This window comes from Arvicola amphibius, chromosome 12, assembly GCF_903992535.2.
Source record: "Arvicola amphibius chromosome 12, mArvAmp1.2, whole genome shotgun sequence".
NCBI lineage: Eukaryota > Metazoa > Chordata > Mammalia > Rodentia > Cricetidae > Arvicola > Arvicola amphibius.
The window spans coordinates 24,203,881-24,275,969 of NC_052058.2; the positions used below are offsets into that span (position 1 = coordinate 24,203,881).

General features: G+C 42.7%; 1 protein-coding gene across 1 annotated transcript; it reads right to left on the reverse strand.

Annotated features, from left to right (window-relative positions):
* Window positions 1–21,406: 21,406 nt before the first annotated feature.
* On the reverse strand, window positions 21,407–58,396 carry Rgs5 (regulator of G protein signaling 5). Its single transcript, XM_038349129.1, has 5 exons — window positions 58,276–58,396; window positions 35,138–35,248; window positions 29,861–29,922; window positions 24,319–24,485; window positions 21,407–22,614 (listed from the first exon to the last, which is right to left on the reverse strand). The coding sequence occupies exons 1-5, from the start codon at window positions 58,317–58,319 to the stop codon at window positions 22,453–22,455; spliced, it is 546 nt and encodes a 181-aa protein (XP_038205057.1). The 5' UTR covers window positions 58,320–58,396; the 3' UTR covers window positions 21,407–22,452.
* Window positions 58,397–72,089: the final 13,693 nt, after the last annotated feature.

The following is a 72,089-nucleotide window of genomic DNA, read 5'->3' on the forward strand; positions in this document are numbered from 1 at the left end:
TGACCTCCCTAAGCTGGAAAGGAAAAAGCAGGTCTGTGCATTTCTGTCTCATGGGGGGGAATTTTTCTTCTTATCGTTATTCAGATAAAGCATTGATTTGAAGGTTTGATTTGCTTAATGAGTAAATGAGCCCTGGTTTATTCCATCACGTGACATCTGACAAATACAATAGTGACCCATTTCCTGCTGATTCACGGTTTCTTTTCCAAGTTATGTTGTCTTTTCAGAGCCTTTTTCCATAATGCTAAATCAAGGATATGAAAAGAGCCAAGACAGTACTAATAAAAAACACAATTCATGTTCACATAGGTTTTTTTCCTCAAGGTTAGTAAATCAGACGGCATTCTTTTATATCTTTTGTGTGTGCGTGATTTTCAAGATAGGGTTCTTTTGTGTAGCTTTTGTGCCTGTCCTGGAACTAGCTCTTGTAGACCAGGGCTGGCCTCGAACTCACAGAGATTTGCCTGTCTCAGTCTCCTGAGTGCTGGGATTAAAGGCATGTACCACACCACCTGACTATTTTATCATTTCTAAGATTGCATTTATTTACTTGAGGGGATGGGTAACTTTAGGTGTTGGTGAAGCCATTAATGTATATTTAAGATTTCCATTGACTTTGAACTATTTTTTGTTCATTCTTTAATGTGTGTGTATGTGTGTGTGTGTGTGTGTGTGTGTGTGTGTGTATTACCAATTTCTAGATAAAAAGGGGTAAAGCCAACAAGAAGGAAACTGCAGTCATGATTGTATTTGCCATCTATATTTAAGAAAAAGATTGTATAAGAGTCAGAGAAACATGGTCAAAGACAAGTATTTTTATAAATGGGAATGAGTCAAAAATTAATGTCAAAATGATGAAAGTATTCATATAGAGCAGGAAATGATGTGTTACAGAGCGTTTCATATGATGGGCATTGATCCTGGTGAAGTCAACAGGACCCATGCAGCTTGAACCTCAGCCAAACCCAGAAATCAATACCAATGTCGCTACAAAACTAATAGACTTGCTTCCCTTCTCCCTCAGGCTTGCTGCCACTCCTAGCCCAGCATGTGCCTTTGCCACACATCTCCATAGCCTGAAGCCCTACGGCTAGAGAGGACACCCCCCTCCCGGATACTCAGGTTTTCTACTGATATAATTAATAAGCAAAGAGATGGTTTTGCAGAATGGCTCTGGTATTTGAGCCATGAGCTAAGAAGGCTGCTGAGAAATCAGCAGAGAAATGCTGTCCAGCCAGGGGCAATGGAGATCATCATTTTTCTTTTTCCTTTGACAGTGATTCCACTATGGAGGAAAATACTACCTTGAAGTTAAGAAGAATGTGTTGGGACTGACGTCATCGCCTCTCTAATAAGAGGAGCTGGGGTTTCCTCCAAACTTTGCCATGTTCTTGGGAAAGTGTTAAATGCTTTGAAAAATGGGATCTTCGCCAATTATTGCCACCTTGACGCTATTGTTATTATCTCAATTTATAGAAGTTAAAATTGAGGCCCAGAAAGACTAAAGGGCAGCCCTGAACAGAACTAGATGGTGCTCTATTCTGGAAAAAAGAAGAGTGCATATCTCAAAGAAACTTTAGTGGGTTGCAATGATGCTGAAAGCTCTAAACAGGAAATGACTCAAAAGAAAGAGTAAACAAAAGGACACTAACCACACAGAAGCAAAACAATGTAAAGAAGAGATCCAGTTCTCAGGGGAAGAATGACTGAGGTAAAAGGGATCCATTAGTGGGCATTTGGAGAGCAGCCTCAGCTTTGTAAGTTCAAAGAAGACTTGGCCAATGACCTGAGTCAATTCCACTCAGAAAACTGACTCATATTGATAGAATTCACCTGAGTCTTGTGTTGATAAATGAAATGGCAGTGGGCATCTGCGTGGTACTGATTAAAGCACTCTTCTCCTGCAGACAAAAATAAATAAAGACCCTGAAGGCCAGAGAGCAATTTGAATCTATTACCCTATTACTCCACACAGTTCTTTGTTTCCACTCATGGTTCTGTCTGCTGCTTTGTAGTCCTGGACAGCAAACCAGCCAGAACAGAATCTATCACTCATTCTAAAATAACACACACACACAGACACACACACACACACACACACACGGGGGAAGGGAGAGGAAAGAGAAGAAGAGTGAGGAGGGGGAGAGAGAGAGAGAGAGAGAGAGAGAGAGAGAGAGAGAGAGAACATGCAAAAACAATGTACACAAGATTTACCTGAAGTTGTTGGGATGCAATTGGACTTGTCAATTTAAGAGTAGATAAAACTTAGTCACACAATTAAATGTCCCCATTCTTAAACTACTATAGTCCCTCTGCCAGACTACCCAATAACATCTTCTTCTCATCTATTTTCCTTTCTCCCATGTGTCTCTGGCATCCAGATTTTACTTCCCTTTGTGTTTTCCTTAATGCTGATTTTTAAATTATATATGAGACCCACGATTACACTGAAAACAGTAACAATATAGGACATGGGCAATAAAGGCCACTCTCAAACAAAAATATTTTGCTCTGTATTTTTCTTGAGTATAAAATTTACACCGTTTTCCTTGCTTGTGTTGGCTCCTACTTGGAGAGTTCCACCTCTAAACTAAACCTTGTCAAGGTATTTTCCTTACAATCACAGTTCCTTCCCAAAGAGTGTTCTCAGGCCAGGGCTTAGGAGCAATTTTAAACCACGTGATGAGGTTTGGTGGTGAGCACAGAGCCAGAACACAAGGACATGCTTGATATTCTTAAGAGTGTGTTGGACTTTGTGCTCGAGGCCCCTACATGGCTCATGGGCTGTTGCTTTTGAATGCTCTCTGCATCCATCTCGAGCACTGCAACTCCATCTAGACTTCGCTGAGCTGATGTTATTATCCCAAACGAGTTTAAGTTTCCATAGTCAAGAAAATTATATTTCAGAGTTCTGATAATAATAATAAGTCTAAATCATGGTCAATGATAACAAAACTTCAAATCAAATGATTGTTCTCTAATCTTTACATTATTGAAATGAGGAGGAAATCCATGCAAGGGTCTTATGAGTTCAGGAAAATTAAAGATGTTCAGGAAAGAGATTGTTTAGAAGGCCATGCAGCTAAGGAGCTCTCACCATTACCAGAAGAAAGCAATGTTTTATCATGAGCATGTCAAGCAATGGATCTTATGCTTTATTAGATAGGTTTCCCGGAAAAAGCAACAGGGAACGTCAAAGATATTATATTTATATTTAAGCAGAATGGCCAATATCATACTTTAAAATGTTTTTGGTTGTCAGATGCAAAAATGTGAGATGAGCAAAAGCTCTGAATGCATATATGTTATTAATATCAGCATCTGCAAAGGGAATAGCAGCATCTGGACAGGGAATAGTTGAACAAAAACAGACCCAAAGATGGGAGCCATGTGAACATCTGGCAGGAAAACAATAGTAAATGAAAGAATAGCAGGTACAGAAGCTTAGAGCATGTGTGGAACTTGTGGGATATTTACCAGAGACACAGCATGGAAGGAATGAAAGTGTGGAGCTGAACTTTCGTCATCATGAGGTCATGGTAGATGCTCTGGATTTAATTCTAAGTGTGGTGAGAAGGCATTGGAGGCTCTTGGCTAATTTATGTCCTAAGTTTATAACTAAAGTTTTAAACTAAAAATTTAATTTGGAGAGAGAGTTCGTGTATATGGGGTGTGTGTATATATGTATATTGTATATGGTGAAATGTGTATATATATATGTATGTAGGGTGTGTATGTGTGAGTATGTATGTGGCGTGTGGCATGAGCTTGTATATGATATGTGTATGCTGTGAATATGCTTTATTATCATTGATTAATAAAGAAGTTACTTTGACCTATGGCAGGCCAGAATAGAGCTAGGTGGGAAAACTAAACTGAATATAGAAAGAAAGAAAGCAGAGTCAGGGAGACGCCATGTAGCTGCCAAAGGAGAAAGATGCCAGAACCTTACCCACTAAGCCACAGCCTCATGAAGATACACTGATTAATAGAAATGGGTTAATTTGAGGTATAAGAGCTGGGTAGGAATACACCTAAGCTGTTGGCCAAGCAGTGTTGTAATTAATATAGTTTCTGTGTAATTATTCAGGCCTGGGCAGCCAGGAAACCAATGTGCAGTCTCTGTTTGCATGTGTATGTACAAATGTGATTTGTATATGTATGTATATGTGGAGGGAAGTGTGTGTGTGTGTGTGTGTGTGTGTGTGTGATTTAGGTTACTCAGGCTTCTCTGTGAAGGCTGCATGAGAGGAAATAGAGTATAGATATTGGAGAAGGAGTAATTTCAGGAGCTTAGAGGAACAGTAAAAGAAACATAATTTTAATGTTTTCGGATGAAAATAAAGTTTTTTCATACAATATATTCTGATTTCTCCTGCCCAAACACCCATTCTCCCCACCTCTTCACCCACCACCCAAATTTACACCCTTTCTTTCTCTCCAAGGAACACTTGGATGGACTGGACAAAGGTCCAGTGGCAAGGTTAAAAAACAGACACATACTATTAGTGAAGAGAAGGAGTACAGTGTGCAGACAAAGAAGGAGTAAGGATGACTGTCTACTATGGTCAAGTTAATTTCAGGGCAGACAGCACAATGGGAAACACTAGAGAAGGGCCCGACAGGCGTTGAGTTTGAGAACACAATGTCTAACTGATTTGAGTTATATTTTTTAAGACACCAATTTTGCTTCTAGCAAAAGGCAGCATCTCAAATCAGTAAGAAAAAAGGTGATTATTAAGTAAATAGTTTGGAGAGAAATAGAGAGCCATATGGTAAAAATAAAGTCTAGCATGGACCTTATGTGAAGGCACATACCAAGTGAGTCAGTTTTAATAGCAGAGGAAGCCATAAAAATATGTGAAAATCATTGGAAAATTGTATCATTGTCTTAATTTAGAAGGCAGTTTAATCATGACATATTTTTAAATAAGCTCTCCAACCTTGTCAGATTCAAGGTAAATTGTTCTAGAGTTCTTAGCTCCCATTCCAAGAATGTATCAACAATGTCCGGGAAATTATATTCAGAATTTGGGTTGATTTCTCTGCAGTTTCCTTCCCTTTCAGTGCTACTGGCTTATCAAATTCTGACTGTCTCTGATCTTTTTCAGTCTAGTGACTGGACTATGAAACTCTGGGCTATGTCACCGCCTTTTTTAGAATGTATACTGTATCAGGAATCCACACATTCTCTGAGGGGAAAGCATAATAGAGGAATGTGAGGATCTACATTCCCTCCATGCTAGTGTCTTCTTTCCCATCCTGACTCTGTGATGTTGCTTGACTATTTCATGCACTATTTTTCATTTTGCCCACATTATGTAGTTGTTCTTTATGAGTGATTTATATAAGTTCCTCTGTGGGTGACTGTCTTTTCTCTTGGTAATGAGTTGATCACACAATGATCTGAGGAAGATTTATATGATTTAGGAGCACAGTGCCTACACTATACATCTATATGTATATCTATAACATCAAAACTAAAGCCAAACTGGAGAATAACCTTTCTTTACAAGCTATCTTATAAAATCTACAAGAATTATCATATCTAGAACAGTGGTTTTTAATATATGGGTTGGAACCCATTTGGGGGTTGAACAACCCTTTCACAGAGGCCAAGTATCCTGCATGACAGATATTTACATTACAATTTATAATACCAAAATCACAGCTATGAAGTAGTAACGAAAATAATTTTGGGGTTATGGGGTTACCACAACATGGGGAATTGTATTAAAGGACTGCAGCATTAGGAAGGTTGAGAACCACTGTACTAGTGTAGTATGAAGGCCACTTGTTGGTTCCCATCTGCTTAGCCCGGAAATAATCACACAGAAACTGTATTAATTAAAACACTGCTTGGCCCATTAGCTCTAGCTTCTTATTGGCTCTTACATATTAATTTAACCCACTCTATTAATCTGTGTATTGCCACATGGCAGTGGCTTATTGGGTAAAATTCCATCTGGCTCCCGTGGGGCTACATGGCTTCTCCCTGACTCTACCTCCTTTCTCCCAGCATTCCATTTAGTTTTCCCCTGCCTAGCTCTGTTCTCCTATAGCTCTGCTATAGGCCTAAAGCAGTTTCTTTATTAACCAATGGTAATCACAGCACAGAGAGGGAAATCCTACATCACCTCCCCTTTTCTGTTTAAATGAAAAGGAAGACTTTATCTTTAACACAGTAAAATTACATATAACAAGACAGGTATCAAGCAAGAATTATAGTTACAATATTTATATCTACTTTATCTTTTATCATAACTAAGGTAAACTATATTACTATTATCTATTCTTTAACTCCATAAAAGACTCCAGAAGGATATAATATTACCTAAGTAAACAGAAAGTGCATTGTAAACAACTTCCAAATCTCTAAAATTTATAGAAACATCTCACTGCCTGGACAGTCACCCAAAGTTCTTCTGTACCATTGGGGCAACCATATTTAGTCTACAGGCCCATAGTATCCAGCATACTTTTCCATGAAGCAGGAAATTTCAAAGACAGTTCCACTTATATTGGCAGTTTGTCAGCCACTTTCTTCTGTGTCCTGCAGAATGTCTAGCAGACTCTTCATGAAGTAGGAATGCCAAAGGATGGTCTCACCTTTAGGCAAATTCAGCAGTCATTTTGCTGCAGGTCCTGCATGTCTAGTTCATCAAGCAGTACAGGCAAGAGCAGTTTCTTACCCAAATAGCTAACAACTCCATAAGGAGCCTCTTTGATGCCCATCTTCCTCTTGAAGTAGACGGGTGCTTCCAGGAGCAGATGTGTCTTATTGTCATGAAAAGTCCTAAATTCCTAAACATTTTAAATGCCATATTCTGTAGCCTTTGAAAGGTTTGAAGAATGCCTACCCACCTGAAATAAATCTCTGTACGTCTAGAAAATCTAACTAACATGACTATAAGCTTGACTATTATAGATGATTATCTATTAACTTTTATTTCTTAATTATACATTACATTTTTAAATGAACTGCACAAACACAATACCTTAATCAAGAGCAGAAATATACATATAACAAGATTGACCTTAAATTTGTATCAATGAACCAAGATCCATACCAATGCAAATCTATAAAAATGAACCTCAACAAATTTCCATGATTAATTTATGTAAAGTTGACACATAATTAAACAATATAGATAAAATAAGAGTGGACAGAAATAAAGAACAATACTGAAGAGAGAAAATATATGTGGAAATTGGGACAGGCATTGCCAAACAACAGCAAAGAAAAACTGTAATGGAAAATAAAATCTACTTAGAATTAATTAGCAATATAATCATTATTACCAAAATTTGCATAAAGACTTAAAGCAGTACTTTGCAGATGTATCATTTAAAAAGCTACAGTAAAAATTTTAGGAAAGCTAAAAATAGTGAGATGAACATCCAACTTCAGATGTTACAAAACAGAACCAGATAGACCATAATAAGAATGTAGTCATTAAGCTGTAGCAGAAACAATGGAAGAGAATAATTAAGTCATAGAGATAATCAGTAAAGTCAATAAACTGATGTTTTTAAAAGCTGATAAAAAGAAATACAATTCATGGATGACTGGTGACCAGAAGAGATCACAACCCAGTGATTTTAGAAAAAAAAAGTGTGTGTGTGTGTGTGTGTGTGTGTGTGTGTGTTTATAACAACTACAATTACTTATTACTAAGATATGATGAGAGATATTTTGAGTCACCATGTAATGTTCTAGAACATATGTCATTTTAATATGAAACATGCCTCATGAGAAATTAAGATTCAGCAGATGATTTATTGGATGCATTTTTGCTTAATGGTATTTGAGATCTATGGTGAGTTTATTGTGGCATAGTCCTATCAGGACTTGATGAGTATCCATGCTGAAGGTCATATGACATCCAGGAAGACTGAAGCAAAACAATATAACAGTTACTCATCCACAAATTTGTCTATAAATTCAAAAACATCCTAACTTCTCAGAAATTTTAAGAACGAAGTTGATACAATGACTTAAAACTTTACATGAGTGTACAGAATCCGTATAATAACCAAAACAAACTTTAAAAGGATCAAGTTAGAGGATTTAGCTTTCCTCCTTTCATAATTATTCTTAAATTGTATTAAAAATGGAGACCAATACTTCTTCAAGACACTTATATGTACATCTGTAATAAACAACTTATACAAAGACTCTAAAGACATCTAACAAGGAAAGAAAAGCATCTTGAACAGATGTTGCTGGAGATGCTAAGTATGTATATGGGATAAAAATCCAGCTTGGTCTCTCCCTCAAGCCACTCAAGAATTAAAATTGAAACTAAGTTTTTAAGAGGATAATATAGGACAATATTCTCACGATCTTGTTTTATATCAAGATACTTTAAACACACCATAAACACACACACACACCATTAGCCATGAATGAAAATAATGGAAATGATTTTGTATAATGTAAAAATTCTTCTTAGTAGATGATGGTCATTCATGACACACAGAATAGAGAAAGAATTATTTTATTCTAATGATAAAAAGGCAAAACATTAAAAATTGTCTACAGTATGAACAAGCATGGAACCAAGGAAAATATACAAATAGCTAACAAGTCTATATTTTTGAAAGTGCTTATCTGGCTGGTGAGGTGACTCAGGGTTTAGGGGCAGTTCTGTTGAGCTGGACAACTTGAGCTCAGTCCCTGGAACCTACATGACAGAAGGAGAGAGCAGATTCCCAAAAGTTGCCATTGGATCAGTACTACACAGGGGCCATGGCACACCTGCATAAATGTGCACACACACACACACACACACACACACACACTGAGTTGTTCATCATAATTAGTAATCTGCTGAATCACAAATCAAAACCACAATACACGTATTCAAATGACTGAAATGTACAAGTCACAATGATCCTTGGTGAGAATTTGGGGCAATTTATTCTTACATATCCAACTGATGATATAATAGTAGAAGTAATTTTTGAAAGCCACTCAGAAGTCTCTTATCGGAGTGACTATATGCTAAAGTAACTTTGTAATGTGTCAGCCTGACCAAGGTGGGCTTCACTTCTCCAAATTCCTCCCCTGGTAGGTCACCAGTTAGAGCAGAACACAAGAAAGATACTTGTGAGAGATAAGAGTGGGAACATCAAGCACCCACCACTTCTTACAACCCACACATCTTTGTCTGCTGATTTCATTCCTATGGCTTGAGGTGATGTCTGGACCTGCAGTTCCTCCACCCTCCTCTCTCTCTCTCTCTCTCTCTCTCTCTCTCTCTCTCTCTCTCTCTCTCTCTCTCTCTCTCTCTCTGTGTGTGTGTGTCTTCCAACTTTCCCATCACAGAAAGAGACCATAAGAACCGACACCAGTCAGTCCTGCCCCCAGTATGGGTGGTAACTAGTTCTTTTTTTCTCTCTTATTTTACATCTGCCTTTCTTCCCCAAATGTCCTCTCTGTGGGTGTCAAGCTCCTGCATCAGACATGACTGTTGGAGGCATACAGAGACTGCAGGCAATTTCTATTGCATACTGTGCAATTCTTTTTTTCTTGTAATTGCTTCTAAAGTAATGTGAAGGCCCAAAAATGTGATCCTATTTCCACCTTATCTGAAGGTCACAGAGTTTTAGCTTGCTCAAAGTTTTTGCCTGAATTTCTCTTTCTACTCACTCTCCCTGCCTGCAAGTTCTGCCTATACCTCCTCCGTTGCTATTGGCTGTTCAGCATTTACTAGACTAATCAGGTGCATTAGGCAGGCAAGGTAAAACAGAACACATCTTTATACAGTTAAACAAATGGAGCACATCTTTACATAGTTAAACAAATACAACAAATTTGTACAAAGTTAAACAAATGCAACACAGCTTTGCATAGTTAAACAAAGATTCCACAATAGAAAAAAAATGCTGGTTGTCAAAGTATAAATTTGGCAATTATTTTTAAAAGACCAATAAGAGACTTCTGAGTGGCTTTCAGAAATACTCCTACTATTATGTCATTGCTCCTGCCCCCACATATCCTACCTGATTATAATTAGATATAACAGTTTAGCAGAATCAGGTAAATGATATGCTAATTTCTTTTCAAGGAAACCTAACTTGTCTTAGCAGTGACTTAAAGTCAGGAACTCAGAACAAGCCCAAAAGTGTTTTGGTCAGATGCCTGAACCAAAGAAATCCTTTGTGTTCATTCCTAGCTGTATTGAGAATGCCTGGCACTGAGAACAAGGTATAAAATATTAATGGCTGATGAATACAACAGTCAGTGCTCTGTGGGTAGGAGACTGCGGTAGTGCAGCCATGGATTTCGGTGTGACAGTTGGCACTAAGGACAAGGACCAACGCTGTGGTTCAGGTGATGTGAGAACTCCATGGAATGGCAGTAGAGATCTGCTGCTCTGCCAGGGTGGGGCCTGGCAGTAAATAAGCCGTAGACTAGGAATCATTCTTTCTTTCTGCTCCTTTCTGCTTATGGAATTTGCATAGAGAGGAGGTGTGGTCAGGCTCTCTCCAATATATAAGCGACCTGTGGCTGTGTCTTTCAAGAATGGGTGGGAAAGGAAAAGGAGAGATCCTGTACCCAGTGGGAAGGACTAACACTGGGAGTGAGGAGAGTGGGTGTAGTCGTCTGCACTCCAGTACCTGTCTAACTCCTGTAAGTGGGAAGTAAACAGTAGCGGCAGCGTGATGTTGGAAACACATTGAAATTCACTCACAGGGCTAACAGCACAAAGAGGTCACCTGGAGGCTCCCTTCTCTTGGATCCCCACCCTGTGACCTTCAGCATGTCATTCATCTCTTCAATTTGTCACTCCATTTGTACATGGATCTTCTCAACACTTCCAGTTCCTGAGGGAGCAGAGACTGAGATTTTTTTCATGGCTATATCCCTAGCTAGCATAGAGCCTAGCTGGTAACTGCAAATAGCTGAGTTTAGGGCAAAGGTTTAAAATGCAGAAAAGCCCTGGGATTTGATCCTCTAAGACTTAGAATCAAATTGGGACCATTGTGTTTATTTTTCTAAAATGCCATTCCCTACAAGTTTTTTTTTGTTTTTGTTTTTTGTTTTGTTTTTTGTTTGTTTGTTTGTTTGTTTTTTGGCTTAATGAAACTTGTTCCAGTGATCACTCGTGATCCAGAGAATTGAGCTGTTTTTCTTCCAGAGCTTAGGAATGTGTTTTCCTACAGCTGCTGATTGATTACCACTACTCCAGTAATACAAACATGGTGTCTGGGCAAAGTCAGGTTGTAGTTGGGAGAGACACGGCATCAGACCAGTGCACTTAGGAGGAGAACGAGAGCATATTTGACATGGCAGCTCTCATGGAAAATCTCTGTAACACCTTGGAGCTCTCAGCATGCCCTTGCCTCCTTATGTTCAGAGAATATGTGAGTTCCTAGGAGTCCCAGGAAATCTGTAAGGATGGGTGAGCATGGTCTTCTACAGAGGACTGGGGTACTAACCGAGAACAGTTGTTCTGGCGGGGGAAGCAGAAGAGGCACCCTGAACACAGAGCTCTATGCCACCGGATACCTAAGAAAACCTAAGCTTCCTTCATTGCAAAATGGCCTGTTTTGAAGTTTAAAGCGGGGAGAAAACAAAGTAAAAGAAAGAGAGAACACTCTGGATGTGTTGCTCTTCTCCAGCTGTGGGTCTGGGATCACTTCTGACTTTCCTTGAGTCTTAGTTCCTTGTGAGAAAAAATGAAGTAAAAATCCTTATACAGTTCACTTTGTGGGCTCTGGAGAAATGGCTGGAAGTTTGGAGAGATGGCTGACTACCCCAGCAAAGCATCTGAGTTCTATGCTCCAGCTTCAGGGCATCTGACACTCACTGAGTTATCTCCCCAGCTCCAGCAAGAAATGTTTTCATTATTTAAACATTTTAATTGCATTTATTTGATGGTGATGGATATGCCAAGCTACACCTGTGAAGGTCAGAGGATAATTTTCAGGAATTGGGCCTCTCTTTCCACCACATGGATTTCAAGGACAAGGCTCAGGTTGTCAGATTTACTATCAAATGCCTTTCTCCATGGAGCTTTCTTGGTGGTACCCTAAATGAGAAAGACATTTAGAGAAAAAAAGGTATGCCGACTATTGTATGCTTATACCCACGTCTACAATGGATCACCAATACATAGTTACCACTCAGACACCATTCAGGAGCTGCCAGTCTGTATAACCAGGCCAATACTGTAAATATTGAATTTATTGACAGCAATACCTAGACTCTGACATAAGAAAATGAGCTTTGAAGCTGGGAAAGAGGCATGCAATCCCAGCACTGATGAAGTAGTATCAGGGCACTGCCAGTTTGAGAACAGCTTGAGCTATAGAGCAAGAATCTGCCTCACGAAGAGAAACAAAAGAGAAGCAGGGAAGAAAAGAGAAAGAGACTGAGACAGAAGTAGAAAGAGCACTCTGGCCACAGAGCGCAGCCCCATTTCCCTTGTGCCATCCATGTTAATTCTGCCGGTATTACCAATGTGACTTTGCACAATCTTTAAATTTCTAAGCTTCAGACTATCGTATATATAAAGTAAGCATTTTGAATACTATCCACTCACTTCATCAAGTTATAGTGGTGACCAAGTGAAAGAAAGTCAGGGAAAACTGCATGGGCAGTAGTTATGATGAAGTCATAGGATAGTTACAGCTAAAGAGTTGAGGCATCTCCAGCAGACATCTGGTAGACCAGGTAACTGCTTGCAGCTCTGTGTAACTAACAAAACACAGCTTCAGGCTTCTTGTAGCTTGCCGTTGGGAACCAGTAGTAAGACAGAAATGACGACCTGTTGTATTTGCTCTTTCTCCTGCTAATATCTAACGAAGTACCTCTTTCTCTGACTGGGCCTTAATGATTCATGCCAGAAAGACGGTGCCTTAGTTAGCTTTAACTGTTAACTTGACACAACCTGAGAAGGTAGTCTAAATTGAGAAACTATCCAGATCAGACTAGCTCACAGACATGTCTGTGGGCAGTTGTCTTGATTGTTAAATGACATAGGAGGGCCCAGCACACTGTAGACAGCACCATTTCCTGTGTATGTGGTCCTTGGCTATAGAAGGAACCTAGCTATGTTTGAGTCTGTGGGTGAGCTGATGAGCAATGGTGCTCTGTGGTTTCTGCTTCAAGAACTGCTTGAGCGCCTGCCCTGATTTCCCTCAAAACTGGACCATGGCCCAGAAGTATAAGCCAGACAAACCTGTTCCTCCCCTTGGTTGCTTTTGGTTACCATATTTATCACAGTAAATGAAAGAAGACGAGAATAGAAAGCGAGAGAAACAAACGGGCCCAATTAGGGAGCTCAGAGGCAGTTTTGTCTCAAATGTCTTGTATAGCTAACTAACGTCATTTACTTCGGATCACTTTTCTGTGCTACAGAACACAGAAGGGTAAAATGATTCAGCTCAGGAATTATTTGTGCTGTCTCGGGTCCTGGAGAGGAAGAATGCAGCCTCCAGCTCAAATCATGTGAGTTCAAGCGACAGGAGACTGAGTCAACCAGACGGAGATGATAGTATGACTAGAAAGCCACTCTCCCAGCCTTAAGGTGGCCTTCTGATGCCTGCACTTACAGTTCAAAGAGACACGGTTTGGGTTTTTTGTTTTGTTTTTTATCAGTCCCTGCCTTCTGGACCTTTGAGGTCTCCTTTCACTCTGTAGCATAGTTTGAGTGGTTAGGATCTAAATAAATGGTTTCATTTGGGTTTCAACTACCTTGATCCTCATATGCCAGCTTTATTGGATGTTGATTAATAAAATAAAAGACCCCTTCAAACAAGCTAAAAATATAGGCTGTTTTCTTCCTTTACTTACAGCAAGTCATTCTAGGAGAGTACACTGGGAAGAAACAAATCCCAAACACCATTAAGCCTTTTTGGAGGAAGCAAGCAGGGCTTCAGATGAGTGAGATTGGTCTGCCCTCCACGTTTACCCCCGACTGCGAGGCAGAACTGGTGTCTGAATGAAAAGTCACGCAGTAGTTACCTGCCAGAGAAAAGCATCTGGACAATTCATTAACTTTTCTGGTTTTCCAGTTCCTGCTTAGAAAATTGGCTGGGGATGCATGGAAACAAAGAACGTGATGGATGCCTGACCTACTTATTTAGAAAAGTGTCAGAGCCCAGGGAGTGCAATGCAGACATCTTGAAGGAAACAGAGTGTGGACTGGCCCCAGAGGAATCTATGGTTACTGATGATCCAGCAGTCTCCCTTCTTCTTTGGCTCCAGCATTTGCTGCTCCTCTCTGAGTCAGTATTTCTCACCTTGGACGTCTGTGCATGAGGACCATTGTTTCCTGAGGGTAGAAGCCATACTAATTCTAATATCCTTTATTCATCTCTCTTCCTAGGAATTCAGGAGGAGATGTATATGAATATTTTTCTGCATCCCTTTTTCATAAATTAAAACCTTCATTTTGCTAACATTCCTCCAAGAGGATTTCCTGACTATTCTAGAAGAATGTCATCCTTGGTGCTTAGCTATGGTCTGGATGGAATTAAGACAGTGTCTCTGGAGAAGGTGACACTTATTTGATAAATTCTCCAGAAACATCTCTGTGTGAATTGGGTGAAGTCAGTGGAACATGACGAAAGACCTTGACTAGGAGAGAGACTGGCATGGCGGGAGCTTTAAGAGCTTTAGGTAGCAGGTTGACTTGCCAGCTTGGATAACCATGTGTGACAGCTGAAGACTAAGGATGATGGTCACTGAAGTGATAACAGTCAAATTTTTAGTTGGAATAACCTGTTCAGTGTACAAGTGATCTCTGAGGGAATGCATGTGAAACTATCTGTAATGCCACTGTAATTAAATTATCTAAAATGGCAGGCAGTCAATACTTAGGGATTTTTGAAGTGAGTTTGTACTTTGCTTTTAACAACAATGTGATGTGGGAGGGTCTTCTGTTTTAATAAAGAAACTGCTTTGGCCAGCCCTTAGGTGGGTGGAGTAGACAGAACAGGAAAAAGGAAGTGAGGTAGATGGCTCAGACAATTGCCCTGCCTCTCCTTTCTGGGACAGATGCGATGAAGCCAGCCGCCAGATCAGACATGCTGAAACTTTCCTGGTAAGACACCACTCATGGTGTTATACAGATTATTCGATATGGGTTAGTCAAGAGTGAGTAAGAGGCTGAAATTAATGGGCCAAGCAGTGTTTAAATAAATACAGTTTGTGTGTTGTTATTTCGGGGCATAAGCTAGCCGGTGGCCGGGAGCCAGGTGGCCGGGATCCGGGCGGGATGAAAAGCAGGCCTGCCCACAGCTCATCACTACAACAATGCCTAGGTTTTCACTTTTCTCTTTTTGAGACAGGGTCTCATATAGGGCAGGTTGGACTTAGATTTGCTATTTATCTGAGGATGATTTTGAACTTCTAGTCCTCCTGACTCTACCCCTGGGTTCTGGGATTCCAGGCATGTACCACCAAGTCCAGTATATGTTGTTCTGGGGATTGAATCCAGAACTTCCCACTGAGCTATACCCGCAGCCCCTGAAAGAGTTTTAATGCATGGGTATGTGAGGTGTCATTCAGTTAATGAGCAGGGAAGCTGCCCAATGGGTCCGCATGCTCCACTCTGCCAGATCCTCTGTCTTGTGTGCCTGGTGTCTAAGGAAAGCTACAGAGCATGGGCAGCTATCCAAAGTTCAGAACAGTCTGATCCAATATTCTCGATTGTTTTCTCCTTGTCTCAGAAAGTGCTATTCTTCCTATGAGAATTTGTGCATAATGGAGAACTCTGAGTGATGGGCAGTGGGTTACAATGGCAGCTTGAGACATAGACGTGGGAAACAGCGTGAGAACGTATCCAATTCTTCATCTCCAGATAGCGCAGTAAAACACAGTGATTGCTAGAGGAGCAGTCTAAAAGAGCGCTCTCTGCCCTGGAATTTATATTTGTCACCTGGCACTGTCTAATAATGGTGCCATGTACAGAATGTATGGATTACCAACACTGGTCAGGACCTTTCATCCCTCAACCAAAGCAATCCTCCCATCAGAGTCCCCTAATCCTATGGCTGTCTTGAGGAAGACGTTTTAAAATATCTATTCATTAGTGTGTTGGGAGGCAGGGAGGTGCCTTTGCCATAGCATGTGTGTCAAGGTCAGAGGTCAATCTTTCAGGAGTTGGTTCTTTCCTTCCATCATGTTGAAGTACGGCATCTTTGGTTTGTGCTGTGTGTTAGCCTGCTGAGCCATCTCCGTGGAGTGGGAAAATTTTAAGAAATAAGTAATGTGCACAATCCAATTAGAGCAGCTTCCATGAAAGTACTATGGCTGACAACTTTGCAACGGGGTATTTTGTACTCAAAAGATTGGCTTGTTAGTGCTAGTGGCTGGAGAGCTGGGAAAATTGCCTTAGCAGCATTCTTCTGAACCAGATTTCTTTAGCATCTTGTTCTGTGAGATCAACTTTGAGAACATCTTTATTATGATATATATATAGTGTACTTATATAATATATTATATGTATTATATAGATATATATGTCATTATGGCATAATATAAATTTGCAATTGGATTATCTAGAGGAACACTGACTGATATTATCCATGATGTAACTGTAGACAACTCCCTAGACCCCAAGTTTCTCATCGATGACCTGGAGACAAAGCAGAAGCATCAGGAAGGTGGAGGTGTCTCCTTGTGTGTGACACTGAAGAGATTTGACTGCACAGGAGAGTCCATGCCAGACTCTAAGTCTTTATGCCCCCAGCTTCACGTCTCCCAGCTAAAGTGAACCTTTGGAGAGAGAGGAGAGGTGGCGCTCCATCCTGAAAGTGACAAGATTTCCTGAACCTGAATTTTTAAAAAGTCTTTATCACCTCTACCTACTCATTGTCAGTTAATTGATAGAGAAATCTTAGTAGGTTGGGATTTTGGTTACTAAATTAAGACATCCAAATAAATGTTCAGTGAAAGGAAATAAAGAGCATTAATCTCTATACACTCCAGTCATTTAAGCTTCTGTTGGTGCTCTAATACGCTTTTAAGTGTCTTTTATGTTTTCTGAGATTCTGCTTGGAACAAATAGGCTTTGGGCATCTAGCAGTATAATTTAAGAGAGATATCTCCGCCGGGCGGTGGAGCGCACGCCTTTTATCCCAGCACTCTGGAGGCAGAGGCAAACGGATCTCTGTGAGTTTGAGGCCAGCCAGGTCTACAAGAGCTAGTTCCAGGACAGGTTCCAAAGCCACAGAGAAACCCTGTCCCGAAAAAACAAAAAAAAAAAAAGAGAGAGAGAGATCTGCTCTCACACACCACAGTTCTTCCAGTTGCATGAGGCACTGTTTCTCTGAGCGTGGTTGTAGTCATTCCAGTCAGCTTAATACCCCATGGTGCAGACAACTTGGAAACGTGGTCTCAATGATAGAGATCTGGCTACCTGGCTAGGCAACCTGTCTGCCAAACATGGAGCAAGGACTCATAAGCTTGCCTTTTAATAAAATTATCATCCATGTCTTTTATTGATCTAACACATCAAACCATTAAGATGGTAGGGTTTGACCCAAAAAAATGTATTACTTAAAAAGACCAATAACTGGCCTGATGAGACTCATTCAAACACAAACTGCACCCAGAGGCCATGGCAGAAAGAAGCCATGGGGGAAACTGATGCATTCGGAAAATTGAAAGTTGTGGTGTTTTGAATGAGAAATGTGCCCCACAATCTCAGGCATTTGAACACTTGGTCCCCAGTTGGCAGTCCTGTGTGTGAAGTTTTAGGAGAACCTTTGATGGAGGAAGTGTGTCCCTGGGGTGGACCCTGGGAGGTTACAGCATTGGCCTGCTGTAGTTCGTTCTCTCTGCTTTGAGCTTGTGGTTCAGGATGTGAGCTCCCAGCTTCCTGTTGCCGCCACCATGCTTCTGGTTGGCCTTCAACGAACTCCCGTCTCTAAAACTATAAGCTAAAATAGACTCTTCCTTCCTGAAGTTGCTTCTACTCATGATGTTCTATCACACTAATACCAAAGTAACTGGTACACCAACAATTCAGAAAATGTAAATTAATTAAAAATAAATGCCTAGATTTTCTAGCTTGGAGAGCCTGTCTTACCTGAGTTGGTTTCCCTAACACACAATAGGATTGGGTTTCACTTGGACATTAGTTCATTTGGCCTGCTTTTCTCAAGTTAAAGCCTTGAATCCCAGGTTTCAAGAGACTCCATGTAGTTCCTCTGACCCTGGTGACCAGTCAGGAGTCTGAGAGCTGATCAGATCTCTAAACTGCTCTGTCATTGTCTCCACAGTGACACTGACAATGTCACCTGAAGTGTCTGTGGTCTTTACTAATAGTACTTCTTGTGGGAAACTCTCAGAACTCATCCAAGATAATAAAATCATAAAAAATTGATGGTATTGAAATGATTTGAAGGCATTATATCTACATTAAATATATGGGGACTAGAAACGAGAACTTGCTTCAACCGCTTTCTAGGTCTCTCTCCCTCTTTGTCTTTCCCACATTCTCATCTTTGCTTCTTCTTGGTAAATCTAGCTTTATTGATTTCCTCTCATTTCAGTTTCATTTTCTACATAAGCTCCGCCCTTCTATCCAGTCCCAGTTCCACTAGGTGTGACCTTAACACCTCGTCTAAACTATCTTAGTATCAAATTCAAAATCAAGGGATTTGAAGTTAGTGGCTCTGGGGTTTGTGGAAAGAAAAGGATTGCTATGTGCATTGACTATTACAGGGCCCAAACGATACTACACTCCCACATACTCAACCTGCTTCTAACAGGGACCACAGCTGGGGCAACCGGTGATTGCTACCCCTACCTAAGGAGAAGGGGTTACTAGAAGGTTTGACACTTGTATATTTAATTTTATTTTCTGAGTTTTGTTTAGCAGCCTCTTTTCGGATTGACTCTTGGTGAAGTCCCTTCCATGGATCAATGATTCACCTGTCATACGCAGTGTGAGGAAGAAATGATTCTTTCCTAGGAAAACATTACTTTTGAAAGATGCTCGGACACCAAGACAAATATGTGAGACCATTACATCGATATATATTTGATATACTATGTGATTTCTGTTACAGGTTAATATTTATTTTATTATCAGCAAGAGTGAGTTACATATTACTCAGAGTGTTGGATACAATAGTCAGAAAACAAACGTAATTGGTCCAGAATGTTTAAACTTCTGAGAAAAGTGCTGGCACAGGACTCGATAAACCTCTCATTTCTATTCCATTTTACCCTACAAAAGAAAAGACTTCCCATGTTGTAGAATTAAGAAACAAAACCAAACCACGTTTCCTTATATTCTGACGACTTCAGGACAGAACATTTGCCAAACATTATCCAGAACCTTTGCTCCTGTGGCTCAGCATTGTTCCTTCTTTTGTCAATGCTTTCACCTGTGCCTCTTCCTAGGTAGGAACTGAAGTGCCCTTAATGTGCTCATTATTACACAGTGAGACACAGCATTTCAGACAGGGAGGGGAGAAGGGGAAGTGAGCCAACAGCGAATGAATGGACATGTATGTCTGACAAGGGAACGGGTATGAAACATGTTAAACTGGATATGAGTCAGACAGCTACATAGCTCCTCTACTGGATGAGTATGATTATTATTAAGCAATTAAACGAGGTTAAAACTCCAAAGATTCTGAATGTGTGCTGTATTAATCATTCACTCCTATAAGCTTTCATTTAGTGTCCCGGATATCTCCCCAGTGGGGAAAGTCAACCTTTTCGGTTCCAAGATGGTTTCCTGGGGCAACAAAAAGCTCTTCTTTGGCTAGCAAGTCCTTTCTTTAGCCACTGGACTTACTTAGAAGAAGTGTCTTTAGCACCAGAAGTAGCTTTTAAACCGTTCACCATTGGGCTTTGTACTACGAGGACGTTGAATGGATGCTAGGATGAGGGTAGGATGGAGAGACTCGATGCCGGGGAGCCTATACACCAAGACTTTATCTCCCAAACCTGCCTAGAGTTCCCTAGCTCTGAGGCTTGGATGCTTGGATGCTCCAGACTGACCTCTCCACTCCCTGCCCTCTGGCACCCACAAGCTCCATGGAAAATGCGCCCTCCATAGCTGTTCTTTAATCAATTTCCTGTAGGATCTTAAGATGAACGCCCTTGTCCTGCCTCGTTGTGAGCCCCGAAAAACCTCTCTTCAAACCCACAGGAAGACAGCTAGATGCACTTTGGTCATCCTTCACACTGGGCTGTTCCTGTGTTTCCTAGTCAGTGGGCTGATTTTACAGGACCGACCGGTGCTTACTTCTTTGCTATTCCCTCGTTCTGCTTTATTCTCCTTCTCCATGTGTCCCTGTGTTCCAAATTCCCAGGAAGTGAAGGAAATGCCTGGTAGGGGACTCAGTTTCGGGAGTGAAAGTCACTCCTCCAAATGAACTAGCCACCTACATAATTCTTAAACCACCACTTGTATAATGGCATCGTTTGGCAAATCCCTAGAAATGAGTGCTTACTAGTTTATTAACTGATTTGCTAAGGGATATCTATGTCTCTTCAGGAAAAAGTCAAATTCTTCTTGTTGAAAAGGATTTTACACAGAGAACACAATCAGTCCAGTGAAGTCCATAAATGGGATAAAATAAAAACTTTTTTGATTAAGTTCACCTAATGCATTTGAAATGAAAACCTGCTTAAAGTTCATTTTACACAGTTAAGGGTGATGGTGCTTGGAGTATGAGAAAAGAGAAAAAGTATTTCCATACATTTGATTCTGCCTTTCAAAAGGTATCATCTATACAGGAGAAAGTGTGTGTGTGTGTGTGTGTGTGTGTGTGTGTGTGTGTGTCTGTTTACACAAACAGCCCTGTTCTAACAAACATAATTACTCTCGGAAGGAGGGTCTCTTTTTGCCGATTTGATTTAAATATCAATCTCAATCCAGAACAGTATCAAGCTCAGACAGAAGCCCAGATTATGGGTCATGTCTGAGGCTAATCCTAGGCTTCCTTCAAGAATGAGAAGCGAATCCTTCTGTGCACTGACCACAATTTAGTCCCAACACTTTCCTACATCCCAGACCCACTTTTGGCTGCGGCTGTTCTCCGAAGCATGAGACACAGGCACTCCGGGGCTCACACACTAAGTTTCCTACTTTCTCAGGCAATTTGCTCAAGGGAATGCTCAAGGAGGATGCAGGGGCTGGGGGGGGGGGGTGTTGCTAAATAAGTGTTATGCATTCTTTTCCTCCAGAGGTCATCCTACTTTTTCTAATTTCTCATATTTAAAAGAATGTATTTTCTTCTCGTTGCCATGGAAACTGCTGTTAACAGAGAGGGTTTTTTTTTTTTCCTCCAGAAAGTTTCTAGGCCAGTCTTAATACATTTGGCCTCTCCTTTGGAACCAGAATACTTACCGCCCATTTATTGCCTTACATGTTAGAAGAATATACATGTGTATATATATATATATATATATATATATATATATATATATATTGCTTTAAATTTGAAATTATATAGAGATACGGCAGATATATGGATATATGATGCTGCTGTTGACTGCAGAAGCATGCCTTCCTGCATTCTTCCGTAGCCCCAGGGCACCGCCCTTGAGGCGTCCCCCCACCACCACCACACCTCATCCTCCTTAGACAAGCATGGCCACTCACACAGCTTGTAAGAACAGTCAGTTGAGGTCTCCAAAACAGGAGCCACCTGGGTGAGTGTGAAACATTGAGTTAACTCTTTGGGCAGTTTTAGACATTTTGCTATTTCAATTAATATGAAGAAGATATTTAAAGTCAGAAAAGTTTTTTCCAAACAGCCCAGTCAGATTCTTGGGTACTAGCGTTTCTAACTGGAAGAGGCGAAGGCTGACTTTTTTCCTCGTGGTTTGGAGCTGTAAGGGCTGAACTGAAATGGATTGTGTTCAGACTGGCTTTGTAAAGCCTACTCTATGCGTCATAGCTCCTCTTTAGAATGTATAAAGGAACACGAGGAACGAGAGGCCAGTATGGGAAACAAGGTACTTGCTTAAAAATCGAATGATGGCTGCCTTTTAAACAGCTTCCTGCTTTTTACTAACTGAAGTCAGAAATCGTTAGAGGATGAGAATTAAAACAATAAACAAGACCAGTCAGATGCCCTTGAAAGGGGACCCTGGCATCTGTTTTTCTTTTTCAGCCTGGTTCAAAGAGCAATCTAACACCTATTTTTTTTTCACAGATGGCTTTATGAAAGCAGTATATTCTTCTGTGACTTGGGCTGACAGAAACTTGGTGAACAGACCTTCATTACAAAGCAGTCGGAAGGAAGAGACGGAAGCAAAGGCCCTTAGACCACAAATCCACATCCGAACCAACATGAGCAAAAGAATTAGCAACAGTCTAGGGGTTGCCTTTTTTGGGTATCTTGAAGCAAAGCTGCTATGGGAAAATGTGCAGGTGCTTGGGGAATGCTGTGTTACTACAGAGGATAGAAGTCAACTCACAGGGTGATTTTTGAAGCCTGATAATCTGACAATTGACCAGCTGACTACTTGATTAGCTCCTTATAGAACTTGGAGCGCACAAAGCGGGGCAGCGAATCCTTCTCCATCAGGGCGTAGATTCTTTTCTGGGCTAAGTCAAAACTGCTCGGGGAAGGTTCCACCAGGTTCTTCATGGTGATGTCTTTAGTGAAATGATCGATGTTCACCTGTGAACCAGGAAACAGGGCCACTGAGTCAGCGTAGGCTTCAGGATTGGATGAGGGAGCCAGAGCGGCAGAATTCTCACCAGCGAGACACAGGACAGAAGGGATGTATGCAAAGGAAGAAAGACCACTGCTGTTTCAGAAGCAATGGGGTGAGGAAGCTGATGCTGCAGCGAGCACGTGACTTGGATTCAGAGGCAACTGGCATTAGACACCTACCAGGTAGCCTCCACCTGTAGCCAATCTATGCATATGCTATTTCATCCTTCAATAACCTAAGAATATATCTACAAGTTAAGTGGCTCGAGATCATATCTCTGGCAAGAGGTTTTTTGGTCTTTTTTTGGTTTTTTTAAGACAGGGTTTCTCTCTGTATAATAGCCCTAGCTGTCCTATAACTCACTCCTGTAGACCAGGCAGGCCTTGAACTCACAGAGATCCACCTGCCTCTGCCTCCCTGGTGCTGGGATTAAAGGTGTGCGCCACTACCGCCTACTATTAAGTGCTTTTTATCAAACAGATTTGAATGCAAGTGAACTAATACTTGATTTCACAGACTTTCTACCCATTAGGTATCCTGCCTTCTGATGACAGTGAAGAACTGGTGACCAGGGAGCCTTGGCAATAGGTTTAGAACCAGTCTTCCCCCGAAATAAACCAGGAGGCAGCAGTTGTGATGAACCAGCGCATTATCTACAGAGTGGTTAGTTTGTCCTGGGGGATTGAATCCGGGACCTGCTGCACACACACTAACCGAGTGCTTTACCAACTAACATCTCCACATCTACATCCATCTCTTGAAAGGACCAACTAGGAATGCTACACAGCCAAAAGAATAAGTATTTCCTGTTGTCTCTATAAGATTTGTTACCTATGCATAGGAAAGAGATGACAGGAATCTTTCCCTTTACAAATCATCTATAATAGCTCACTCAGTCACCGATGTGCTGTGCTGGGCTTCAAACCTTGATGACAATTCAGTGTCCATATTGGATTCAAGAGAACAAAGGACTAAAACAGGACCTGACCAGATGGACAGGTCTGGCTGTGGCCATCTTGGATGTTTCAACAAGCTTTCTGGTTTGGTTTCATCAATAGCGAAGATAAGAATAGACAGACTCCCCCAAAGCTTTCTTGAAACCTGAGCGTATCTGGTCTTCATCAGTCAATTAGTGGTATATTGGCTTTAAATACCTTTTGCACTGTTACCTTGTTTTATTTTGGTCCCCATGAATAGTAGGTCCTGCTGCCTCAATAAAGGACGAATGTCAAAGGCTAGAAACAGGGGACTCACTGGCATCAATTAGTTGGAACATTCAAGAGCGTATTTTTCTGCGTCCATTGTTTGTTTAATTTAATTCGTATAACTTTACAAAACAGTTGTAGTCAGTCTTACATTCCAAATGGAAGAAAATAGACCCCACATTTTATCCCAAATCTTACACTGGGTTCCTTCATCCTCAAGGTTGGTTGTATGGTACTGAAGAGCCATTGCTGCACAGTGGTCTGTACAGCATTTAGGTGAGACCTACTTGATACTATCACACTGCCCTTGTATTCAGTAGCTACATACTGGGCACTCTCATCACAAGCACAGGTAGCCTTCAGCTCCCAAAGCTGTGCCAGCAGCTCATAAAGTTGTGCCTGGGAATGTGTTGATCTGGCTCTTAAATGGATTCACTCAGCCACCTACCCACCAGTACCAACCTCTTTAGGGGCCTCTGTCTGGATGAATTCTTCATAAATTTGCTTGGCCTTCTCCGCCATTTTGACTGGGGACTTTATCTTCTTGTAATCCTCACAGGCAACCCAGAACTCAAGGTTTTCCTCGCTGAACTCAGATCTCAGGAAACCTTTGAAGCTGGCAAGTCCATCTAGGAAGTGGAAAGTCAGCAGGGAGGTTTCATTCATTGATCTGGCAAACTATACCTAGCTAAAAACCCCGATTTTACTTCCAGTACATGCTGTCATTGATGTGAAGAAAAAAAAATCTTACAAATGGAAACTCATTTAATTTTTATTATACACACAAAGAGCAGGAGCTGTAAGTGTCCTGTTTTATGAATGAGGTCACAGAAGTCAAGCGACTGCTCCAGAATGTCCAGCAAGTATGAGCAGGGTTGGAACTTAAACCAGGTTCTGATTCTGTAGCCGCACATTTGCCTGTTATTCTAAACCACTTCTCAAAGATGTGTGATTCTGTTTCTTGGAACAGGAACCTTCCATTGAGAGTTTCCTATTCTCACCTGAACTTGAACTGAGAGACAAACATAAGGTGGAACGAAGATGCTAGAGATGACATGGAAAAGCTCCATCGTGCTGTCCCATGAGCTGACTTTTAGTTCATCTGCCTTTACCCCTTCATCCGCATGCAGGCAGGCTGGGGCAGAGAAGCAGAGGCCACGGAGAGGATCGCTGCTTGTCATCCACTCTGACACTGGACAGAGGCCTTTGCCTCGCTGTCTTTTACACAAGCGAATGCATTCAGGTGGCAAATGTCTATGACACTGAGGTTTTGCCATCAGTACTGATGACATTCGGGGCACACATCAATTCCGAAGAAAACCTTTATTGTTAGTAGTGGAAGCTGAATTAAGAGCCTCGTGCATACTACACAAGCACTCTACCACAAATCTATATTTCTAGCCCACCCCCCCCATATTTAAAACTTGGTTTGTCAAAATAAGTAATATTTATAATGAATGACTGCCAGAAACTATTATCTCATTTTCTCTTTTTGCAGGTGACTTTTGAGTGAGTGCAATACGTCACTCTGGTAAATGAAACAAGCTTGGGTCCCTAGAAGACTTTAGAGATTCCACGGAAAGAAGAAAGAAAAAACAATGAAGACTCGTTGATCATCTGTACAACAGAGGCCATTGGAGCATAGCAACAGAGTCCCAGAAGGAGCCTAAGTTCAGTTCAGACGGAAGGACGGTGAAATAGGAATGTACAGACTGACATCTGGATGACGGGCCAGGTGAAGCTGTCACATACAGGTCGCTCCTGTGTCCACCAGTTGGGTTTATGTCAGCATGTAGAAACTATGTAAGGGAGCGACTGTGAGTCTGTAAAGGGCTGTAGGTACATGTATCTGTGTCCATGTGATAATCATAGGCTCTCTGCTTTCCTGTTTCCTTCCCACCCTGCAGTACTAACCTCCCAAGTGGTAGATGCAGAGAGCTCATGAAGAGGACTTAAGGTATTGGAGATAAATAATAAAGAAAAATAAATCTAAACTTCTTTTTAGATTTAGGATGGGCATGTGTGCATGTGCACTTGCACATCATACATAAAACTATCTAAACCAAAACCTAACAGTGATCTTAGCATTTGGTTCACAGCAGGAAGTGAACTGGTGAACCAGCTTCCCATCACGGAGACCTGTGTCCTGAATACTGACTTCATCGCTCTGGTGAATTCCACAACACTATTGTAAGGCTTTTTGTCAATATGTGTGCTTTAAACCAAAGCACATAAAATAGCTTTATGCCCCATTGGGCTGGGGCCATTTAAAGCTACCCCTCCCCCCATCTAGCTTGTCAGTATCTAGGGATTCTCTTAGCAGACACTCCCCTGCAGTCACTCCTTGTCAGCTTTCTGCGCTCTGGTTTTCTGTTGGTCTTTCCTCAGAGGCTTTTTCTGTTGAATTCCTGTCACCCCTGGACATATCCTGTTTGAGTCAGATTTTTTTTCTGATTCCAGGCCAAATAGCTCTGTTTTACAAGGTACAGATTTCTCTCTTACCCCACTTCTTTTACCTGGGGGCTTCACAGCACAGAACTCTAGCACACAACCCCAAGACAGCACTACAGGGCCTGTATGAGCCAGCACAGAGCCTCAAATTACCTCTCAGCATGACTCTGATTAGTGGGATGCCTGGGTATCCACCTGATGATTGACCATAAGCATTCTGTGGGTATGGTACCCATATATCATATGGCACTGATACATTATAATTCAGAGCTGGCCCTAATGAGTGATAGCCATTTTTGACACTAGGGACATCAAAGAAACAGCCTTACATAAGAGAGGGAACCATCTGTAAAAACCCCTTTGAGGATAGTAGGAGCATTAAACAAATCCAAGACTCTAAATCAGATTGTTATAAAATATTAAAAATGAGATTAGTACAAATACTTCAACAGAGATGAATTAGGGGAAGACATTGAAATAGCATTGGTAATTTATAAAAACTATGGCATGACTCATCGGTTCAAAACTCCGACTTCAGACCCTAGATTGCTTAGTGGTGAATCTTGACACCTTTATTATGAAAGGACATTTAGCTTCATGGAGCCTCTGTTGCTTTGTATGTTAAATGCAAACAATAATTAAAGCTGTATGACAGGACTGTGGCCCAGGTCTGAATAACTCAAGCGTGGCTTTTATATGATGGCAAGCGTAATGTCATGAAGTTCAGCACACACTGGCTTTCTTCATCGTCATTTGCACCAAATTCAACACTACCACTTGTCACCACTACAAGCCCAACCCAAATGCTGCCTCATCCATGACATCACCTCCCCCCCCCCCGCTGTCACCTACTCACCCTTGAGGATTTTTATCAATGGAGGGGAGACATCGCTTTCTCCCCCGCCAACCTCCCCACCAATTGGAAATACCTGCTGTTCAGCCATCTTTTCCATGAGGCTGTTAATTATTTGAGTTCTTATCTTCACTTCCCATTTCCTACCTCTCTCCTCAAATATACGCACCTAATTCTTAATAGTGATCTCAGTGAATTATGAAATCAGCAGATCCCTCCAACCCACAGGACTAAAGGGCATGAACTTTAAAGAAAAACAAATATTCCAATTTTGTTACTGCTACAGTATTGAACATCAGAGGCAAGCTACCTACCTCTCGGAATAATGGATTTTTTTCTGAAAAAAAGAAATGGCTGTTGCACTTAAGTCTCAAGATGATTGCAATCACTAAATAGAACAATATATGCAAATTTCTTTGTGTATGTGTGTGTGTGTGAGAGAGAGAGAGAAATATAATGGAGAAGTGATTGAAGACAATAATAACTACACACATATGAACAAGGCATACATGATACATGAATTAAAAAAGTATCTTTCACCGGGCAGCGGTGGCACACGCCTTTAATCCCAGCACTCGGGAGGCAGAGGCAGGCGGATCTCTGTGAGTTCGAGGCCAGCCTGGTCTACAAGAACTAGTTCCAGGACAGGCTCTAGAAACTACAGGGAAACCCTATCTCAAAAAAACAAAAAAAACCTATCTTTCATACCACTTTCATTATTATCATTGTCACAAGTGGAAGTCATGGCTGTCCATCAGTGAGATGACAAGATGGTGGACCAGGAAAACTGGAGAGCAGAGAAGAGGAAGCCGAGGCAGGCTGTGAAGATGGAAACTGAAGGATGAGCCTGGGCCGGCTGCTTTGTGCCTTGAGGGACAGTCCAGCCCACAGGGGTGTCTGAGGAAATACTCTGACCTTTTACAACCCTTGGGAAAAGAGGACCCAAATAAAAACTGTGTTGCCACAGACTGACTTTATCCCTGTTTGCTCTTAAAAATGCTCATGTGGGAGAATCCGTATCCCCGACGGTGCTAGGGAGAGTTATATAAGCCCCCATGTGCAATCTATTTTTGTTTTCTTAAAGACCAACATGCTTGTTATGTGCCCTATAGACCTAAGAAATGGAAAGAGACGGCTTCTCTCTTAGAACTGAAGGCGAAACTTTAAGAATGTGGTGTATGTTAAGAAAAAAGTCAAAGACCCCAAATGATTAAAAATCATTTTTAAGGCCAGTGAGAAGGCTCAGCTGGTGAAAGCATGGGCTGGCAGACCTGATGAGCTAGTTCCGTTCCCGAACCCTCAGTGACAAGAGAGAGCGCCAACTCCTGGAAGCTGCCCTCTGGCCTCCCCCCCCCCAAAAATGCGTGTGCGCGCATTACTAATGCATAAAATAATTGAAAAAGAAATTTGAGTAAGTAGGTCCTTGCTAACAAGAAAAGATTGACTAGCAGCCTGCTTGAGTTTATTTCTACTACAGAAATTCTTGATTTAATGAAGGCTTGGGTAACTCTATCAACCCTGAGAGGCAATGGCCTATAGTAACACAAAAGTTTCCAAATGTTCCTTATGAATCAGCAAAAGTGTTACCCCTACCCCTTCAGTTTTAATGTGTGTATGTGGTGTGTGTTGTTGTTGTTGTTTAATGTCTTATTCTGTAGTCCAGATGGGTCCATGTGTCCCAAGCTAGCCTTAAATTCATAGCAATGCTCTTGTCTCAGACTCCCAAGTGCTTGAATTATAGATAATGAGCCACCATGCTCAACTTTAAATCATTTAAATTTCTCAAGTCAAGACTGCAGAAAGGGATCATTATGTTTCAAGTAGAACATTTTTTTTCAATGTATCTGCCTTTTTTACTTGTTTTTGCATCAGTCACAGTTAATATCATTATTTCTGATCTCCTCCAGTCCAGGCTGACCCTCAAATTCACTGTGTGTCTGAGGATGACCTTGGACTCCTCATCTTCCTCCCTCCAGCTCGAAAGCACTGGGATTGCTAATAGACGTCACCCTCCCTGCCTCTGTATGCTTCCTCATGTTCTTGTAAGACAGATAAACCTCTCTTGCCTTGCCTCATAGATTGAGAAGGGCTAGAGTTAATCTTTGAACAAGCCACGGACATCTTAGCTCAACCGCCTATCAACTGCTCTTGTGACCTAAAAGTGATTGGCCCTAGAATAACGGAAAAAAAAGACAAATACAAATATTTGTGTTCTACGTGGCTATTCTACATTCGTGGAATTTCTAGGTCCCAAGATGCAAGCTCAATTTTCTCATTCAAAACAATACTTACTGAATACCTTGTATGTTATCAGAACACAGTACCCTCTTTAACATAAGACAAAAAAAAAGCCTTCAAAAGAGAATCAGAAGTGAATGTGATTCAGATTTTTCAAGTTAGAGACCCTGTGTCTCTGCTCCAAAAATTAGAGGCTGCTGTGTTTATTGCTTGTAAGCCAAAGTTACTCCAACAGCAACAAACTCTGATCTTGCAGCATTTACCCCAGTATCTGACTCTGGGTTTTTATTAGTAAAACCCATTAGAATTCCCACAACACTTTCCCTACTGGCCAACGGGACAACTTCAGTCCCAGGATGCCCTTTCCATGTTCAGACCACAACCTGGAGAAGGACATGAGCAGAACGAAGGTTCTCTGTGTCTGTCCCCATTCTGACCCTCGTGAGAACCACGTGAACTTACAGTTGTTGTGGAGAAGCTTGTCCAGGGAATGGCGCCACTGCAGAGCCTCGTCCAGAGAGGGCCTAAATCAATAATAAGGACAGAGAAGGGTGACCGCGTAAGAAGGACGTTAACCACATGCATGACAACGACTCGATCCTGGTTTCTGAGATGGAATGACGCAACAGTCAGGATTGGGTAGAGGATTATTTTCTACCATTGGGTCTAATGAGCTGTTGGTTATCTGGTATCTACAGTGCATTTTTATTGCCTTTTGAACAATCTGACCAGACAGGTCTTTTTTTGGAGTCTATTTGTTCTGTGGCCATGTCTAACACTCTTATATATTGCATAAGAGTGAGTCCAAAGATGATCTTTACTTCAAATATGTGTTAATGAAATCCAACCATCCTGTCACAGAGGATAAACTAATCTTAAGTTTCACAATGCAACACATTAGCTACTGACTTAACAGACCTGGTATTTGATTCTACACCCCAATGCCAAAGTCATCTCACTAAGACTAATAGAAGACAGTCAGCTTGATTTTGTCCCATATTAGAAGTATGGTTGAAAAATAAAATCTATATTTATTTATTGTTCTCCTTCCAATTAACATAGAGAGATACATTTTGGAAGATTTTTTTTTTCTCCAAAAGAAAAGCATTAGTATCTCCTAAGTCAGAATGTCAAGCTTAAATGCTGGAGACACTGACTCAAAAGGTTTAGTTGCCAAGATATAACTTATGCCTTGACTGCTGTTACCTGAACATCTGCAATCACAGAAACTCCACAGCTGTACTTTGTTAAGTACATCATCATCAGAATGCACAAAGGTGAGCTGCCGTTGTCTGAAGGGAAATAGCTGACTTTATCTTCCTGTGTTCACCGAGTTTGAACCCTTGAATAACTACATTTGGTCTTTATCATCCAATTAAAGCAGACTGGCAAAACATTTATTATGTGACGAAGTTGAAGACATGTCTTTATCCCCCAAGGTCTTAGGTTATTTAGTAACTGAGACAATTCACACGTGTATGTGTATTGTGTATGTGTGTGTTTATACTTTGTTGTAACCTATATTATATATAGGAATTATATATATTATATATAGAAATAATATATATTATTTTGCATGTACATGTTTACAATATGTTTAGTACTTTACACATAGCAGACAACCATCAAGTCCAGATGTTCTCAGAATCAAGAGACTGTTATACAATGGGACAATAGGAACTAACTCAGAGCAAAGGGTAGGCCTGGGTCACTCCCTGAGCCTCCTGATTTTATAAACAGTCTCATAAAATGAAATAGCTCTTCCTGCCCTTGTTCTTTGGTTAGCATAAAGGCACACAGGAAGAAGCAATGCCACGAGCAGGTGCCCTGGACTTACACATGTTACCAGATGCAATTTGTCTCAAACTGTGTCATTATAAAGCCAAGTAATGGTCAATATCAGCAGCACATCACGACCAAGATTAAATTCCTGAAAGGGACATGTGCCGAGCCTGCTTGGGAGTGAAATTAGGCCAAATTGATTTAAGGACATAGTTGAGTAGGACAGATCCCCCCACGGCATGTAGCCCAGCGTTGATTACCAGTTGAGGAGGTAACAGGTTCATCCTGTCCTGATTCTCAGAATTTGCCAGCCCTCATTAAGTGTGACTTCTTTGGAAACAAGATAGATGCAGCTCTAAATGAGCATCCTGGTCGGCAAGGTCGTTGCTGACCACGGAGGGTGAGCCCAGAGCTCTCCCTGTGTGGGTGTGAGTGACGGGGAGGAAGCTAGCTCGGATGAAAAACAAGATAAACATTTATAGGAGTGATTGACTATGTGTTTTATAATGTCCAGTGCAGGTACCACCTGATTCAGGAAGTGACCACATCGGTTTGGAAACAACAGCTTTTTCCACTCCTAACTGCTTTCCACTTGCTAGATAGTTCATATGCTAATAGGACACACAACCCCTCCCAAGGTCGGGTATCATTCCTAGAGAACTTTCCCATTCTTTCTTATTCCTACAGCAGCAGTCTGAAGGAATAGGCAAGGTTGGCTACAAAGACGAAGAAAATATGTTCAATTTGGGGCCTGCATATGGACATCAAAACAAGGCAAGTAACTCACCTAGAGTTCCCATTTGTTGGCCATTGGATAGACTCAATCCATGTTTATAGACCTGATGGGTCATGAGCAAAATATACGGTGAAGGACTTCTTTCAATAAACAAGGGCCAGATTGATAGGTAACCGAAATCTGGCTCCGTTTACCCAGAGGCAGCTTTGTTGAAAACCACAGATGACTCACTATTTAGATTTGAAGGAACAGAGCCATTGCTACACCTGTTGGCAACACAGGTCAATACCAGCCTTGGGGGAAGAGTTTAACTTGGTAGCACCAATGGCTGGATTTTATAGTTTTAGCTTCCCTTTTGTTTTGGTTTAGTTGGTGATCTATACAGTGTCTGGTATATACTTGATTATGCTTGATCATGTTTTCCTGGGTTCTTGTTTTTGACAAAGAAAACAAACCTCGAGTTCACTGGTATCATTTGTGAGCGCCTGCTTTTTTCTTCCTTACTGTCCTAGAGAGCACAAGCAGGCTCAAGTCCATGCCCATTTCTTGTGTCCTTGCCCCCATGGCATTTTGGCACCATGAATATGTTACATACTTTTGAAATGCCTTTTCTTTGTATCCGTAAAGTTGCACATATTCCCTTTCAAGGCTCACTCTACAGTTAACCAGGTGCAGGAACACACAGGATACCATGCCGTGATTGCTCGTCACCAGCCAGGGTTTGGACTAGCTATTTGTGGAGGTCATTCTGGGGCTTTAAAGTGGTAAACACAATAATATCAATACTTTCAGTTAAAAATTGATAACAGATGTCAAAGAAGGACATTTAGAGTATGAAAGCCTGCTTGAAAGAGTGTAATTACCAAATTACATTTGGTAATTCAGCATATCACAAACCATAATGCTATTATAAACTCAATGTATGTAGCTTACAAATTTTGGTTATTATTCATTCTGAGGACCTGCAGCAGAGCCTTTGGAAAGGCAAAGAGTGGGCAAAGGAAGGAAGGGAGAAGGGGAAGACAAGAGCAGGAGTTAAGGAAGAGAGTTCTGATAAGGAGGGAGCTAAGGCAAAACAGGTCAAGTCTGTGTTGAGTCAGACACCCAGCCTTAGGAACAACACCTTCATCAAGGATGTAGGACTGACAGAGCAGACGAAAGTCTGCAAACATCATCCAATGAAAGCAAAGGAGAGAAAGGTGTAAGAGCCAAAAGGATGAGGGAGAGAATTTTTTCCAGCATGAAATAATACTTGTTTTCTCCTAATGGAAGACGACCCAGGTCCAGTTTTTGAATTCTGAAGTAATAATAGAAGCTGGGATTTGGCATAAGACTATGGACAGCTTATTTTCTGTTGTTTTCCAGGGTCTCATTTTTTTTCTAGTCAGATGAAAAGTTAAAATATATTACAAAATAGAAAGCACATCCTCAAAGTAATTGCCCAAAGAAGATGAGAGAAGCTAAAAATACATACATTCAATCAAGAGATTTATTTTTCTCCTTAGAAAATAAATTAGGTTTAAAAAAATACAGAGAAATGTGTAAGTGAAGATATGAGTTTGGCTGAGCTCATGAAGAGCAAGGCCATTCCCTGAAGGCTAAAAGCCCAGAAATCCGCCCGACATAAAGAGGCAGAGCAGAGCATGCGTGCCTGCAAGGGCACTTGTTCAGTTCACGGTGGAAGGCAGCAGTCACACACAGCAGCCCCTGGGCATGAGAGGGGTTGTTCTTTCTCTCAAAGACAAACAATATTTTTGGAAGAAGAGAGATGATAGAAGAAAAGAAGAGCAAATAATGAATTTCAGTTCTGGGTTTGTCCAACCATAGCTCTCTCGACTCCCTAAGAGCCGAGTGGTTCAGGTGTCTGTGTGGCGTTCTAGAGAACAGATCAAAGCAGGAAATAGAGAGCTACATTTGAAATGTTAATCCCAACAGATCAATAATTACCACATTGTTTGCCTCAAAATAGACTTTTTGACCCGCTGGCTATGCAGTGTGGTTCTTGCTGTCTACTAGTACAGGCAGCCTGCGGCTTCAGGCTTCACATTCAATTAGCTTCTCCTTTTTAAATGTAGAAAATCCAATTATGCCTCACTTCCGGTTTGGGAACACTTTGAAGTAATAAAAGGAGGAAAATGGAAATATCCACTTAGGATGATGGAAAATAACAGAATAACCCGGCTCTGCACCTTCCAGTCAGTCAACTATATTAAGTTGAAGGTCATTTGGACAAAGGATGGGTTGGCCAATTTCTACAGCTATTAAATTAAAAAAGAGAAATGGAAGTTAAAAAGAACTCCTGTACTTTCCTACGTCTGTGATCTTGAAGCTTTTAGGTGGCATAATGAAGGAGTTGGCATCCTTTTAGCTTTCTGGCTTGCCTTCTTCATTTCTATGGGTACCTCTGCTATAAAGGGAAGATGAGAGCATCTGTCTGAACAGTAAGGGTCTGGCGAGCTAATGGAAGATTGTGGAACATGTGATGGTGTGGATGGCGTTACTGAGTTAAAGTAGGTGGAGCCATGGGGGTAGAATCAAGCTTTCCTGCCATGTCTACACTGATGGCAAGGCGCGGGTGGGGAAGACATACACAGCTGAAGTTGAGACACAGGACTGTCAAATCCCTGTCGGGAGTATGTTTTTTATGAGTCAGGAGAACAACGCTCGGTGTGCAGTAAGTGGGAACAGCTAGGCAAATCTTCATCCTGCCCAGAAGCTGTGGTTCTTCTCTTCTGCTGGACCTGGAAGGGAACCTTGTATATTCAAGAAGAGACTGTTGAGTCCTAAATTGTCTGCCTTTTCGTTAGTGTGATCTTGCTCACATTTCCCTTCCAAGGAAAAGGCTTGGCTATTACTTTTTGGCGAATGTGCCGGACTCATAACTAATTGGATCAGGGTTACTTGACCCCAGCCAGTAAATTATCAGATGCTTTGCCCTTACAGTCAATAACTGAGGGGCTGGTGCCACTTTATAAAGTATAGTTCATCTTTTCAAAGATGAGGGCAAGGTTCTACTTCTTTTCATTCTGCAAATATTTACTGTTATGGTCTATACATGGAGGAGTCAAAAAATAAAATATTTATGAACTGACTCTCTGAGGACTCAAATGGTCTTCAGTGAGTAATCGGAAGGGTGGCGCTACAGATGAATGACGGTGCTTTACATGGAAAAACAGCCATCGTCTGGAGGAAAAGATGCGGAATCCATATTCATGACTCACTTGTGGGTCTTGGCTGGCTTCTCCGGCTTCTCATTATATGGAATGACAAGGTCAACAGCAGAGTCTGGCTTCTGGAGGAGAATTCCCAACTTGATCTTGATCTCCTTGGCCCTGAAAGGATAGAAGTCAGGGAACAAGAATGACAGATGAGCACACAAATATAAAACAGTGATTTCTTTCTGCACCAGAGGAAGAAAAATGGAAAGAACCTCATTTGCTTCTTTCACTCCTATTGCAACAAAAAGAACATCAGGGTAGAAAAATAGGACGCCCAAGTTCCGACAATAGTGTTTAGAAGACACCAACTAATTTGTATTATCCCATTTCAATCTAATGTTCTCTTCATATTTTCTAATTTCCATATGATTGGTAATCCAGTCTTATTCCCATTTCTCAGAGGAGAAAACTGAATGGCAAGAAGTTTAAATATCTCAATGCAACCTAGTCAGTAGGTGATGAAGCCTGATCAGTCTGTCTCCAGAATTCTCAAATATATAACTACTAACTGAACTGCCTAGCTTTGGCCATCAACTAGATGCATTACATTTGAACAATTTTGGTTTTATTTTTACTGACAGATCTCTGTTCCCTTTTTATGAAATGACAGAGCAATGCTAGATGTCTTTGTAAGCCATTTCCAATCCTAAAACTAAACTACTTTTGGCTGAATTGTTCTAAAAATCCTTGCCCACTGTCCCATTATAGCTGCTGTAGTATCCCCGCAGCAGCCTTCATAGAGGACAAGAATCTCTAGTAGATGGGCTACAGATTCAATATCCTTTAACTTCAGCATTTTAGTGAGCAGATATGGCCAGAATTCCAGATGGTCTTCCATGACAGGATGTGAAGATTTTCACCTAGTTTTAAAACCAATTTTTGAAGAAAATCACCTTCATTTTATACTTTAAACAGACCATGGAAATTGTGTGTACATCAATCAATCTATCTATCTATCTATCTATCTATCTATCTATCTATCTATCTATCTATCTATCATCTATTTATCTATCTATCATCTATTTATCTATCTATCATCTATCTATCTATCTATCTATCTACATACATGTACCTACAGTGTGTGTGTGTGTGTGTGTGTGTGTGTGTGTGTTTACATTTGCCAGGATACATTTGTGGAGTTCAGAGGACAACTTTTGGGAGTTAGTTCTCTCCTGCCACCTTGTTTAGGCAAAGTCTTCCATTTCTGCTCCTCTGAGTCCCCCAATCGATTCTCTGGGAGATTCAAGGTAACTCTCCTGTTTTCACCTCCCATCATTGTAGAAGTGCCAGGGTTGTAGGTGTGATCCACAACTTCAGGCTTGCTGTGGTTCATAGGGATGGAACTCTAGTTATCGGCCTGTCTTAAAAGCTTGTTTACCAGCCGAGACATCTTGCCAGCCCTAAAATCCTAATCTCAGATACGAGTTCCCAGGACACCCCAGACTGCCCTTCCTTTGTCACTGTGGCATCCCAAGTGCACCTTTAAGATAGGGTTTATTGGGTCATTGTACTGCATGATGGTTATTGATCCACGCCTGTTTTCCACGCTATATAGAAGAACCCTTTAAAGGTGGGAGTTGAGTCTTAAGTGCCTTTTAATCTTTGTGCCTGGTACTGTTGCTTGGCAACCTGGCAAATATTCAATAGTATTTGTCATGGTGAACTAAAATTATCCTGTATTTGTTTCTTACCAATCTGTTAACATTTGTCTCCAAGTCAGTGTCAAACATCAGCAAAGCCTTAAAGAGCTATGATGGGGGTCACACTGTAACCAGGCAGGATTTTGATGTGCAAACATACTTTCTTAATTTATGCACAGAGATGACAAAGAGATGAAACACATAGCCAAGATGAATAACTATGCATATATTAAAGCCAAAGTTTAAAAAGCACCGTCTTGTAACTTACAAACGCCGCAGATCTCCAATTACTACATTGAACTTCCTTTGAGATCAAAATACGATGCTGTAACTGACTTAGAAATAGTTAACTCTGTGGTATCTTTTCATTTATATCTCTCTTTGCTTCCATTCTTTCTCTAGAAGCTTCTCAGTGAGCAAAGCTAGCCCTAGCACTCCATAACATCAAGTAGAGCTCAGAGGAACAAAGCATTGTGGTCAAAAGTATTCTGATGCATGGGTCTTGTATAACACATTGAATAAGATACCTCTCCCTTGATTCCAGGCTCTACAAGTTACTTAAATTATCTGATGTTAAGCTTTTCTGGCTTGGAAATCGGTACTGATAGAATGGTAAGTTCTCGGACTTTTGCGATGATTAAATGGGCTAACATTGTGAGTCACCGGGCACATCATTTGGACACATTTCTGCTTCTGCAAAGTTAGCTTCAGCTGCATTATCGCTGTTTTCACAGGTTTAACCTGTGTCCTACCTAAAGCACCAAACAGAGGGATCGAAAAATTACATAGGCTATTTTTTAAATGACGAAAGCTTCCTCGAGTATTCTAACTCAGGAAGTAAGACTATCCATATTACATTAATTAGAATAAAAATATTATTGGGAGTTGTTTGGGAAATGTAGGCAGCCCTTGGAGCTGCCCTCTGCTGGTCAATATGTAGCATTACGGTCAGAGATATAAGGTTTATCTTCTCTCTACATTATCTGGTAAAGAGATCCCGCCTCTTGGCCTCCACATACCTCTTCCTTTGCACACGTAAGGAGAGCGATTACCAAATGCCGACCTCAACACATTACACCCACCAACACTTACATAAACACTAGTGATAAGCACTCATGTTTGGGGGCTTCCTGTTCCCCCCACACTTCTATGTCTTTGACCTTTTCTCTTTTGCTTTATCTGAGCCATTTTCTTTTGTAAGGTAGAAAGATACAGGTTTACAATCTCCTATGCACGAGTAATAGTCATGCGTTAGAGGGTAGTTAGAACAAAGCAGTTGGGCATTTTTAATATATGCATTCATTCATTCACTCACTCACTCATTCATTCATGCATACATGTCTTGCTAATTTACAAATTATGTTTGCTGTATTAGGTAGCACATAGTAAGCATACGAACACCCATAGGCCTTGTGGTCTTTGCTGTCCAGGTGCCTATAGCCTATTGAGATCTTTCAATATTGGGCTTTCCAGAAGAGACCAGGCCCTGCAGAGGAAGTCCCAGTCCCCATTAGGGAGAGGCTAGGGGACCTTCTCAGAGGAAGCAGAGGTAGAGTTGGACAATGGCCAGTCATCACCCAAACGAGCAAGACCTTTTGTGTTCCTCACAAACTGGCAGACATTCACCTGACTGGTCTTACAGGTCAGAGAGAAGGCGGTGAATGAACTGCTGGCTCATGAAATGTGATAGAGATCAGACTGCTGAATTAAATGAGGCAGGCTGTCATGTCTCCATCTTCCCAATGGAAGGGTGACAAGGGACACCATGCTGCACCTAGCCTGTGGCACATTTGGCATGAGTGTAAGAAAGAGTTAAAGGTAGAGAAAAAGCAATTCAAAGGCATCCCCAAAACCCCAGGAAGATTTTCTCTATATCATTTGTTCGATGGGTTTGGCTTCGTGTGTGTGTGTGTGGAGTGATCTAGAGAAGGACTGTTTATGTCAGCTATTTCTAAAAAAAAAAAAAAAATCACGTTTTGAGGCTGGGGATGAATCTCAGTTGGCTGGATGTTTACCTCCTGTGTGAGAAGCCCTGGGTTTGACCTGCAGAGCCACATAAACTGTGTGTGGTGGCAAAGGTCTATAACCTCACCACTTAGGAGGCAAAGGCAGGTAGATGAGAAGTTTAGGGTTGTCCTTCATAGCCACCCTGAGATGTACGATACTCACTATATACACACATGTTCATGTTCATGTGTGTTTTCCCTTCTCAGAGCTGGTAACTATACCGGAACACTAGGTACTCTTTTTTGTGAAACACTTCATTCCTGCCTTAGTATACAGGCTGAAGGAGAGGACATTGGGAAGTTAGCGGGAAGTCACCTGACCTAATTATTCATTTGCAGCCACACAGAAAAGCATGATTATTATTGCATTTATGCTCATCAAGCGGTAATTGTTTAAAGTTGACAAATGGTGGAGTCCTAGCCACTCTGAATACTGAGCATCTTGGAAAAACAAAACAAACAGAAAGAACACAGAGTTGCTACAGGCTTGAGAGTTCCTGGAAAACGGCTTCACCTCGACTGCCTTCCTTCCCGTCAGAGCCTCACACAAGTGTGGGAATAGCACAAATCCACAGGAAAACCAAATTAGCTCAACCTTGCCGAATTAGCTCCCCCTCCCCTTTAATGATAAACTTGAATGCATCTGACATTAATTTGGTTTCAGAAGCATCTCTATCTGGAGAGGAAAACTTTCTAATTTGTTTACCTCGCCAGCCACAATCTCTCGCTTTCTTTGACTGCACACTAGGCATTTTTCCCGGGTTAAATTACATTAATGCTGATTAACAAGGAATGATTTATATCTTCTCTCGTCTACCTCCCCCCTCCTCTTGTTATCCTTTTGTGTTACAAGTGGGAAAAACAAAAACAAAAACTTGTTCTGAAATAAAATCAATTGGAAACGCCTGGCTGAGAGTTTAATTGCAGGCTCGGGGAAGATAGTTCTAGAGATGAGTCACTCCAGCGACTTCAAGCTGCAAAGGTCTGAATTGTCGCAGCCTTGTGCAAGGCTCAGTCTGCTCCCGTGTGGGGACGCTGGCCAGGGGGTTAGAATTCCAAGTTCTAACCTTCAGAGGCATGTGTGTGCAAGGCTCAAACTGCTCCCATGTGGGGACGCTGGCCAGGGGGTTGGAATTCCAAGTTCTAACCTTCAGAGGCATGTGTGTGCAAGGCTCAAACTGCTCCCATGTGGGGACGCTGGCCAGGGGGTTGGAATTCCAAGTTCTAACCTTCAGAGGCATGTGTGTGCAAGGCCAGCGCCAGGTCTCCCTACAAACAGAAGCCACTCAGCCTCTTTAGAAATAGAACTGCACTGGAGAAAATGTGATTAGGAACCTATAGACAAGCTCGGATTCAAGATGTTTCAAGGATTAAGATGGCATTTCTGGCCCTGGTGATGTCTGGAACAACTCCAAAGGGCACAACTGTACACCATGCAAACTATGTTGTAGATGTTTTTTCCATCACTGAAAACATTGATGAGATACAAGGGGGAAAGTCTATGTGCCTTCTTGCTTCCTAGAAAAAAAGCAATAAATACCCACGGAAATGCACAGACAGACCGCAATGTTGGTTAGAGAACAACTTCAGCTGTGCCTCTGCCCCAACTCCCTGCGATCTTCTGGCTACAACTGCTTCAAATCACAGTCGACTAATTAGGTTGACTGGAGAGACATAAAGCCACCAGACGACTGCAAGGACCATAAAATGACTGAGTTCGGTTTCTCCCTATAGAGTCGCTGGTGATAAAGAGGTGTGAGGCTAAGGAGGAAGCGTGCTGAGTGCTTGCCCAGCATGGGCAAGGGCCTGCATCCATTTCCGGTCCTAAAAATAAGAACAAGAAAATGGAGAGGGAGAAGAAAACCGGCAGGCAGGGCTCAAGTGGGGCACAGAGCCAGTCATCCACATTCGCTCACACAGAATATATTTTAAGGAGACGGGGAACGCTGAAAACAATGCAAGGTGACATCTGACTATGTTAAAGACACAGAGGGGCCTTTAGGGGCCCCGTGCTTGTACTGCATCTGGCAGTCACAGGCAGGTTTAATCCTAGACTCCAGACGCATTTCAAGTACATCCATGAAGAAAAGACACTCTGCTGGAAGCTTGGGATGTGTAGAGCAGCATTTTCAACACAGGTTTCCAAAAGCCTTGATCTATTATTGGATGGTTAACCGCAATGCAACCCAAATCTGCGTTGCAGATGCCCCCTGCTGGCCACTAAGAGTCGTGCTTCACAATGGCTGTGGGTTAAAGAACCCTGGATCTGGCTAAGGAAACGCTGCAGGCTCCTTTTCACAAAAGTGGAAAACTATGTGTTTCTTGCTTCCTCAAAAAGCAATAAATACCTTTGGAAATGTACACACAGACACACACACACACACACACACGTTTGTTATCTACCATCTTCGCTTACCCCCCACCCCTCCCAAAGTTCCTCTTAACATGACTGCTTAAAAATCATGATCGACACTCAAGGTTTGGGGAGAAAGCAGGACCGGGCCATTCGAATAGGGAAAGACTCCATCACTCTGGCATCTACTACTTCCATCTGGCTAAAAAGAAACCACCCATTGCCTCTGTTTTAGCCATCTAACACAGAGTGGTACATTAAAATACAGGCCCATCTTCATACCTGATTTATGTAATTTCTATTTGGTACCTTAGGTAAATGACCCTAGGGTTAGTTTGCATAAGATAACCCTCAGTGACAGAAGTAGGCGAAAGGTGGAGAAAGACGGCAGGAGATATATAGTGCCATCATTGTTAGGGAACTGAGATGTGGCCGCAGCCATGACAACCGTTTCCCAAGGGTCATGTGACTGGCTACATTATATGACACTCTGAACTACAAGACGGCTGGAAACGTGGAATTGACAATGACAGCTGTCAAATACGGCATATTTATAGGAAACACATTTATCTCTTACATCCTTCAAGCTCTTGTTATGTTCAACCATTTCCTGGCAGACTTAATAACAATTATTGTCATTTTGTGTGCAAGCTCTTACCTCCGCTGTGCCCAGACTGCTGTCACTCAGATGCCCTCACAGGCCAAGGCAACAAAGCGCTGGGGAGGGGCCCAGTGGATAAAGTACTCAGCTTGCAAGCATGAAGAATGCAGAAACTAGGTTTTAAGACAATGTAGGAACTGTGGCATGTATTTATAATCCCATTTCGGAACAGTGGGAGACAAGTAGGTCCTTAGGCCCTCACTGGCCAGTTGGCCTAGCCTACTTTGCGGGTTACAGGCCAGAGAGAGAGCCTGTCTCAAAAAATAAAATAAAATAAATAAAACTCTGAGGGATGACAGCCAAGGTTGTCCTCCGGCATCTGTGCAAATGTACATACACAAACACACACACACACACACACACACACACGTAGGTAGTCAATAGGACACTTGTTTAAATAAGCTAACTTTTTCATAAGATCAGAGTGCCAATTAAAAAACAGAGCCATATGCAGTTTCTTCTTCTACTCGTTTGCTTCTTTAACAGACTAATGAGCACTATCTTTGCTGGGTGCCTTCCTGAGGCCACACACTACTACTTGTGTGGAAGTCTCCTGGGGAGCAAAAGGCAAAAACAAAAGAGCGAGAAACGATGAAACGTGTTAGCTCATTACACTTTTGCCTGCTTCCAATTGCAACAGTGTCAGGTGGGTGTAGGTCACCAGGTACTTGCTCCAGTTGGAGATTCACTTCTCGGTGGTGACCAGCAAACTTTTTAGAAAGTTCAGCTCCTGTGGGGCCATCTACAACGGTCCCCGCTGATCTGATCAAGATCACTGTACGCAGAATGCTTGCTACAAATAATGGTCTCTCTCTGGTCACAGGAGTGAGGCTCATGTGGACTGGTAAGCCTATTGTGAACCCCTTGCACATGGTAAACTGAGTCTGTAACGATGCACCTCACCCTTCACTCCTAGGGATGGCACCTGCTGCTTGACCCCTGCTTTGCCCCAGATCCCGTCATTGACTCTGAGATTTTTCGTTGTCTAATATCAACCATGAGGGCATCCGAATCTCACTCTCAGACCCTGTTGTGGGCTAGTGAATCTTTCATACAAGGCGCAAGAGGAACACAAACAACTGGAACTTTGTTGGTACTGTGGAATAAATTATATAAACACTTTTCATCAGCTTGTTAAGTGTCTGCTCAAAAAGTACGTGTTCAGTTTGGTTTCTTTGTAGCTACAGTGGTCTTGCTTGCGAGGTTACTGAGAAACCACCACCCACAACTAACCATTAATATACTTGGTTACTTACCAAAAACAACCTAGAATTGGTCTTGAATAGATCTCCTTATTTTCCAGTAGTCACTATCTGAGTGACTTTACACAAGCCGTGTAACCTTGGGGCTCAACAACTTGATCAGTAAAATGAGGATGAATTAGGAGATGGTATAAGACGTTCCTGTGAGTATATGAGAGATAATGGCAGTGCAGGTTGGCCCAGTCCCTGGTACATAAATAGTACGCTATACATGCCAGCTGTTGCTATTATTGCCATTGCGACCATTGTCATCATCATCTTCGCCATCAGCCTCTCTACTTATTTAACATCTGTGCACTCAGTACGAGTTCTCATTCCCAATATTCCTTTGACTTGGGGACTTGTAACCCTGAGCTTAAAAGTCAATGATGATGGAGAAGTGTATGCTACTTCCATGTCTCTTCTCCATAAATCATTGAGAAGGCACTACTTAGCTTCTTCCCCCATAGTGTTGAAGCCAGTGTTTGAGACACAGAAGAAAACAAAAAATAGAGGAGAGAGAAAAGAAGGAAGAGGGAGAGAGAGAGGGGGGGGGGAGAGGAAACTCCCCTGGACAAAAGTCCACAATACTGCCATTTAAGGCTCTAGAACTAGTCTGCCCCACCCCACCATAGTTGCACACTGTCACCCATACCAGGACAAATGGGGGACTGCGGAGGTGGGAGGATGGATAGAACGGTGTCCATAGTGATTCTGAACCCAGAGCAGCAGAGTTTGGAGTTCAACCTAAGATGACACCTCCACCCAAGCAGCAGACCCTGGACTGACCGCCAGAGCCTCTGGAGCTTCAAACAAGACCCTTAAAAATAACAGTGTCTGTCTAAAATGATTCAAAAGTCAGATTTTTGTAAGTAGAGAAATGCTCCCGTGAAGGAGAGAGAGAGATTGCTCAAATTCAAACAGAAGACGTTTGGGAGAATTTATGAACCATACTGGTGAAAGCATGGGAACAGTCAACAATGAATGTGGAGAAGTTTCCATTACCAAGAAAAGCCATCAAGGCAAGAGTAGCAGCCAGTTGCTTCGGATAACCGTGTCATGTGACCACCTGGATCCATCCCCGTGACATCATAAGATACTTTCCAGATCTCCAGTCTCTTTCACGCTCACAAATAATACACCGACCCCTGTTTAATCTCTGCCCTGCACTTGGCAGAAAAGAGGTGTCTGCCTGTAACTGATGCAAACCCCATCTCAGATTACAGGACTGGAAGCAACCGTCTACATGTTGAACGGGTTGTTCCTTGAGAGAAGCCAAGTGGAACACTGAATGACTTTCCAGAAAGCTCAAACTCCCCAAAAGCTCCTTTTCCTTAAAGGAAAAAAATGGGATAGCCTAGTGACCGAGGTCAGGCATGGCCACCTCAGACTTCTCAGCCCACCCACCGAGCTTTGGGTACTTTCTGAACCCTGTTTGCTTGATTTCTCATTGCCAACAAGAGCAATGGTACCTACCTAAGTATCCTTTGTGGTGGTGAGATGAGCTACTGTGTGTGAGGCATTTCTCTCAGTGCCTGGTACACTGACTGACCACGGCACACCATTAGCACCAGGGTTTATAATTTGCCATGTTATTACAGAAAGTCCTGTGCTAAGAAAGGAACATACCTAGTATAGTCCCAGAACAAAAAGCCATGGGCAATAATGGGAAACACATGGTGACAGAGTGCCCTTGGCCATCATGACAGTGTGCCCTTGACTCAACCCTCCTGCCAAGCTAGTCACTTTGCTGGGTAAGCTTAAATGAGATTTGAATTCTTTGCTCTAATCCAAAGAAAGAGCAGGGAAGGGCAGAATGGAATAAAGGAAAAAGGTGATAAGTCCCCTGCTCACCCTCTCGCAATAGTAAGATTTTACAGTTGTAACATTCAACATCTTTGGCACATAAGTGAGGAAAGCAAAGGCCCATGATCTTCATGGGCTGAGAGTGGCACCATCATTACCCATCATTCCACGCATTCCCAATGACCCATCTCAGCTGTAAGTACAACCACATCATTCTCATAACCTGTACCCCCTGATCCTTAGGGACTCTCTTCCTCATCCCAACAGCTAATTGGCTACATGTGTTGCTCCTTTTTCCAGAAAATTCTTTCAATGCATCTTCCCTCCTCCACATTTCCATTTACCAGTTCTAAAGAACTGAACTACCGTGATATCTGCCTCACTAACCTTATACCCTCCCCTTTCCATGCCACCCCTCCCCATGCCCTGCTTGGTCTATCCTAAACTCAAAACATCGGTTTCTGGCTGTCCATGTCTCTTGTTACCAGTCTTGTTTCCCACTATCCACCACAATTTTTTGCACACCAAGCACCTCCTTGATAGCTTGCAAGCGTTCCCCACAAATCCTCTACCACACACCAGTTTAAAATCCTTCTGATTTCACTCCTTCCTCCAAAATCTGCTACCCCTTAAGCCTATCCACAGAGTGGGAAAAAGGAAGTGGAGTCACAGCCCATGGCTGTATCTTCTACCTTCCACCATCCAGCAGCTTCCCTTCCCATGTTCCTAAAGAACACAACTCACTTCACGTAACAAAACAGTGATGGAGACCTGTGATGAGGATGGTAAACTATCCATGAGGCGCCGGCAGCAGCTTTAGGTGCAGAGTAAATATTTGATAAACGTGCGTTATTATGAGTGCCGCCCCTATCATAGCATTGTATAACAGGATCCATACATTCATTCTGTACTAATCTATATGTCTGACTTCAGCGGAACAAAGGCTTTCTGTCGGTCTCTGTGGGATGATAGACATGCATTGAACAGGGAGATGGAATACGCTTTGTGGGTATGTGTGCTTGACAATAAGGTAAGCTTCTTTCAGACAGTCTCTCGCTCGTCACATGTGCAACCCTGAAAGCATGGAGGATGAGGTGACATTGTCTTCATTGACGCTGCTTTTTCTAAGACCTTGGGGGCTGCCCAGCACACTGCAGCCATGCTATGACATCTCTCCTCTTGTGATGTTGCTTTAGTTTGTATTTTTACAATAGCATTGTTTTTTCCCAAGCTCCGTCCACTCTCTACTAAATGATTCTCATGGAAATTGGGACATTTCCCAAGATATTATCATCTGCTTCTGACATACTTATTACTCCGGGTAGGTTACTGAGGGTAATAAAGAGACAGTGTGGGGACAAGACGGACAGGCCAGAAACAGCTCATTTCCCTTTGACCTTCAATTCCCCATCTTATTCAAAATAGTGCTGGCAGGAACACTGGACTTTTGGTAATTCAGTTTGGAGCTAGATAATGAAGAGTGGGAAATGGCCCTCCAGTTGAGGAAGACAGATATTTGTGGAAATTTTGAGTTCCAAAGGTGGAAGGGTCAGCAAAGTTCCCACGAGAGCTTCTGTGGATAGTGGTGGTACCCACAACCGCCAAGCATTCTTTTATGTTCAATTACAGAGAGGTTCCGCAGACTAAACACTTGCTACTGCATGTGGATCCTACTTTAAACTCATTTAGCATATCCTAAAGAAAAGATGAGAGAATAAATAATGGGTATTAAAGATGGAGACAAGGAAAGAGAAGAAACGGAGAATACCAAGACCGAGATCTTACTAAACACCAATATGCGTTCCATCACTTCGCTAACTCGGTGTCTTCTCTCACGATGCATTGTCAGAAAAATTACCTGAGAAATCAGAGGTCTTATTCAGTGTTTCTCTTTGCCTAATGACTAAAAATGGGTTGTTGAGAAAATAATGGCACAGCAATGAGAACCAGAGGACTGTTTCTATTGCTGCAATTAGATTTCAAATCATCTTTTCTCTTTCCCTGGAAAAGAAAATGTTGAAACAGAAGCTTATAATTTCTCAAATTTCCATTTTCAAGAAGTATCTATTGTTTCATAAGTTCATTTCTTTAATAGTTTACTTGTCTGGCTTTAATGGAACAAGGGCTGTTTGTCATTGATTGTAATAGATACTGAGGGAATACTTTATGATATTAATAAACATTTCTGCCTTCTGATAGCTCCCTTTTACATGGAGACAAGGACGGGGTGGTTATTAGAATGCAGCCTTGACATGTGCTAAAAATCCTTGGTTTGGAGCTAGCATACCATGCGGCAGAGCTGAGGTTTGTGGGGTTTACTTTCTGACTCTGAGCAGGTGTTTATTTGTTAGTAAAATAGTGGCACGATAACGCCTACATCATATGATTGTTTTGAACATTTGACACCAACTGAAGGTGAATCTGAGGATGCAGGGTAAGATGTGAGGTTCTCCAGGCATGGTGGTTCATACCTGTGACCTCAGCACAAGAGAGGTCAAGGCAATTGGATCACAGGTGTGAAATCACCCCGTCCCACCTCCCACCCCTAAGAAGTGGTATGAGCAATGGAAGGCAAAGCATTGTTGTGTGGGAGTTAAAAAGAAGCAGAATGGCTTTTCCTTGGTTGGGGAGCATTCTTCCAGAAGGACCAGTGTTTGAGGGTACATGATTTGGCAGAGACTACATGCCAGGGGGAAGGTGATATGTTTCGTTTTGTTTTTTGGTCCCCAGAGATCTCAATCTCTTTCTTTCCTTGCCCTAACTCTTCAGAGATTCTTCCCAAACTTTCATGTGGAAGCTTGCATTTTCCTGAAAATACTTCATAAAGCTTTCAAAGCAATCAATGCATTCGGCACTGCAGCATCCAAACACTAAAGACAGAAGAATAAGAACTCCCTGAAGCTGTTACTTTTAGATCTGGGCTTGTTATGGAAACAGGGTCCAGGAATCAGACAGGCTGCCACAAGCCAGGAGACACAATGTTGACAAACATAGGCAAATATTGCATCAGCCTTCAGGCTGAGACCCTTCCTCCAAACGGGGGACTTGAACCAGAATGATGGAAACCTAACATGTATTGCAAATGTAAGTCAAGATTGATACAAAGCACACATAAGAAAAAAAAAGTCTAGAGATTTGGAGGAACGTTGCCAGAGGGACCTATGAGCATCCCACGGAAAGTATGAGCAGTATCTTCTGGTTGGAAAAACATCTGTGTAAACCCTCGAGAAGACATGGCCTGTGAGTGAGAATATTTCCACTGACGATGATGGACAACAGCCAGGAAGAAATAGGAACAGGCATGAGGGTAGACTGAGTCACATTAAATTTCATTCCCATCTCCTGTACACAGACTAAAGAGTGGCTCTTCAAGGAGCCCATCTTGGCTTGTAGGACCTGTGGATACCTTATAGGGCAGAAGTGATAAAGCTACAATGGGCTCATTGAGCTTGGAAGAACGGGATGGTTGAGATGGAGGAAGGGTGGATATGGGAGCAGGGAAGAAGATATCTTAACTAAAGGAGCCATTTTAGGGCTGGCAAGAGACTTGGCTCAAGAGGGATTCCCAGGTGTCCAAGGGGATTTCCCCAGCTAGGTCTGTGAGAAACAGAGGAGAGGGTGCCTGAACTGGCCTTCTCCCATAGCAGCACTGATGAATATCTTGCATATCACCATCGAACCTTCATCTGGCGATGGATGGAGATAGAGACAGAGACTCACATTGGAGCACTGGATTGCGCTCCCAAGGCCCAGATGAAGAGCAGAAGGAGAGAGAACATGAACAAGGAAATCAGGACTGCGAGGGGTACATCCACCCACGGAGACAGTGGGACTGATCTAATGGGAGCTCACCAAGGCCAGCTGAACTGGGACTGAACAAGCATGTGATCAAACTGGACTCTCTGAATGTGGCTGACAATGAGGGCTGACTGAGAAGCCAATGATAACGACACCAGATTTTGATTCTACTGCATGTACTGGCTTTTGGGAGCCTAGTCTGTTTGGATGCTCACCTTCCTAGACCTGGATGGGGGGGGGGGGGGCTTGGACTTTCCACAGGGCTGGACACCCTGACTTCTCTTAGGACTGGAGAGCGAGGGGGAGAGGGAGTGGAGGAAGTGGGAGGGAAATGGGAGGATGGGAGGAGGTGGAAATTTTTAATAAATAAATAAATAAATAAGATGAAGGTCGGACCATATGCCAAAGAATGCCAGTCACCTCCTAACACTATAAAAGAAGAAGAAATGGAGTCCATTTCAGATATCTGACCTCTAGAACTGTGTGAGAATAAATGTGTATTGTTTCGAGAGCCCCAAACAAACTTGTGGCAACTGTTACAACGGCAAAGGAAATGAATCCATCATCTCCCTTTTGCTTTGTAGGTATGGTTAACTGCACATAATGGAAAGTTTAAAAGCCAGTCTGAGTGTTCTCAGATCCAGAGAGAGCTGATGCCTTGGGTCTTCAAGGGCACAGGCACATAGTAGCCCCCCAACCAGCACACACACACACACACACACAACATGCACACCACACATACACACCACTCACACACACACCACACACACACCACACACACACATACCACACACACACACCACATACATACCACACATACACCACACACACACACACACACACACACACACACATACACACACACCACACAGGGCGGGGTGAGAATTTAAAACTTTAAAGGAAGAAATTAAATGGATGAAAGAGACATTAAGTGGGTTAAAAACTAAGGTTCCAAGATGACACCACCAGGAGTTGGGTGGATGAAAGCCCCGATCGTGTTTACCCAAGTTTAAAGAATTTATAGGACAGCGGCTAATGAAACCCTCACTATAGTTGCTTGAAACAAAAGTCAAGATAAAAACCAGTAAAGGGTCCCTAGGCCCAAGTCTCTGCTAAGGACCCAAGTTCTGTTTTGTTTTTAACATCACTGGGTGAAAATGATCATAAAGATATGCTTCCAGAACTCCTTCATATGGGAGCTTCTTGCACCCTGGTACCCAATCTCCCTGGTGATGACCAATTCAGCTAGATGAAGAACACAGACAATTAAGGGTTAGTTAAATAACCAAAGTTGACCTCTGTGTGGGCCTTCTGTGTTTCTTTTCCATTTACGGACACTGTATCTGACAGAGAAATGTCTCTCCTTCCTGGGATTGTAAAACAGGTATTTAAATCTGATCTCTAAACAATGCTGAGTATGTTCAATGGGAACCAATATGGTTGTCTCTGCCGGGACAGCCCAGAGTCAAAAGCATGTGTTGAGTGGAGAGACTGCCTATGGCTCTGCGGCAGATTTCCTGGCAGGAACCTTGGAATGGAGCTGGCCAGGGAGATTGAAGCTGGTGGCCTGGAGGGCTGCAGACAGGTCCTGATGAGGGAGGTCACTGAGTCCTACCTGAAGACTTCTCACAGCAGGAGTTAGATGTGACACTCAAGAGTTCACAGAAGAACTGGAGTAGAAACCTTAGCACGCAATTGGAAGGCTAAGGAGCACACTCTCCAACACATGGTGCTCAACATGGAATGGGCAGAGGGAGAAGGAAGTGGAACTGGCAAACTGAACCACTGGTTTACTAAAGCAGGGCAGGGTGAGAAAAAGGCATGGAAGGGGGCTCAGGCACCTTCTCTGTGCTCATGTTCAACATGAGACAGACTGGGTGCCCTTGCTACGTATCCCTGTTCTGAGGGTGGATCCGGGGAAGAGGAGGCAAGGGAGAAGGCTACATCAGGATCCCTTTTCTCTTTTGCTAGATCACCTCACCACCACTCCCCACCCCCATGAGACCAGCACTATACAACAAGTGCTGGGTATTTATGATTGATTTCCAAAGACTAGATAGAGACTGCCTTCATCCTAGTTAGCAGAACTGGGGTCAACAGTGAACATGACGGTTGAAAATAACCCTCTAGTTCTGGGCCTTTCACAAAGACAGCTCACTGGGTAAAAGGCGACTGCTGCCAAATTTAATGACTTGAGTTTCTGGGTTCTACGGGATAGATGAAACGGGAAAACTCTTATGGGATAGAGAGCTTATCCGGTGGATGCTGACTTTAACTCCAGGCAGATAGAGTCAAAATTGCATTCAATTGCAGAGCACAGCTGTGAATTCAATATGGTTTCTCCTTTCCAAACTATAAAGTGCAGTTTACCACGGAGAGTAACAGGCTGGGAGGGGATGAGGCCTTGGGTGGGAGGCTAAGTCATTAGTGGGATTAATGCTGCTCTCTCCAGGGCTGGATTAGTGACTCTGAGCCTCAAATCAAACACAGCAGGGCCACCCCCACCCTGGCTCCTGTTGACTCTTCCATGGGCACTTACTTGACATTTGCTCTATCATCGGGCTGTGATTCAGTATGAGAAGCTAACGGTCTGCTCTATGACAATTCAACCTACAGAACCATGAGTCTAAATAAATGTCCTTCTCTTACAAGCCACCTGGTCTCAGATATCCTGTTAGAGCACCAAACACTTGGCCAAGACACCCAATTACTGCCCACAGAAAATGAATTTCTTAGTGTGGCCCACTCAAGTGGTGCCTGAAATGATGTAAAATAAAACTATGAAATAAAGAAACATCTATCTGTCTAAGATTAGAGAATAGTTTATCAACTTATAATCATCTTTGACAAAGAAGTTATTCCCTGGAGATAGTTAGATTATACAGTGGATAATGGCACTTGTCAACATAACTGTAAGCCTGACCTTCATCCTCAGGACCCATGTGATAGAAGGAGAGAACAGAATCCCTCAAGCTGTCCTCCGGCCTTCATATGAGCACTGTAGCACACACACATACCAAACAATATATATAAACATACATGTACACATGAATAAATGCAGTAAGAGAAAGTCACTTTTACTAAGTATAAATCCAAGTAAATCCATGACTGCAACAAAAGATGTCTTTTATCAAAGTCATAAGAATACTGTACAAAGATGTGTGGATTCAGCTATGTGTTCGAGTGGCATACTTGTGCTATACGTGGGGGATTCAGAAGCAGATGTAAGATTCTAGAAATCTGTAATACAGAAAAGGCCAGATCACCAGACGAGACAATCCCCAAAAGACATGTGGTTAGGTCTCACACTTCCACAGGCCCAAGTGTCCCTTGTAAACAACCACTTGAAACAAGCTGCCCAGGATACAGGAAGCCACTTTTTAGATGGAACATCTTGAGTTTTTCCAAACTTCTTAAATCCTGTAGATGAGTGCCTCATCAAGGAAGATGTTCTGCACACACACAAATCAACAAAAGTCACAGCAAGACCAAAAGAGCTGTCCACACTTCACTGCTAATAATAAACGCTTAGGGAGCAGGGTGCTTCATACTGCCGCATGCAGTTTACTTCCTGCTCCATCCCTCCTGTGACTCTAAGGGACAGTTCCCATGGCTTTCTAGAATATGGAGCTGCAGGGCTATACGTGAGGACTGGTCCGGATGAACTCCAAGCTGCCTGAGAAGTGACTGGAGAGACCACTGGAGTTGACAGGACACTAGTCTCAGTCACATTCGCTATTCCTGAAGTGAACCCGCTCAAGGAGCTGCTGTCTGGAGGCTTCCAAAGCTGTTTGACACCATCCCTTACACCCTGAAGCATTTCCTTTTTAAAGGAATTGTGCCTACTTAGGTTGCCTTACCTGGGTACAGCAGCAGTAGAATACCTTGCCAGGAAATACCCTGTGGATGTTCTAGAAGCTCTAGGGCAAGGTGCATAGGCCAAAGCTGCATGCGAAGGTGCAGTGTTAACTACACATGCTTCCGACCTTCAGGCTGATTAGATCCACTGATGTTCCAGAAAAGACCCAACCCCCTCCGCAATGCTCTGTGTGTGTGGGGGGGGGGGGCTTGCACATGCATCTGTGTATGTAGATATGTGTGTGGTCAGGTGTGTGTGTCTGTGTGTGCAGGTGTGTGTACACAGATGTGTGTGTGCAGGTACAGGCGAACCTCCAGTAAATAACCCCATCAATGCTCATGCAATAAATATTAATTAAACTACATGGGTCACACATACACACATGCATACCCACAAAATAAACAAAGAAACTACAGGAAAATAAGAATGAGATTTGTTGGGTAGAGCACAGGGTTCAATCAGTGTGGGAAGAAGATGAGAGAGGTAACAGAGGGACTATAATCAATACACATAACATACACTTAGGAAACTATTGTTTTAAATTCTAGGTTATACATATCTCAATGGACAGGTGCACATCTAGTACAATATAATTACTACAGCTTTTAAATATATGACTGGTACAGAAAATAAACTAAAATGAAAAAAATAGTAATCTGTGAAGTCTGAATTCAGAATAGTAAGGTAGTTGGGGGAGAAGACATATAGAGGAACATGCTTGATCAGGGTGAAAAGAATTATAGAGGAATATGCATGATCAGAGCGAGAAGAAATGTACAAGAACATGAATGACCAGGGAGAGAAGAATTATAGAGGAACATGCATGATCAGGATGAAAAGGAGTCTAGAGGAACATGCATGATCAGGGCGAGAAGAAACGTACAAAAACATGAATGACCAAGGCAAGAAGAATTATAGAGGAACATGTATGATCAGAGTGAAAAGGAGTGTAGAGGAACATGCATGATCAGGGTGAGGAGAATACAGGAACATGCATGATCAAGTCTTGCAAGAGTGATTCCTAGAGAGAGCCCAGAACTGCCCTGTGCCTATTAAACTTCAAGAGTATAGTTCAGGATCTCTGCCTGCTCCCCATCCAGAAACTCTTTTTAGAGTATAACATAGCTTCCTAAACTGTACCTGCAAATATTGTGTTAGGTAATAGAGGGGAGTTGTTTATGAGATCTAAGAACCTTAATCTCAAATGTGTCAAGTTTTGGATCCTAATTCACACAGAACAACTGCAAAATGGTCACTAAGTGTTTGCATGTTTACTGGGTAGTTACAAGTGTTAAGAAGTTCTACTGTTGATTCCTGAATAAGAATCGTAGTTTTTAATGTGTTTTCTACTGTTTTATACGGGGCTCACAGTCTGTTTTCTAAAAAGAAGGAACATGAAGAATACTTCAGGAAGGTGAACAATTATGCAAGAAATAAATGTTTATCAAAGACATTGGCACCTAACTGACTAATACAGTGTTTTCCGGGCTGCCTCTGGAGATTCTCAGTAGGGTCTACCCATGATGCCTGCCACCTTGTGAATTTTGTTTCTTTTCTTTCTTGTGCCATTTCTTTCCAACAAGATAGAGACTCATCTTCAGAAGAGGAATGAGACTCAAAGACAGACAGTGCTTTTCAGCTCCTACAGAAAGGAATCAAGAGGACAGCTGTGGCCTCTGGTCTTTCCATGTCCCATTCCAGGGCTAACGCAGAAGCAGAGAGATTGCAAAGCCACCCCTCCTGTGCTGCATCTGCCTTCCCCTTTGTGCTGCTAGTGTGTCTCCCCAGCCACTTTCTGGGACAGTCAGAGGGCCAGGAGTTTGCTGTCTTTATCCTCGGGCAACTGGACTCTGTCTTTAAAATATGGTCCAAATCCTACGTTATCTGAGAACTGATTGAAACTTTAAAGGAAAAAGAGAGACAGGAACCCATTATTGGCTGGCCTCCATTCACATCCTGCTTCCTGTTGCTAATGATTGATCCTGCCTGAATTAATTAAAGTTTCACTCCGTTTCTCTCTGGTCAGCAAGACAAGCCATGAACACTGGCCTGAGAAACAAACTTTATTTTATTATCATCCATCCACTATACTCTGAGTTCTTACTTGAAAAGGAGAAAGGGATTAGACAACCTTCCAAGGACCCTTCCGGACTAAGTTTCTTCTGGTCCCTGAGAGGCTGTGATACAGCATATCCCAGACTAAATGAGGAAAAGGGGGAAGTGTCCTGTTAACAGAGGGAAGAGAAGCCACTGAAGGAGGTGTGACAGTGGCTTCAGGAGAAGCACCCCAAGCTGTGAAGCTCCTTAATGGCCAAGAACCAAAGGCTTGCCATCCTTGAACACAAACTACCCCCTGCTTATCAAGTGGTTTCTGCCTCTAGGATAGAAATGCTGGGTTTCTTTTCACCTTGTCTTTTCCACCCCCTTCCTTCACCCCTACAGGAAACCCTCATTATCTCAGTATTTAGAAGCATGGTCTTTTCTCTCATTGTGACCTAACATGTCACTACCAATGTCTGTTCTTCACCATTCCCGTGGAAAGCAGAGAAAAATGCCAGGTTGGCAATGGGCTGACCTGTCTCCAGCGACTCTTGACTATTCAAGAACCTTTTCAGGAAAATATTTATCAAGAGCCTACTATGTACCAAATGCTAACTGTCTGTTTTGAATTCTTCTAGGCAAAGAAAGAAAAAGAATCTTGTTTCAAGCAAATATCTTCAGTTCTCAGAGTCAAGAAGTTTGGGTGAGCCCAGGCGTTTTTAATCTGTTCTCTGATACTATAACAAAATACCTGAGGCTTCCAGGTCTGCAGGATCTGCAGGTTTTGGAGCATGGTCCTTGTATCAACTTGGACCTAGGAAGGACCTCATTACAGATGGTATAATGTTCTAAGAGGAAGAACCCATGCAGTGAGTGGAGGGCTCCCATAAGAAACACCCGCTAAGCCCTACTATGGTTTGTATCTTGAATGTCTCCACAAAGATCCAACGATCCAAAGCTTGGTCTATAGGAGGTGCTGATGGGAGGTGGTGGACTCTCTAAGAGGCAGGACCTAGAGAGTCAGTGGGGTGGGAGACCTCCACCCTTCCAGCTTTTCTTTGTTACATGGGAACGAGGTGAGCAGTTTTGCTCTGCCGCGCTCTCTATTTTGCAACAGGTCCAACAGCAGCGTAGCCAGCTGATTAAGGACTGGAACCTCCAAAGCAGGAGCCAGAGGAAACCTTTTCTCTTTGTAAGCTGATCTTCTCGGGTGATTTGTTATAGTGATAGAAAACTACCCCCCCCCCCGCCACCAAAGCTCTTAAATATTAAATGACACCGTTAGACAGTCTCCGGCATACACCTCTGCAGGGGACAAACCAAACCCAAATTACGGAATAGTGAGTGAAGTGTGCTACCCAGAAGGCTGTGCCAAAGACGAGTGAAAACTTGGAGGTTTCTTTCCTTGCTTGCCTGAGACGTGGTACAGATTGCATTAACATTGGCCAAACTTCCGGTTACATTCACATCTGCACAGGCAGCTGTCGCCTTGGCCTTGAAGGCTTTCCTCAGATCCCTTCCTCCTACTTATAACTGCCTGGCTCTTCTGCCCTGTAAGATTAGCTTAAGCATCATTTTCTTAACTCCCTGTGAAGTCCCCTCCAACGATCGAAAGCTCTGAGGCCCAGCCGGGTCCCCACCCTGTACTTCGAGTACTTGGTATTTTGTTCCTCTCCACTGGACTATAGCGCTCAGTAATATGCACCCTCATTTGCCTTCCTACGTGGATGGGGACGCTGTCCTGCGTGCAGTGTATGGCTTGTCATCATCTAAGGAGTGTATACAGGCTTGAAATACCTGAAATTGCTTCATCAGGAGGAATCCACAGTTTCTCGGCAACCTCCTCCAACATTATTAGCTTACTGCATTCTTAACATTACGAATTCTGCAAAATGCTCAATTATGTCATTAGCCTCAAACGTATACATTTCCAATAAGACTAACACTAACCCCCAGCTAGAAATCAAGTGGATAAAAAATAAATGTGAATATAAATTAATTCTAAAGTTGATAATGAATCTAATACATGACAGTAATAGAAATAACTGCAAAAATCCCATCACTGTATCTCTGTAATCATAAAAATAGAGGGCAAGATGAGTAGCAATGTCAAGATGCCCAGACTCCTGCAGGCTGTCACAGTAGTGGCATCAACTGTTCACCGTTGTGACGAAGGAAGATAGCTCAACTGCAGATACCAAGCGGGCTACAGGCGTCTATCCATACTGTGCACAGTCAATGTGCGACTCACAGCTAAAGAGAAAAGCAAGATGCATCCCCTGCTCTTCAAAGAAGTTGGGCTGCTTCGCAGCTCTCCGCATGCTGCCTATTTCTGGAGCTTTCTACAGAGGAGGTGGAGGTGAGAGGGAGCAAAGCAATCAATAGTTCTGAGCCCCAGAACCCACCCACCACCCTCCACCCCCATCCTACCCCCAGCCACCTCCACACCTCCCAATCCACACCCCCACCCCGGCCCAATGAATAATGAGCTACTGAGTTACCAGCCAGCTACTACACACTCCACTGCTACGGCTTCTCCTATGTTTACTAGTTTAAAACCAGTGTGCTTCTGACTCCGGGGAATATGCTGTAATGCCTTATCTTTTTTTTCAGTCACTTCAAATGTATTGCTGTGACGGAAAGCACCAAGGAAAATGTGAAGTTCTAAAAAGTCCTTGACAGCCCACTAAACAATATGACCGTCTCAGACAAACATCACAACTGCCCTTAGGAACAGAAGTAGGCTGTATGAGAGTCATTTTTACTTCCTTTAATGACTGAGGGTCAACATACATCTAACCAGACCAATTTCCTAAAAGAGCAGAACCCGGCTACCCTCCCAGATCACAGGGTTACGATGTCATTTTTTAGTAAGATATTTATTTTGGATGTAGAATTCTTTGTGGACTAGATAGTATAGTCCAGGACAACTATGTGTCCGAGAACTCTAGATAATAAGCAAACCTTGCATCCCAGGAGCTTGTCATTTGCCAGCAACCCAACTACTTCTATCTAATAAAGTTAAGGTACTGGGGAAAATGAGAAACTCCCTCTGTCCCACTGCAAACCCTGCAGAGGCTGCAGTTCCGATCTCTAGCAGTGAATAAAGGTCATTCCTCCCACTGTTCTATTGTGTCAGGCGTTCTTCTGAGCACTGCACAGCTGAGCGCATACTCGGTTCCCCACACAAGTCTGTGAGGTAGACAGATATGCTGCCTACCTCTACAGATATACAAAGTGAGGGGTTAAGGAAACAGCTCAAAGCTACACAAGTCATAAGTAGGGGAGCCAGATTTCAAACCCAGATAATTTTATGCTTTGATGTTGGAAGCTACCTTTTAAACACACACACACAGAGAGAGAGAGAGAGAGAGAGAGAGAGAGAGAGAGAGAGAGAGAGAGAGAGAGAGAGAGAGAGAGAGAGAGAGAGAGAGAGAGAGAGAGGACACACACACACACACACACACACACACACACACCTACAGAGTAGGCATCTTTCTTCTGGGAGGAAATGACACTGTGTACTAACTAAATGACACATGAATTCTCTCCTGTTGGATCTCCAAGCGCAGATTTTTTTCCAAATCTCTGTACTGCTACAGATGTGACGATGCCAAGTCTATCACCAACCAGCTGTTTCATCCCGGGACCTCATCCCACGGTGCCTCCGGGCATCCACCCTTGAGTAAAGGCTCACCACATCTTTATCTCCTACACGGAAGAAGTTCGGGTCTCACCTTTCCAGGCATGAGTGCGGCAGCGCTGCCAGTCCCTTACACATTTTGGCAAGCGGTTTAGGTCCTCAGCCTTGAACACGAACTTCAGCCGAACAGGTCTCTGGAAACTTCAACACTGTCTGGGGCAGCCTTTCCCTCCGAGGAATATATACAGGCTCTTTCACAGCTCCGTGGTTCTGAGAACCAATCCGGAGCTCTGGAGAAATTGTGGGCTGGAGCACAGAGGCAAGTTGCCTGAGGTGGGGGCTGGGAGGCCTCCCTGGCTGCAGGCACTGCTGGGGCGGGCTTCTGGCTGCTTCTGTTACTACAGCCTGTTGTTTGTTTAGTCAGGGCTAAATTGGACCCTAACTTGTGATGAGACCATTAGTGCACGAAGTCTGCCATCCCAGGCCAGCCACAACGGTGATGTGGAACCACTTCCCAGCTGTCACGGGTGGTGGGGGGGAATACATCACTGATCCCACCTTTCTCTCACAACAGAAGAAACGGTGCTCCTTTTCATGGTGGAGAGAACGTGTACCTGAGGATCCCATGTGCTGGGCACTTGGATGTTAGGAATTCGAAGCTAAAAGGAGCAGCCCAGGCTCTAATGGCATGGATGTTGGTGCGGCAGATGTGAGCAACAGAGGCTGGCCTGCTGTGAGCTGCCTAGGTACCTTGTTGCCAGATTCAGGGGTCGCAGCTGTGCTCGCACAGCCCCACTCAGCCTACTTTCTCCAGTGAGTCAATTAACGATTCTCTTTGTCATCTGCCTGATGTGAGGGTAGGGTGCAAACACAGCGCGGGGGATTCGCATAACTAGTCAAGCAGAGTGATTCCCTGCCCACCTGTGTACAGCTCGGTTCTCTCCCCCTCTCTCCCCCTCTCCCCCTCTCCCCCTCTCCCCCTCTCCCCCCTCCCCCCCCCCTCTCTCTCTCTCTCTCTCTCTCTCTCTCTCTCTCTCTCTCTCTCTCTCTCTCCCAGGTCAGTCTGCTGTGAGGTTAAGGTCATTGCACAAGCTGCAAATCTTTCTCCAGGAGACAAATTCCTGTTCCGGATGCCCCCAGGGCTTCAGCCATTTCCCCCTCCCTGCAGGAGAATGCCAGAGGGGGTCTAATTGCTTAGAGTCCTTTGTTTCAACAGTCTGACAACCAACAAGCCTCTCCTTGAAATGTCTGGTCCTGGGAGGTAGACGGGTTACATTCTCCCACTCTTTGCCTTAACACCTCAGTCTTGAGGTGAAATATGCCTCTGACAGAAAACAAAATCATGAGGAGGATACAAGCAGGACTCTCTAGGTCAAAATACACTCCCGTTGTGCCAGGTTCCGTGCTAGGAACCATTTCTGCATAACTCTTGGGTTTAGTTTCTTTCCGAAGGCTAGAGCAAGCAGCTCAATCCTGTTGGTTTGAAAAAGGGCCTGGCTGTGAAACCCAGGCTGACCTCAAACTGTTGTTTCTCCTTCTTCAGCCTCCCACACCGCGGGATTATAAGCAGCCGCAACTCTGCCCTGTGTGACTCCATTTCAGTCCTGACAGTGTTCATCCTTGTCTCTGCATAATGTTCTCTGAGGACATGATTAAGCACCTGATGGTTTGTTTTCTACTGACCTTGGTAACTGTATAAGCTGACAAGATGACCGCTCTATGGTACGGTTAAGGGAGAGGCTTTCATTGTAGACATGAGCGAACAGGCAGGGACATCAGGAAGAGTCCAGAGCAGGAGGAGAAAAATGTAGACTAAATGTGGCCAGCAGGTTTCACCTGGCCACGAGAGAAGGTGGCACAGAGCAGAGCAGAGAGCAAGAGAGGACCATCCAGGAGGAAAAACACTGGAGAGCAGAGACAAGGGGAGGGAGAAGAGAGAGATAGAGGAGAAAGAGGGAGAGCCTGAGAGGGGTAGGCAGACAGAGCCAGCATACCACAAATAGCAGTGTTAAAAGGAGAATGAGTAGCTGAGGGTGGGGAGGCCTGGGGGTTAGGGAAAGGGAGGAGGTAGGAAGAGCTAGGGTGCTAGCAATGGGCTGCGAAATGTGCGACATGTGTTTGTGATACCAAGAAAGCCTGGAGGTCAGCATGAGCTAATTGGTACCACAGACAGCCTCTTGTCCCTTCTGCTTTTTGGAATTTGGGGAAATGGAGTTTCCTTTGGACCTGATAGTAGCCAGGGTCACATTTGTCAGGATTGGTCTCATTTGATCCTATGTTGGACAGGAGGAATGATAGATAGTAAGGGGTTAGTGTCAGTAAACCTTTTAGGCACAATTTTAATTGAGCTCTAAGACATACAGAAGGAGTAACTCTTAGACTGGGGTCCTCTCTTTTTGTTCTGTGGGTAATGTCTTAGTACCCTAAAAATGTTATTTGGGTTCTCTCTTCAGAGAACTACTGTAGAATTCTGACAGCTAAAAAGCTTCAGAAAAACATAACCAACAAGAAATATACTAATTCAAAAATGAAGTGTAGAAAGCATGGCCTATGGGTTATGAGGAGCTCCACAATGAGGAAGACCACAAAAGATTTGACTTTTAAAGGTGCTCAGTTTATTCACACAAACATTCCTTATAATACCACGCTAATATACAAGTTAAACAGACATCTCACCAAGCAAGCTGGAAACAGTGGTTGGGCAGAAAATGCTGCTGCTGGTTTCACTGGGTAATGCCTCATGAGGAAGGTTCAGAAGCTTGCAAGCTCAACCCGTGTCTGCCATGAAGTCCTTCATCTATGACAGGCTGGGAGGACAGCATTGGTGGAAGTCCAGAAGGTCCTTGAGAGTGTCCAGCCAGCAGCTAGCACTGTGTGTGCCCAGTGATGGCGCTGGAAGTTCAATGGTCACTGAAGTCAGGGATGCACAGAGGCTATTAAAAACACACACAGCCCTTTTGTCAATGAGAATCAACACATAGGCTACAGAAGCCATGTCTTGGGAGCAGAGCAGTGCAATCCTAGAGACCATTTCCAAAGTTTCGATTTCTGTATACTTCACTGGGCAGTAGCTTGGTGCTATCAGGGTCCAAAGCTTGGGACTGATTCATTAACCTATCAATGTCACCTTGGGGTTAGTTACTTATAGCACATCTGCTATGAAATAATCATCTTGTACACTGTAAAGATTTATCATTCAAATTGATTAAATAAAATGTTGATTGGCCAGTAACTGGGCAGGAAGTATAGGTGGGGTGACTAATCTAAGGAGATAGGAAGGAAAAGGGCAGAGAGAGGAGTCGCCAGCCAGATGCAGAGAGACCAGGAGATGAACATGCCATGATAATAAAGGTACCACCACATGGATGAGAGTAAATCAGGAATATAAGTTAAGTTGAAATGTAAGAGTTAGCTAGTAACAAGCCTGAGCTATTGGCCAAGCATTTATAATTAATATAAACCCCAGTGTGTTTATTAAGGAGCTGCTGGGGGGACAGAAACTTCGGACTACAAATATAAAAGCCTGTCTTGGTCTTAGTTTATATCTGAGCTGTCCTGTGGCCATCCCTGAACACATCAGATCTTGCCTCTGATGCCTATCTCTTATCAGAGCTGGCTAGCGGCAAGCTCCTGTCTTATAGGCATGACATTATTACATGTCGCACAAAATGGTTTTTAAGTTACACAAAATGGTTTTACTTATGTTTTTAACACTATGTTTCACTTATGTTTCCAACAGTGACTCACAGACTGAGAAAAATCCAGTGCCTACCAATCCATACAAGGCTTGCACAGTACAAGAAGCATCTATACATAGACAAAAGCCAGAAACAACTAGCCTCATTCCACAGAAGAACTAGATAGAAGTCTATTATGTATTAATTTAACTTCTACTTCTAAAGGAAAATCTAGAGTTTCTGGCTTAATAGAACAAGTCTACGTCATTGGCGACAAAAATGTTAAATCTTTTCCCAGTACAGGACTCATGTTAGTTATAAAAAACGTTCCGCACAAGTGAAGCTCATATATTAACAAAAAGTCAAACAGGATTATACCAGCTTTTCATATGGTCTAGATGACAGTTTTCCCAGATATCTTTTCAAGCCTAAAAATCTTGAAGACTCTAAGAGGTCAGCATTATACCACACATGTAGGGAAGCCTTTCTCTGGAGGGTGGCCAGGCCCTCTGAAGAGTGAACATTACCCATTTTAAGCAGGTTCCAGTTGCTTTCTGGAGGCAGTTGTTATTGGAACTAAACAAAAATTGTAAGAAGTCCCAGTACAGCATGAAAAGATTCCTTCATTTGTATCAGTCATTGCTAAACAATCACCATTAAGTACAACTTTGTGGATCGGAGGAGTTTCCTTACTAGCTACCCATGAGTCACAAGCTCAATGACTTGTTCTTCTTTCTCATCCAGGGTACTGCCATGCATTTATGGGTTTGCCTGGCATTTATCCATGGTCACCAGGCACAAGTTATTGAGCCTAGTCCAGGGTAAAGAAGAAGTGAGGTCACTGCGCGCCAGCCTTCCGTGACCATTGCTCAGGCTGTCTCTGGCTGCAGCTGCTGTCATTGTCCTTCCTTCAGGTGTACACAGCTGCGAGGAAGCCCTGTGTTAAGCAACAGCACGTTGCGCTCTTTCCCCATGTAATAAACTTACATGCCTTTAGCACTGTTACATTTTTTCCACATGTAAAGTTCAAATTACACAGCTCTACATACTTCTAGTTACAGATGCATAGGGAATTCAGGGTATTCGAATAGTTGCTTACACTGTGGTCATTTAAAAGACTTTTAACACAGATACTTAAATAAGTCTTGACTTTGTTAAGGCAATTCCGTGAGAAGATAAAAGCTGAAATGTAAACATAAAAATTATTTTAATAAAGCATAAATATATTTCCTTTCAAGTGAATCACAAAATGTTATTAATGTTAGAAACAAAGAATAATGTGGGTATCATGCTAAGGAATGCACACACACACACAAAACAAACAAACAAACAAAGAGAAAGTAGCTTGGCAAGAAAATTACTTTTGTAAAAGGGGTGCACCAAGCCCCAAGCCAGGCACCCTCATCCAAGGTGGCGTCCATTCTTGTCCCTGATATGGGCAGTAACTGTGTCGCATCCCATTTGTTGGAGCTCAGATTTACAGTCTGACATAAATGGCCGATGTGTGCAAGGGGGAAGGAGAAGATTCAGTAAGTATGAATCTTGCTGAATTAATTACCTTTGATAGAAACCAGCTTTTCTCACAAGAGCAGAGAACATTAGCTTTGTTTTAAACGGGTAAATCTTATTTAGTAGTGAGAGTATACTAATCTTTCTCTTGAATCCTTCTTTGGCCTTATTTTTAAAACTCTCCCAAATATTCTAGTTAAGGTTGCTATTGGCATGATGAAACTCACCGAATGAAACAAAGCAAAAAAGCAAGTAGGGAAGGAAAATGTCTATTTGGTTTACACATCCACATCATTGTTCATCATCAAAGGAAGTCAGGACAGGGATTCAAACAGCACAAGATCCTGGAGGCAGGAACTGATGCAGAGGCCACGGAGGGATGCTGCTGACTGACGGGCTTGCGACTCCTGGCTTACTCAGGTGCTTCTTATACAACCCAGAACCACCAACCCAGGGGTGGCCCCACCCACAATGGGCTGGGCACTCCCCATCAATCACTAATTAAGAAAATACTCTGCAGGCTTGCCTACAGCCCCAGCCCAGTTTGTTTTGGTTTGTTTTATTTTTTGAGCTAGGGTTTCTCTGTGTAACTTTGGAGCTTGTCCTGGAACTCGCCCTGGCCCTGTAAACCAGGCTGGCCTTGAGAGTTCACAGAGATCTGCCTGCCTCTGATTCCCAAGTGCTGGGACTAAAGGTGTGCACCACCGCCCTGCCAACCCCAGCCCAATCTTATGGAAGCACTTTCCCAACTAAGGTATCCTCCTCCTTATGACTCTAGCTTGTATTAAGTTGACATAAAACTAGCCAGCACAACAAAAACAACAACAAAAACTAATCATCAGAAAGATTCAACAGCATTAACTATTAATATTTCAGTTTCGGAATGTCAAAAGATAACAGGTGGTCATTTACAGAAGTGGATTGCCTTGCATTTCTTCCAGCCTTGCAACAGACAACAACTGTGCCAAGCACACAGATTGTTTTACAAACAACCACCATATCCACCCAATACACAGTTTAAGAGTCAAGCAACTGCCAAGTCATGGTTCTCAGCATCCTTATGGCCTCCACCATAATGAAATAATCCATGGGTGAATAAGGAAAAATTAATATAACTAGATTTTTAAATTTTGAGATAGGAAAATTAAGGACATGAGAGGGAAAGAAGCCTTTCATCCCGAGTCCGAAAGCCCCTTGCCACTGAGAAGCGAGAGTTTCAGCACAATTAATATTTACTGTAAAGACTTCCCACAGAATGGTAAAGTTCTTGTCATAAACGTATTTTTCATCATTTATATTATTTTGTATGGTGTGTTTAGATTATATTCCCTCCATCCCCAAACTCCTCCATACCCACTCCCACTCTCTACCCACCCAACTTTGTGTTCTCTTTTATTTTCAACCAACCACGTTCAATTGGCACTGCCCACGGAAGCTTGGCTGTGTGGCCTTTCTGCTGGAGTGTGGTTAAAGCAGCCTTAAAGAAAGCTGGCACTCTCTTTCCCCGTGGCTAAAATTGTTTATAGTTCCTTAATGCGAGGTAGGACTTTATGCCTACCTCCTTGCTCCACGCTGGGATTTTGTCTGGTTTGCGCAAGTCTTTTGACCACTTCCTAACTGCTGTGATTCCATTTGTACAGCTGCCCTGCTATGTCCCCCATAGTTTCTTATGGTCATCCACTGCCTCTGACTCCAGCACTCTTTTGTCCCCCTTTCTGCAGTGATCCCCGAACCTTGGGAGAATGGGTATGATATAGATGCTTTAATGCTAAAGCAACAGTGACTCGGGCTGAGAAGCTGAACACATATGCTCTTGAGCAAGACCGCATGCCTTTTCTCTGACATTTTCCCAAAATCTCAAACAAGGGTAAGTCTAGGTTAAAAATATCTTTCCAACTCTACTTGAAATTCATTTTGGTATCAAAACCAGGAATCTTGGCTAGACCTGAGGTAAGGTCCCTACAGCTCTAAAGAAACACTTTGGCTGCAGAAGGCAGGAGTGAGGAAGTGTGCCTTTTCTGCCTATCCTTCAAAACAGTGACGGGATTATGTCCAGTCTATAATCACAAGTACTAGGACTTTGTTGAAGACTAAAAACTCAAAGCGGAACAGTCAGCAACAGACTGAAGAATGTGTGCCCCATAAAACACAGCAATAGCATCACATGGACAAAGACCGAAAACAGAAAACGGAGGACCAACTCCTTGGATCACAAAGAGGGGATCTGAGTTTCATACAGCGCTGGAGGGAAAAAGCAAGCTCCCAAATGGGTTTTTGATGCTGAAATTCTATCAAGAGATGCCTGTACCCTTAAATGCACATTTGTAGTCATCGTATTTTAGAAAAATGCCTGAACAAAATATACCATTTTCATCATGTTTTATATGCCAGAGTAATATAGCATGTCATATATATATATATATATATATATATATATCTCCTAAGTATTCTATCTATAAATATGAATGTCAAGTATAAATAAAGTAGAAACACTGACACTGTTCCTTTGTGAACAGTATTTTTTTCTTACTTATTTTTCAATGTACACTTACACCCAACAGTTAAGCTCGCAGGAAGAGAATCAATACTTGACTTGGAGGTGAGTGAGGATGGACCCACTCCTTCACAGGCGCCTGTGGACTCTCCTCATGCTATTTAAGCAGGTAACACACACGCAAAGTGAAGTGCCGGGATTGCCCTTTGTGAAGATCCGAAATACCTCATGGAAGAGAGGAGGATGGGAGTATCAGAGCTTGCCCAAGAACCACTAAGTAAAAGCAATTTCTCCAGAAGAAAAGAGGAGCCCCTGGATTCTATCTCTGGTCCTGGTCCTCACACTCCAATCTGTCCCCAGAATCATAGCCTTGCACATGGAGGTCTCCTCCCTCCATGCAGCTATTGGCAGATCTTCACTGTAAAGCTTGTCTGCTCTCCCCATTCCAAGTCAGAAAGAAAACGTTACTTCCTCTTCCTTTTCCATCTCTTCTTAGATCCTGAAAAAAAAAATGTCAAGCTTGTCTGTCTTGACTCTGGCCATTTTGATTTAACCTCTGAAGTCCCTCAATCTTCCACATCTGGCAAACCTCCATTCCCAATGTTCTCCACTCTGCCTTTCTCTCAAAGTAGAAAAGTCTTCTCAAGCTTCCTTGTGAGGCCCACATCAGCAACACTAAGAATCCGTAAAAATGGGATACTGATTCCCCAGCAACATATTCAGATCCTAAAGTATATAATTTTACAACACAGTTTACAGCGCAATATGTAGTCTCCCAACAATTATGTTTTAACTGTCTCCTAAAACCCTGCAATAAAACTCAGCCTCACTTTCCAAAATTAACATTTAAATGTGCTGAACCCAGTCACTAAGAAACAACCTTAAACTGGGCAGTGGTTTAATCCCAGCACTCTGGAGGCAGAGACAGGCAGATCTCTGTGAGCTCAGGACCAGCCTGGTCTACAGAGTGAATTCCAGAACATCCAGGACTACACACAGAAAAACATTGTCTTGAAAAAACAAGCAAACAAACAAGAAAGAAAAAAGAAGCTTAAAATTAACCTTTTAATTAGTATTTTAGATAAGCCTGCCAGAGGGAACGTTCAGCAAAAGCAAATCCTTATTTTTTTTTTTTTTGCCTGAAGTTCAGTTTGTATCTAAATTTTTACATTTTTAGTGATTGGGGAGGGGGAGGGGTACATGGCTACTCCTAAAATATGGGAAAAAATGTTATTGTAGATGTAAGGGAGAAGGCTGGCAGAGGGATGGCTGACAGACTAAACCAGACTATGAGAAGAGAGAGGGAGAGGGAGAGCAAGAGAAGAGCCACCAACCGAGAGAAGCATCTGCGGCAGAGACCAAGAGAGCAGAGCGGTGTAACCAACATGGCTGTGCTATATAGGGAAAAGAAGCTTGGGAGGGGCAGCCCCATCCTTAGACTGGGGAGTTCAGGGTAGGGAGGTGGGGATGCCATCCAGGAGGATCTTGTGACAGGTGGGTGACAGAGGAATGCTGGGTAAACTGGTGACCAGCTTTGGTATACTAATAGGCACCTCAGTGGGCCATTTGTCCTGGGTTTGATACCAAACATTTAGCTATCGTCAAAGGAAGAAAAAAAAAACAAAAAAAACAAAAAACCAGGTATGGAACCAATTGTTCTTAATAGTTCCTAAACCACAAACACATTCACATACACTTTTAAAAAAATATACATGTGCCAGCTGTAATTTTTAGTACACAGTAAGTTTTTGTTTTTAAAGAAAAGGATACAAGAAAGTTAGGCACAGGTTTCTTACTCTAGGGGCAAAGATTATAAGTTTAGCTCCAATGTTGACTTACAAAGCCTCCTAGATTTATACAAGACCAGTCAGTTACAATCTCTATCCTAAGGGGTACCAAGATACTAAGTTTTACTGTTTCATAGTCAGACAAATCTTAATACCATTGTTTCTCTGTCTCAAAAGGTCAACAGAACCCGAAACCTCTCCTGTCACGAGCCAGATGCCCCAATCAGTTCAGCAGAACTCCAAATTTGTTGAAAAGAGTTTCTGAATGGACAAGGCCTGACCTCCCAAACGCACTATTGTTTGATTACTGGCCAATTCCTTTAGACGTTTTTCCACCCTAGAAAGTCAGACTTCATATCCCAAGAAGCAAGCCATCTTTCCTTCTGGTCTACCTCTACTGTGAAGATTTTGTTGGAAATAAACTCAGGGTGACAAAGAAAGAGGACACCACGCCAACTAAAGTGGGTCAAAGGGCAAAACTACACAAAGGTGTGCTCCTCCCAAAAGCAGAGGGGCATGTGCAAAGGAGCAGAAAGTCTACCTGGTCTCTCTTCTAACCCAGGTCATGACTGTGCCTTTATCTCATTTTCTCCAACTTCACAGCCTTTCTTGATTGGCTAGTTATAAAAGAATAAAAAATGACACAAGCGGAAGGAAACCCAGAAAAGGGTTGGCCACTTAACTCACTAAAGTTCTGAGAGGGCAGGGAGATCTTTGGATAAATAAAAGTTTGACTGGTGGGTGTGGGTAGCAACACATGTTTATATAAGTCTCACAAGGAGGGTAGGAGGGATAAAAAGTTTTCTTTCTTTCTTCCTTTCTTCTTCCTCTTCCTCTTTTTCTTCCTCTTCCTTTTTCTTCCTCTTCCTCTTCTTCTTCTTCTTCTGAGGCCTTCCTTCTTTCTCTTTCTTCCTCCTCCTCCACGGATAGCCTCCCCCTCCTCCTCCTCTCCTCCTCCTCCTCCTCCTCCTCCTCCTCCTCTTCTTCTTCTTCTTCTTCTTCTTCTTCTTCTTCTTCTTCTTCCTCCTCCTTTTCCTCCTCCTCCTCCTCCTCCTCCTCCCTTCCTTTCTTTCTTTCTTAAACAGTTAATAGTTAAGGTTTTCAGCTGTTAAAGCATACCAGTCTTGGAAGCAGAAAAAGCAAACCCAAGGTAAAGGAGACCTAGCCTTACCTCTCCTTTAACCTCTGGTCGCATGGGTGGTAAAGGAGTGAGTGCTCCCCATCTCTGCAGCCCCCAGGGCCTCTGAGAACACTTTCTCTCTCCTCCACCACTATGGCCACTGCATTTCTCTACTAAATAATATCCCAAAGAGTTCAACACAAGAACCTCAAAAGACAAACCCAATCACTGAATAGCTGCCAAAATAGTTCAAAAGAACCCAAAATTGCTCAAAAGATCTTCCAAATAAATAGAAAAACAAAATCTGAGGTGCATCAATTGGGAAGACATTTCACAAGGGTTTGCCTTTCTGAGAATTCAAACCAAAGTCCAGACACTCATTTTCCTGCTGGTGCCTACTGAAGCAGAAAGATAAGAAAACGTCCCTGGACTAAAAGGATTTTTGTAGCTGCTGGGAGCACTCATCTCTCCTCTCCATCTGGGATCAACTAGCTATGGGCAGCAGACTCCCAACTGTGTCTTCTGTTCCTTCAGTGTCCCCTTATTGTCACGGGACTTAGGTGTCCCAGCCTGTGCCCTTCACATGACAGTTTCAGTCACTCATCCTCAATAAGTTAACTATGGGAGCGGAATTAATAGTGAATAGCAAACAAGAGAGATTTATTCAATGTGTCCCCGAGAAAAGGCATGAAGTGACTACCCCAACACTATCTTCTGGGGTCCTGGTGTGAGAGTAGGGCTTAAACGAAAGCAGGAGATGCACGAAACTAGACACTCAGGCAACGTGTGGTTCCCTTGTCTAAGACTGTCTCAGCTGGAAGTCTTTCCTGCCCAATTGCCTACTGCAAGATCATCTGATAAGGTGTTAGTCTCCTGAAGACAAGATCCTGCTCTGGACGCCCCCAGGGCTTCAGCCATTTCCTCTCCCAGCAGCACACACCTGGGGAGATTTTAATTTATTGGAGTCCATTTCAAAAGAGAAGGGAACACAGGTGTCTCCTTAGAACAACTTGGTTCCTGCCAGATAGGTCCGTTACCACATCAGGGAAGATCTTTCTGGAGCTCAGTGGCAGAGGAAACAAAATGATCATCTATATAAATCAAATCATATATTGCTGCTATTTATGAATTCATGTGAACTTAAAAGCATTTTGAAATGTGTGGAAGGCAACATAAGAAATCTCGACAGGGTTGGAGTGTGACAGAAGCGGGAGAGGATGGGCATTTCCATCCACCAGATATTTTCCCCGAATGCTTCTAAACCAGTGCTACTGTTACCTTGGTGAGTAGGTAGGTTCTTCCTTGGGACCTACCAAATAAAGTTCCTCTTTCCTAGGTCTTTCTTCCTCCCTCTCCAACCTTTCCCTGTCCTCGTCACTCCAGGAGTATCAAGACCAAAATTTACTTTAGTTGTCCTTTGTGTTCTTGAGGGTCAATATGCAGAGGAATTAATATGTAATATCTGTCAATGCAGATGCCTAAAGTAGACTTGAGTGCAAGCCACGAATGAGTGCCGTTTCATAATCCCCAAGAAAAACTCTGAATCTGGTATTAAGTTTCATTCTCATGACCCCATTTCTTCCCCCCTGGATTTGTTTGTATTAAATCATGTCTTTCTCGTGCAGGTTTTTTTCAAACCTCTGTCTATAAACTGACCACATGACTGCTCCATGGTTAAGGAGAAGGTTTTATTGTAGATCTGGGAGAGAGAACAGCTAAAGGAATCCAGAAGAGTCCAGAGCAGGGAGAGAAAGAAGTAGACTGGATATGGCCAGCAGACAGGACCTAACCAGAGCTGTGTGAGAGAGAGAGGGGGGATAGAGGGTATAGAAGATACAGAAAAAGAAGTGGGGCAGAGCAGAGAGAGAGAGAAAGAGAAAGAAGAAGAGGAAAGAGAGAGGGGGCATAATGAGCATAGCAGAGTTAGATGGAAAAAGTGTAGCTGGGGAAGGGAAGGACGTGAGCTGGAGGGAGTTTAGGGTAGGGGAGGAGGTGAGAAGGCTTAGGACGCTGGATGGACTTTGAAATGTCTAACAGATGCTGTGGTAGTGAGGAAGCCTGGCACACAGGTAGCCTTACGTCACTTCTGCCAGAAGTAAGGGAAAAGATTCCTTTTGGTAGAGGGGAACCAGCTTTACCAGTTCCCGAAGAATGTTAGCTTTCATTGCACTAGCAGAAATCCTCCTATAGCTCAGACTGAGCTCATTTCTGGATATTTGGACTGCCTTTTGGAGTTGGGGGAACTGGCGTTTACTTTGGGCCTGACGCTTTCCCAGAGTTTTATTAGCTTATAAAGTCAATGTAGTCTGACTTGATGTTTTAAATTCAGCGAAGAAAGCAAATACTCAAGTGCATTGCATATATCATAGCATGCCACACATTCTTTTCTCAAAAAAAGTGTTTAAATTATCGTCATGTATGTGTGCAGAGGGTTGCCAGGTGCTCTCAACTCAAAACACAGTTCTCACCTCAAGTGGGAGAAGAGATGGCTTATTCTGGAGACAAATATAAGCATCCTGGGAACATAGACTTGGATCTCCACAGATACCATATAGAAATAAGACAGTAATCTCATGAGGTTTTTATATAGTAACAGAACAACAACAGAAAGCCATAAATCAAGACACCTTTTAAAATACATGAGTGGGTGCACTGGGTAGGCAGATCATAGAAAAAAATGAGTAGAACACTGTCATAAGCCTTAAATGCTGTTTGTCAGCATCCAGTCGCAGGATGCCAGCTCTAAAACAAAGGTGTGTAAAGAATGGCTAGTTGGGAGCTTAAAGATAGTCCACACTAAGTTCTAAGCTGCCTCTGGCCCTGCAACATTCCAGCCTCTTCACAATCTGTTCAACAGCCCTGTCCAGGACTTCAGCTTGAAGGTACAGTTTCTTCCTGGAAATGCTTGCTCACAGGTACACCTTCCTTCTGTGGATCGTAATCAGAGTGGTTTTTTAACAACTAGTTCTCGTCCTCCCTCCCCTCTCCCTCCCCCTCCCTCCCTCCCCCTCTCTCTCTCCCTCCCCTCTCTCTCTCTCTCCCTCTCCCTCTCCCTCTCCCCCTCCCTCCTTCCCTCCCTCCCCCTCCTCTCTCTCTCTAGTATATGCATGCAATTATACATCTCGGAAAGGAGCTTTACGTGGTCACTTTCCTTCCTCTGTTTCAAAGCACACAGGGACACTCACAGGCCCATAGATATCTATAAATACTGCTTGAATGAAACGGACTTTCCAAGTTCTTCGATTCACCCCTGAATAAACAGTAACAAATCAATTGGTCCCTAGTTTGCTTGTTTTGCAGCAATGTGAGACCACTGTTGAC

Excerpts from the sequence above, each read along its gene's own strand:
- Rgs5 (XM_038349129.1), bottom strand. The coding sequence starts at position 58,319 with ATGTGTAAGGGACTGGCAGCGCTGCCGCACTCATGCCTGGAAAG. Across the intron at positions 24,486-29,860 it reads CAAGCTTCTCCACAACAACT|ATGGACTTGCCAGCTTCAAA; the intron begins GTAAGTTCACGT and ends TCCACTTCCTAG. Across the intron at positions 22,615-24,318 it reads AGACAGAGGCCCCTAAAGAG|GTGAACATCGATCATTTCAC; the intron begins GTTGGTACTGGT and ends CCTGGTTCACAG.